Here is a 72,089-nt window from a genome sequence, read left to right as displayed (position 1 = left end):
TTACATACAGTATAGAACACCATATAGATGACATAGACATATCATTACATACAGTATAGAACACCATATAGAAGACATAGACATATCATTACATACAGTATAGAACACCATATAGAAGACATAGACATATCATTACATACAGTATAGAACACCATATAGAAGACATAGACATATCATTACATACAGTATAGAACACCATATAGAAGACATAGACATATCATTACGTACAGTATAGAACACCATATAGAAGACATAGACATATCATTACATACAGTATAGAACACCATATAGAAGACATAGACATATCATTACATACAGTATAGAACACCATATATAAGGCATAGACATATCATTACATACAGTATAGAACACCATCTAGAAGACATAGACATATCATTACATACAGTATAGAACACCATCTAGAAGACATAGACATATCATTACATACAGTATAGAAAACCATCTAGAAGACATAGACATATCATTACATACAGTATAGAACACTATCTAGAAGACATAGACATATCATTACATACAGTATAGAACACCATATAGAAGACATAGACATATCATTACATACAGTATAGAACACCATCTAGAAGACATATACATATCATTACATACAGTAAAGAATACCATATAGAAGACATATACATATCATTACATACAGTATAGAACACCATATAGAAGACATAGACATATCATTATATACAGTATAGAACACCATATAGAAGACATAGACATATCATTACATACAGTATAGAACACCATCTAGAAGACATAGACATATCATTACATACAGTATAGAACACCATATAGAAGACATAGACATATCATTACATACAGTATATAACACCATATAGAAGACATAGACATATCATTACATACAGTATAGAACACCATCTAGAAGACATAGACATATCATTACATACAGTATAGAACACTATCTAGAAGACATAGACATATCATTACATACAGTATAGAACACCATATAGAAGACATAGACATATCATTACATACAGTATAGAACACCATCTAGAAGACATATACATATCATTACATACAGTATAGAATACCATATAGAAGACATAGACATATCATTACATACAGTATAGAACACCATATAGAAGACATAGACATATCATTACATACAGTATAGAACACCATCTAGAAGACATAGACATATCATTACATACAGTATAGAACACCATATAGAAGACATAGACATATCATTACATACAGTATAGAACACCATCTAGAAGACATAGACATATCATTACATACAGTATAGAACACCATATAGAAGACATAGACATATCATTACATACAGTATAGAACACCATATAGAAGACATAGACATATCATTACATACAGTATAGAACACCATATAGAAGACATAGACATATCATTACATACAGTATAGAACACCATCTAGAAGACATAGACATATCATTACATACAGTATAGAACACCATATAGAAGACATAGCCATATCATTACATACAGTATAGAACACCATATAGAAGACATAGACATATCATTACATACAGTATAGAACACCATATAGAAGACATAGACATATCATTACATACAGTATAGAACACCATCTAGAAGACATAGACATATCATTACATACAGTATAGAACACCATATAGAAGACATAGACATATCATTACATACAGTATAGAACACCATATAGAAGACATAGACATATCATTACATACAGTATAGAACACCATATAGAAGACATAGACATATCATTACATACATTATAGAACACCATATAGAAGACATAGACATATCATTACATACAGTATAGAACACCATATAGAAGACATAGACATATCATTACGTACAGTATAGAACACCATATAGAAGACATAGACATATCATTACATACAGTATATAACACCATATAGAAGGCATAGACATATCATTACATACAGTATAGAACACCATATAGAAGGCATAGACATATCATTACATACAGTATAGAACACCATCTAGAAGACATAGACATATCATTACATACAGTATAGAACACCATCTAGAAGACATAGACATATCATTACATACAGTATAGAAAACCATCTAGAAGACATAGACATATCATTACATACAGTATAGAACACTATCTAGAAGACATAGACATATCATTACATACAGTATAGAACACCATATAGAAGACATAGACATATCATTACATACAGTATAGAACACCATCTAGAAGACATATACATATCATTACATACAGTATAGAATACCATATAGAAGACATAGACATATCATTACATACAGTATAGAACACCATATAGAAGACATAGACATATCATTATATACAGTATAGAACACCATATAGAAGACATAGACATATCATTACATACAGTATAGAACACCATCTAGAAGACATATACATATCATTACATACAGTATAGAACACCATATAGAAGACATAGACATATCATTACATACAGTATATAACACCATATAGAAGACATAGACATATCATTACATACAGTATAGAACACCATATAGAAGACATAGACATATCATTACATACAGTATTGAACACCATCTAGAAGACATAGACATATCATTACATACAGTATAGAACACCATATAGAAGACATAGACATATCATTACATACAGTATAGAACACCATATAGAAGACATAGACATATCATTACATACAGTATAGAACACCATATAGAAGACATAGACATATCATTACATACAGTATATAACACCATATAGAATACATATACATATCATTACATACAGTTTAGAACACCATATAGAAGACATATACATATCATTACATACAGTATAGAACACCATCTAGAAGACATAGACATATCATTACATGCAGTATAGAACACCATATAGAAGACATAGACATATCATTACATACAGTATAGAACACCATCTAGAAGACATATACATATCATTACATACAGTATAGAACACCATCTAGAAGACATAGACATATCATTACATACAGTATAGAACACCATCTAGAAGACATAGACATATCATTACATACAGTATAGAACACTATCTAGAAGACATAGACATATCATTACATACAGTATAGAACACCATATAGAAGACATAGACATATCATTACATACAGTATATAACACCATCTAGAAGACATATACATATCATTACATACAGTATAGAATACCATATAGAAGACATAGACATATCATTACATACAGTATAGAACACCATATAGAAGACATAGACATATCATTACATACAGTATAGAACACCATATAGAAGACATAGACATATCATTACATACAGTATAGAACACCATCTAGAAGACATAGACATATCATTACATACAGTATAGAACACCATATAGAAGACATAGACATATCATTACATACAGTATAGAACACCATATAGAAGACATAGACATATCATTACATACAGTATAGAACACCATCTAGAAGACATAGACATATCATTACATACAGTATAGAACACCATATAGAAGACATAGACATATCATTACATACAGTATAGAACACCATATAGAAGACATAGACATATCATTACATACATTATAGAACACCATCTAGAAGACATAGACATATCATTACATACAGTATAGAACACCATATAGAAGACATAGACATATCATTACATACAGTATAGAACACCATATAGAAGACATAGACATATCATTACATACAGTATAGAATACCATATATAAGACATAGACATATCATTACATACAGTATAGAACACCATATAGAAGACATAGACATATCATTACATACAGTATAGAACACCATCTAGAAGACATATACATATCATTACATACAGTATAGAACACCATATAGAAGACATATACATATCATTACATACAGTATAGAACACCATATAGAAGACATAGACATATCATTACATACAGTATATAACACCATATAGAAGACATAGACATATCATTACATACAGTATAGAACACCATATAGAAGACATAGACATATCATTACATACATTATAGAACACCATCTAGAAGACATAGACATATCATTACATACAGTATAGAACACCATATAGAAGACATAGACATATCATTAGATACAGTATAGAACACCATTTAGAAGACATAGACATATCATTACATACAGTATAGAACACCATATAGAAGACATAGACATATCATTACATACAGTATATAACACCATATAGAAGACATAGACATATCATTACATACAGTATAGAACACCATATAGAAGACATAGACATATCATTACGTACAGTATAGAACACCATATAGAAGACATAGACATATCATTACATACAGTATAGAACACCATATAGAAGACCTAGACATATCATTACATACAGTATAGAAAACCATATAGAAGGCATAGACATATCGTTACATACAGTATATAACACCATCTAGAAGACATAGACATATCATTACATACAGTATAGAACACCATCTAGAAGACATAAACATATCATTACATACAGTATAGAACACCATCTAGAAGACATAGACATATCATTACATACAGTAAAGAACACTATCTAGAAGACATAGACATATCATTACAAACAGTATAGAACACCATATAGAAGACATAGACATATCATTACATACAGTATAGAACACCATCTAGAAGACATATACATATCATTACATACAGTATAGAATACCATATAGAAGACATAGACATATCATTACATACAGTATAGAACACCATATAGAAGACATAGACATATCATTACATACAGTATAGAACACCATCTAGAAGACATAGACATATCATTACATACAGTATAGAACACCATATAGAAGACATAGACATATCATTACATACAGTATAGAACACCATCTAGAAGACATAGACATATCATTACATACAGTATAGAACACTATCTAGAAGACATAGACATATCATTACATACAGTATAGAACACCGTTAAGAAGACATAGACATATCATTACATACAGTATAGAACACCATCTAGAAGACATATACATATCATTACATACAGTATAGAATACCATATAGAAGACATAGACATATCATTACATACAGTAAAGAACACCATATAGAAGACATAGACATATCATTACATACAGTATAGAACACCATCTAGAAGACATAGACATATCATTACATACAGTATAGAACACCATATAGAAGACATAGACATATCATTACATACAGTATAGAACACCATATAGAAGACATAGACATATCATTACATACAGTATAGAACACCATATAGAAGACATAGACATATCATTACATACAGTATAGAACACTATCTAGAAGACATAGACATATCATTACATACAGTATAGAACACCGTTAAGAAGACATAGACATATCATTACATACAGTATAGAACACCATCTAGAAGACATATACATATCATTACATACAGTATAGAATACCATATAGAAGACATAGACATATCATTACATACAGTATAGAACACCATATAGAAGACATAGACATATCATTACATACAGTATAGAACACCATCTAGAAGACATAGACATATCATTACATACAGTATAGAACACCATATAGAAGACATAGACATATCATTACATACAGTATAGAACACCATATAGAAGACATAGACATATCATTACATACAGTATAGAACACCATATAGAAGACATAGACATATCATTACATACAGTATAGAACACCATCTAGAAGACATAGACATATCATTACATACAGTATAGAACACCATATAGAAGACATAGCCATATCATTACATACAGTATAGAACACCATATAGAAGACATAGACATATCATTACATACAGTATAGAACACCATATAGAAGACATAGACATATCATTACATACAGTATAGAACACCATCTAGAAGACATAGACATATCATTACATACAGTATAGAACACCATATAGAAGACATAGACATATCATTACATACAGTATAGAACACCATATAGAAGACATAGACATATCATTACATACAGTATAGAACACCATATAGAAGACATAGACATATCATTACATACAGTATAGAACACCATATAGAAGACATAGACATATCATTACATACAGTATAGAACACCATATAGAAGACATAGACATATCATTACTTACAGTATAGAACACCATATAGAAGACATAGACATATCATTACATACAGTATAGAACACCATATAGAAGACATAGACATATCATTACATACAGTATAGAACACAATATAGAAGGCATAGACATATCATTACATACAGTATAGAACACCATCTAGAAGACATAGACATATCATTACATACAGTATAGAACACCATCTAGAAGACATAGACATATCATTACATACAGTATAGAAAACCATCTAGAAGACATAGACATATCATTACATACAGTATAGAACACTATCTAGAAGACATAGACATATCATTACATACAGTATAGAACACCATCTAGAAGACATATACATATCATTACATACAGTATAGAATACCATATAGAAGACATAGACATATCATTACATACAGTATAGAATACCATATAGAAGACATAGACATATCATTATATACAGTATAGAACACCATATAGAAGACATAGACATATCATTACATACAGTATAGAACACCATCTAGAAGACATAGACATATCATTACATACAGTATAGAACACCATATAGAAGACATAGACATATCATTACATACAGTATATAACACCATATAGAAGACATAGACATATCATTACATACAGTATAGAACACCATATAGAAGACATAGACATAGCATTACATACAGTATTGAACACCATCTAGAAGACATAGACATATCATTACATACAGTATAGAACACCATCTAGAAGACATATACATATCATTACATACAGTATAGAACACCATATAGAAGACATAGACATATCATTACATACAGTATATAACACCATATAGAAGACATAGACATATCATTACATACAGTATAGAACACCATATAGAAGACATAGACATATCATTACATACAGTATTGAACACCATCTAGAAGACATAGACATATCATTACATACAGTATAGAACACCATATAGAAGACATAGACATATCATTACATACAGTATAGAACACCATATAGAAGACATAGACATATCATTACATACAGTATAGAACACCATATAGAAGACATAGACATATCATTACATACAGTATATAACACCATATAGAATACATATACATATCATTACATACAGTTTAGAACACCATATAGAAGACATATACATATCATTACATACAGTATAGAACACCATCTAGAAGACATAGACATATCATTACATGCAGTATAGAACACCATATAGAAGACATAGACATATCATTACATACAGTATAGAACACCATCTAGAAGACATATACATATCATTACATACAGTATAGAACACCATCTAGAAGACATAGACATATCATTACATACAGTATAGAACACCATCTAGAAGACATAGACATATCATTACATACAGTATAGAACACTATCTAGAAGACATAGACATATCATTACATACAGTATAGAACACCATATAGAAGACATAGACATATCATTACATACAGTATATAACACCATATAGAATACATATACATATCATTACATACAGTTTAGAACACCATATAGAAGACATATACATATCATTACATACAGTATAGAACACCATCTAGAAGACATAGACATATCATTACATGCAGTATAGAACACCATATAGAAGACATAGACATATCATTACATACAGTATAGAACACCATCTAGAAGACATATACATATCATTACATACAGTATAGAACACCATCTAGAAGACATAGACATATCATTACATACAGTATAGAACACCATCTAGAAGACATAGACATATCATTACATACAGTATAGAACACTATCTAGAAGACATAGACATATCATTACATACAGTATAGAACACCATATAGAAGACATAGACATATCATTACATACAGTATATAACACCATCTAGAAGACATATACATATCATTACATACAGTATAGAATACCATATAGAAGACATAGACATATCATTACATACAGTATTGAACACCATCTAGAAGACATAGACATATCATTACATACAGTATAGAACACCATATAGAAGACATAGACATATCATTACATACAGTATAGAACACCATATAGAAGACATAGACATATCATTACATACAGTATAGAACACCATATAGAAGACATAGACATATCATTACATACAGTATATAACACCATATAGAATACATATACATATCATTACATACAGTTTAGAACACCATATAGAAGACATATACATATCATTACATACAGTATAGAACACCATCTAGAAGACATAGACATATCATTACATGCAGTATAGAACACCATATAGAAGACATAGACATATCATTACATACAGTACAGAACACCATCTAGAAGACATATACATATCATTACATACAGTATAGAACACCATCTAGAAGACATAGACATATCATTACATACAGTATAGAACACCATCTAGAAGACATAGACATATCATTACATACAGTATAGAACACTATCTAGAAGACATAGACATATCATTACATACAGTATAGAACACCATATAGAAGACATAGACATATCATTACATACAGTATATAACACCATCTAGAAGACATATACATATCATTACATACAGTATAGAATACCATATAGAAGACATAGACATATCATTACATACAGTATAGAACACCATATAGAAGACATAGACATATCATTACATACAGTATAGAACACCATATAGAAGACATAGACATATCATTACATACAGTATAGAACACCATCTAGAAGACATAGACATATCATTACATACAGTATAGAACACCATATAGAAGACATAGACATATCATTACATACAGTATAGAACACCATATAGAAGACATAGACATATCATTACATACAGTATAGAACACCATCTAGAAGACATAGACATATCATTACATACAGTATAGAACACCATATAGAAGACATAGACATATCATTACATACAGTATAGAACACCATATAGAAGACATAGACATATCATTACATACATTATAGAACACCATCTAGAAGACATAGACATATCATTACATACAGTATAGAACACCATATAGAAGACATAGACATATCATTACATACAGTATAGAACACCATATAGAAGACATAGACATATCATTACATACAGTATAGAATACCATATATAAGACATAGACATATCATTACATACAGTATAGAACACCATATAGAAGACATAGACATATCATTACATACAGTATAGAACACCATCTAGAAGACATATACATATCATTACATACAGTATAGAACACCATATAGAAGACATATACATATCATTACATACAGTATAGAACACCATATAGAAGACATAGACATATCATTACATACAGTATATAACACCATATAGAAGACATAGACATATCATTACATACAGTATAGAACACCATATAGAAGACATAGACATATCATTACATACATTATAGAACACCATCTAGAAGACATAGACATATCATTACATACAGTATAGAACACCATATAGAAGACATAGACATATCATTAGATACAGTATAGAACACCATTTAGAAGACATAGACATATCATTACATACAGTATAGAACACCATATAGAAGACATAGACATATCATTACATACAGTATATAACACCATATAGAAGACATAGACATATCATTACATACAGTATAGAACACCATATAGAAGACATAGACATATCATTACGTACAGTATAGAACACCATATAGAAGACATAGACATATCATTACATACAGTATAGAACACCATATAGAAGACCTAGACATATCATTACATACAGTATAGAAAACCATATAGAAGGCATAGACATATCGTTACATACAGTATATAACACCATCTAGAAGACATAGACATATCATTACATACAGTATAGAACACCATCTAGAAGACATAAACATATCATTACATACAGTATAGAACACCATCTAGAAGACATAGACATATCATTACATACAGTAAAGAACACTATCTAGAAGACATAGACATATCATTACAAACAGTATAGAACACCATATAGAAGACATAGACATATCATTACATACAGTATAGAACACCATCTAGAAGACATATACATATCATTACATACAGTATAGAATACCATATAGAAGACATAGACATATCATTACATACAGTATAGAACACCATATAGAAGACATAGACATATCATTACATACAGTATAGAACACCATCTAGAAGACATAGACATATCATTACATACAGTATAGAACACCATATAGAAGACATAGACATATCATTACATACAGTATAGAACACCATCTAGAAGACATAGACATATCATTACATACAGTATAGAACACTATCTAGAAGACATAGACATATCATTACATACAGTATAGAACACCGTTAAGAAGACATAGACATATCATTACATACAGTATAGAACACCATCTAGAAGACATATACATATCATTACATACAGTATAGAATACCATATAGAAGACATAGACATATCATTACATACAGTATAGAACACCATATAGAAGACATAGACATATCTTTACATACAGTATAGAACACCATCTAGAAGACATAGACATATCATTACATACAGTATAGAACACCATATAGAAGACATAGACATATCATTACATACAGTATAGAACACCATATAGAAGACATAGACATATCATTACATACAGTATAGAACACCATATAGAAGACATAGACATATCATTACATACAGTATAGAACACTATCTAGAAGACATAGACATATCATTACATACAGTATAGAACACCGTTAAGAAGACATAGACATATCATTACATACAGTATAGAACACCATCTAGAAGACATATACATATCATTACATACAGTATAGAATACCATATAGAAGACATAGACATATCATTACATACAGTATAGAACACCATATAGAAGACATAGACATATCATTACATACAGTATAGAACACCATCTAGAAGACATAGACATATCATTACATACAGTATAGAACACCATATAGAAGACATAGACATATCATTACATACAGTATAGAACACCATATAGAAGACATAGACATATCATTACATACAGTATAGAACACCATATAGAAGACATAGACATATCATTACATACAGTATAGAACACCATCTAGAAGACATAGACATATCATTACATACAGTATAGAACACCATATAGAAGACATAGCCATATCATTACATACAGTATAGAACACCATATAGAAGACATAGACATATCATTACATACAGTATAGAACACCATATAGAAGACATAGACATATCATTACATACAGTATAGAACACCATCTAGAAGACATAGACATATCATTACATACAGTATAGAACACCATATAGAAGACATAGACATATCATTACATACAGTATAGAACACCATATAGAAGACATAGACATATCATTACATACAGTATAGAACACCATATAGAAGACATAGACATATCATTACATACAGTATAGAACACCATATAGAAGACATAGACATATCATTACATACAGTATAGAACACCATATAGAAGACATAGACATATCATTACTTACAGTATAGAACACCATATAGAAGACATAGACATATCATTACATACAGTATAGAACACCATATAGAAGACATAGACATATCATTACATACAGTATAGAACACAATATAGAAGGCATAGACATATCATTACATACAGTATAGAACACCATCTAGAAGACATAGACATATCATTACATACAGTATAGAACACCATCTAGAAGACATAGACATATCATTACATACAGTATAGAAAACCATCTAGAAGACATAGACATATCATTACATACAGTATAGAACACTATCTAGAAGACATAGACATATCATTACATACAGTATAGAACACCATCTAGAAGACATATACATATCATTACATACAGTATAGAATACCATATAGAAGACATAGACATATCATTACATACAGTATAGAATACCATATAGAAGACATAGACATATCATTATATACAGTATAGAACACCATATAGAAGACATAGACATATCATTACATACAGTATAGAACACCATCTAGAAGACATAGACATATCATTACATACAGTATAGAACACCATATAGAAGACATAGACATATCATTACATACAGTATATAACACCATATAGAAGACATAGACATATCATTACATACAGTATAGAACACCATATAGAAGACATAGACATAGCATTACATACAGTATTGAACACCATCTAGAAGACATAGACATATCATTACATACAGTATAGAACACCATATAGAAGACATAGACATATCATTACATACAGTATAGAACACCATATAGAAGACATAGACATATCATTACATACAGTATAGAACCCCATATAGAAGACATAGACATATCATTACATACAGTATAGAACACCATATAGAAGACATAGACATATCATTACATACAGTATAGAACACCATCTAGAAGACATATACATATCATTACATACAGTATAGAACACCATATAGAAGACATAGACATATCATTACATACAGTATAGAACACCATATAGAAGACATAGACATATCATTACATACAGTATAGAACACCATCTAGAAGACATAGACATATCATTACATACAGTATAGAACACCATATAGAAGACATAGCCATATCATTACATACAGTATAGAACACCATATAGAAGACATAGACATATCATTACATACAGTATAGAACACCATATAGAATACATAGACATATCATTACATACAGTATAGAACACCATCTAGAAGACATAGACATATCATTACATACAGTATTGAACACCATATAGAAGACATATACATATCATTACATACAGTATAGAACACCATCTAGAAGACATAGACATATCATTACATACAGTATAGAACACTATCTAGAAGACATAGACATATCATTACATACAGTATAGAACACCATATAGAAGACATAGACATATCATTACATACAGTATAGAACACCATCTAGAAGACATATACATATCATTACATACAGTATAGAATACCATATAGAAGACATAGACATATCATTACATACAGTATAGAACACCATATAGAAGACATAGACATATCATTACATACAGTATAGAACAAAATCTAGAAGACATAGACATATCATTACATACAGTATAGAACACCATATAGAAGACATAGACATATCATTACATACAGTATAGAACACCATATAGAAGACATAGACATATCATTACATACAGTATAGAACACCATCTAGAAGACATAGACATATCATTACATACAGTATAGAACACCATATAGAAGACATAGCCATATCATTACATACAGTATAGAACACCATATAGAAGACATAGACATATCATTACATACAGTATAGAACACCATATAGAAGACATAGACATATCATTACATACAGTATAGAACACCATCTAGAAGACATAGACATATCATTACATACAGTATAGAACACCATATAGAAGACATAGACATATCATTACATACAGTATAGAACACCATATAGAAGACATAGACATATCATTACATACAGTATAGAACCCCATATAGAAGACATAGACATATCATTACATACAGTATAGAACACCATATAGAAGACATAGACATATCATTACATACAGTATTGAACACCATCTAGAAGACATATACATATCATTACATACAGTATAGAACACCATATAGAAGACATAGACATATCATTACATACAGTATAGAACACCATATAGAAGACATAGATATATCATTACATACAGTATAGAACACCATCTAGAAGACATAGACATATCATTACATACAGTATAGAACACCATATAGAAGACATAGCCATATCATTACATACAGTATAGAACACCATATAGAAGACATAGACATATCATTACATACAGTATAGAACACCATATAGAATACATAGACATATCATTACATACAGTATAGAACACCATCTAGAAGACATAGACATATCATTACATACAGTATTGAACACCATATAGAAGACATAGACATATCATTACATACAGTATAGAACACCATCTAGAAGACATAGACATATAATTACATACAGTATAGAACACTATCTAGAAGACATAGACATATCATTACATACAGTATAGAACACCATATAGAAGACATAGACATATCATTACATACAGTATAGAACACCATCTAGAAGACATATACATATCATTACATACAGTATAGAATACCATATAGAAGACATAGACATATCATTACATACAGTATAGAACACCATATAGAAGACATAGACATATCATTACATACAGTATAGAACAAAATCTAGAAGACATAGACATATCATTACATACAGTATAGAACACCATATAGAAGACATAGACATATCATTACATACAGTATAGAACACCATATAGAAGACATAGACATATCATTACATACAGTATATAACACCATATAGAAGACATAGACATATCATTACATACAGTATAGAACACCATCTAGAAGACATAGACATATCATTACATACAGTATAGAACACCATATAGAAGACATAGCCATATCATTACATACAGTATAGAACACCATATAGAAGACATAGACATATCATTACATACAGTATAGAACACCATATAGAAGACATAGACATATCATTACATACAGTATAGAACACCATCTAGAAGACATAGACATATCATTACATACAGTATAGAACACCATATAGAAGACATAGACATATCATTACATACAGTATAGAACACCATATAGAAGACATAGACATATCATTACATACAGTATAGAACACCATATAGAAGACATAGACATATCATTACATACAGTATAGAACACCATATAGAAGACATAGACATATCATTACATACAGTATAGAACACCATATAGAAGACATAGACATATCATTACGTACAGTATAGAACACCATATAGAAGACATAGACATATCATTACATACAGTATAGAACACCATATAGAAGACATAGACATATCATTACATACAGTATAGAACACCATATAGAAGGCATAGACATATCATTACATACAGTAATGAACACCATCTAGAAGACATAGACATATCATTACATACAGTATAGAACACCATCTAGAAGACATAGACATATCATTACATACAGTATAGAAAACCATCTAGAAGACATAGACATATCATTACATACAGTATAGAACACTATCGAGAAGACATAGACATATCATTACATACAGTATAGAACACCATATAGAAGACATAGACATATCATTACATACAGTATAGAACACCATCTAGAAGACATATACATATCATTACATACAGTATAGAATACCATATAGAAGACATAGACATATCATTACATACAGTATAGAACACCATATAGAAGACATAGACATATCATTATATACAGTATAGAACACCATATAGAAGACATAGACATATCATTACATACAGTATAGAACACCATCTAGAAGACATAGACATATCATTACATACAGTATAGAACACCATATAGAAGACATAGACATATCATTACATACAGTATATAACACCATATAGAAGACATAGACATATCATTACATACAGTATAGAACACCATCTAGAAGACATAGACATATCATTACATACAGTATAGAACACTATCTAGAAGACATAGACATATCATTACATACAGTATAGAACACCATATAGAAGACATAGACATATCATTACATACAGTATAGAACACCATCTAGAAGCCATATACATATCATTACATACAGTATAGAATACCATATAGAAGACATAGACATATCATTACATACAGTATAGAACACCATATAGAAGACATAGACATATCATTACATACAGTATAGAACACCATCTAGAAGACATAGACATATCATTACATACAGTATAGAACACCATATAGAAGACATAGACATATCATCACATACAGTATAGAACACCATATAGAAGACATAGACATATCATTACATACAGTATAGAACACCATATAGAAGACATAGACATATCATTACATACAGTATAGAACACCATCTAGAAGACATAGACATATCATTACATACAGTATAGAACACCATATAGAAGACATAGCCATATCATTACATACAGTATAGAACACCATATAGAAGACATAGACATATCATTACATACAGTATAGAACACCATATAGAAGACATAGACATATCATTACATACAGTATAGAACACCATATAGAAGACATAGACATATCATTACATACAGTATAGAACACCATATAGAAGACATAGACATATCATTACATACAGTATAGAACACCATATAGAAGACATAGACATATCATTACATACAGTATAGAACACCATATAGAAGACATAGACATATCATTACATACAGTATAGAACACCATCTAGAAAACATAGACATATCATTACATACAGTATAGAACACTATCTAGAAGACATAGACATATCATTATATACAGTATATAACACCATATAGAAGACATAGACATATCATTACATACAGTATAGAACACCATCTAGAAGACATATACATATCATTACATACAGTATAGAATACCATATTGAAGACATAGACAAATCATTACATACAGTATAGAACACCATATAGAAGACATAGACATATCATTACATACAGTATAGAACACCATATAGAAGACATAGACATATCATTACATACAGTATAGAACACCATCTAGAAGACATAGACATATCATTACATACAGTATAGAACACCATATAGAAGACATAGACATATCATTACATACAGTATAGAACACCATATAGAAGACATAGACATATCATTACATACAGTATATAACACCATATAGAAGACATAGACATATCATTACATACAGTATAGAACACCATCTAGAAGACATAGACATATCATTACATACAGTATAGAACACCATATAGAAGACATAGCCATATCATTACATACAGTATAGAACACCATATAGAAGACATAGACATATCATTACATACAGTATAGAACACCATATAGATGACATAGACATATCATTACATACAGTATAGAACACCATATAGAAGACATAGACATATCATTACATACAGTATAGAACACCATATAGAAGACATAGACATATCATTACATACAGTATAGAACACCATATAGAAGACATAGACATATCATTACATACAGTATAGAACACCATATAGAAGACATAGACATATCATTACGTACAGTATAGAACACCATATAGAAGACATAGACATATCATTACATACAGTATAGAACACCATATAGAAGACATAGACATATCATTACATACAGTATAGAACACCATATATAAGGCATAGACATATCATTACATACAGTATAGAACACCATCTAGAAGACATAGACATATCATTACATACAGTATAGAACACCATCTAGAAGACATAGACATATCATTACATACAGTATAGAAAACCATCTAGAAGACATAGACATATCATTACATACAGTATAGAACACTATCTAGAAGACATAGACATATCATTACATACAGTATAGAACACCATATAGAAGACATAGACATATCATTACATACAGTATAGAACACCATCTAGAAGACATATACATATCATTACATACAGTAAAGAATACCATATAGAAGACATATACATATCATTACATACAGTATAGAACACCATATAGAAGACATAGACATATCATTATATACAGTATAGAACACCATATAGAAGACATAGACATATCATTACATACAGTATAGAACACCATCTAGAAGACATAGACATATCATTACATACAGTATAGAACACCATATAGAAGACATAGACATATCATTACATACAGTATATAACACCATATAGAAGACATAGACATATCATTACATACAGTATAGAACACCATCTAGAAGACATAGACATATCATTACATACAGTATAGAACACTATCTAGAAGACATAGACATATCATTACATACAGTATAGAACACCATATAGAAGACATAGACATATCATTACATACAGTATAGAACACCATCTAGAAGACATATACATATCATTACATACAGTATAGAATACCATATAGAAGACATAGACATATCATTACATACAGTATAGAACACCATATAGAAGACATAGACATATCATTACATACAGTATAGAACACCATCTAGAAGACATAGACATATCATTACATACAGTATAGAACACCATATAGAAGACATAGACATATCATTACATACAGTATAGAACACCATCTAGAAGACATAGACATATCATTACATACAGTATAGAACACCATATAGAAGACATAGACATATCATTACATACAGTATAGAACACCATATAGAAGACATAGACATATCATTACATACAGTATAGAACACCATATAGAAGACATAGACATATCATTACATACAGTATAGAACACCATCTAGAAGACATAGACATATCATTACATACAGTATAGAACACCATATAGAAGACATAGCCATATCATTACATACAGTATAGAACACCATATAGAAGACATAGACATATCATTACATACAGTATAGAACACCATATAGAAGACATAGACATATCATTACATACAGTATAGAACACCATCTAGAAGACATAGACATATCATTACATACAGTATAGAACACCATATAGAAGACATAGACATATCATTACATACAGTATAGAACACCATATAGAAGACATAGACATATCATTACATACAGTATAGAACACCATATAGAAGACATAGACATATCATTACATACATTATAGAACACCATATAGAAGACATAGACATATCATTACATACAGTATAGAACACCATATAGAAGACATAGACATATCATTACGTACAGTATAGAACACCATATAGAAGACATAGACATATCATTACATACAGTATATAACACCATATAGAAGGCATAGACATATCATTACATACAGTATAGAACACCATATAGAAGGCATAGACATATCATTACATACAGTATAGAACACCATCTAGAAGACATAGACATATCATTACATACAGTATAGAACACCATCTAGAAGACATAGACATATCATTACATACAGTATAGAAAACCATCTAGAAGACATAGACATATCATTACATACAGTATAGAACACTATCTAGAAGACATAGACATATCATTACATACAGTATAGAACACCATATAGAAGACATAGACATATCATTACATACAGTATAGAACACCATCTAGAAGACATATACATATCATTACATACAGTATAGAATACCATATAGAAGACATAGACATATCATTACATACAGTATAGAACACCATATAGAAGACATAGACATATCATTATATACAGTATAGAACACCATATAGAAGACATAGACATATCATTACATACAGTATAGAACACCATCTAGAAGACATATACATATCATTACATACAGTATAGAACACCATATAGAAGACATAGACATATCATTACATACAGTATATAACACCATATAGAAGACATAGACATATCATTACATACAGTATAGAACACCATATAGAAGACATAGACATATCATTACATACAGTATTGAACACCATCTAGAAGACATAGACATATCATTACATACAGTATAGAACACCATATAGAAGACATAGACATATCATTACATACAGTATAGAACACCATATAGAAGACATAGACATATCATTACATACAGTATAGAACACCATATAGAAGACATAGACATATCATTACATACAGTATATAACACCATATAGAATACATATACATATCATTACATACAGTTTAGAACACCATATAGAAGACATATACATATCATTACATACAGTATAGAACACCATCTAGAAGACATAGACATATCATTACATGCAGTATAGAACACCATATAGAAGACATAGACATATCATTACATACAGTATAGAACACCATCTAGAAGACATATACATATCATTACATACAGTATAGAACACCATCTAGAAGACATAGACATATCATTACATACAGTATAGAACACCATCTAGAAGACATAGACATATCATTACATACAGTATAGAACACTATCTAGAAGACATAGACATATCATTACATACAGTATAGAACACCATATAGAAGACATAGACATATCATTACATACAGTATATAACACCATCTAGAAGACATATACATATCATTACATACAGTATAGAATACCATATAGAAGACATAGACATATCATTACATACAGTATAGAACACCATATAGAAGACATAGACATATCATTACATACAGTATAGAACACCATATAGAAGACATAGACATATCATTACATACAGTATAGAACACCATCTAGAAGACATAGACATATCATTACATACAGTATAGAACACCATATAGAAGACATAGACATATCATTACATACAGTATAGAACACCATATAGAAGACATAGACATATCATTACATACAGTATAGAACACCATCTAGAAGACATAGACATATCATTACATACAGTATAGAACACCATATAGAAGACATAGACATATCATTACATACAGTATAGAACACCATATAGAAGACATAGACATATCATTACATACATTATAGAACACCATCTAGAAGACATAGACATATCATTACATACAGTATAGAACACCATATAGAAGACATAGACATATCATTACATACAGTATAGAACACCATATAGAAGACATAGACATATCATTACATACAGTATAGAATACCATATATAAGACATAGACATATCATTACATACAGTATAGAACACCATATAGAAGACATAGACATATCATTACATACAGTATAGAACACCATCTAGAAGACATATACATATCATTACATACAGTATAGAACACCATATAGAAGACATATACATATCATTACATACAGTATAGAACACCATATAGAAGACATAGACATATCATTACATACAGTATATAACACCATATAGAAGACATAGACATATCATTACATACAGTATAGAACACCATATAGAAGACATAGACATATCATTACATACATTATAGAACACCATCTAGAAGACATAGACATATCATTACATACAGTATAGAACACCATATAGAAGACATAGACATATCATTAGATACAGTATAGAACACCATTTAGAAGACATAGACATATCATTACATACAGTATAGAACACCATATAGAAGACATAGACATATCATTACATACAGTATATAACACCATATAGAAGACATAGACATATCATTACATACAGTATAGAACACCATATAGAAGACATAGACATATCATTACGTACAGTATAGAACACCATATAGAAGACATAGACATATCATTACATACAGTATAGAACACCATATAGAAGACCTAGACATATCATTACATACAGTATAGAAAACCATATAGAAGGCATAGACATATCGTTACATACAGTATATAACACCATCTAGAAGACATAGACATATCATTACATACAGTATAGAACACCATCTAGAAGACATAAACATATCATTACATACAGTATAGAACACCATCTAGAAGACATAGACATATCATTACATACAGTAAAGAACACTATCTAGAAGACATAGACATATCATTACAAACAGTATAGAACACCATATAGAAGACATAGACATATCATTACATACAGTATAGAACACCATCTAGAAGACATATACATATCATTACATACAGTATAGAATACCATATAGAAGACATAGACATATCATTACATACAGTATAGAACACCATATAGAAGACATAGACATATCATTACATACAGTATAGAACACCATATAGAAGACATAGACATATCATTACATACAGTATAGAACACCATCTAGAAGACATAGACATATCATTACATACAGTATAGAACACCATATAGAAGACATAGCCATATCATTACATACAGTATATAACACCAAATAAATAAATATGAAAATGAAAAAAAAGACGACTACCAGGTGAACGCATAACTTACCACGTGCACGTAGCCAAACACGTCTTTAAATGACCAGTGGGGTCGAATCCGGGTGGGGGGGTGTGATAACTGCCTGAATGGAGGTGAAGCTTCACTTAATCTACTTTGAAGCAGAGAAAAAAACGGAATGTTGGAGAAGCTGACTTAATCTACTTTGAAGCAGAAAAAAAAATATGAAAAATTATTTTTTCAAAAATATGAAAATGAAAAAAAAGAAGACATGGGGGCGTGCGGGACGCACTCGCTAAGCGGACCGGCACATTGAACGCGGGTCGGCGACTCCCCGCTTGCCAGGAGCCCTCCGATAACGTGGACGGATCCTGCCGAGTAAGAAGTGATACTCGGGAGGAGACAGAGAGAGGGAGAGGGGACTCTCTCCAATCCCACTGACCTCACTGTTGGGTACATGCTGTCTGGACATTAAAACAGACCCAGTTGCTAGGTCAACCAAGCATAGACAGATAAGATAGAGAGACAATTCATACCCAGGGGAGTTACTGACTCTGGCCCAAATGACACCCTGTTCCCTACGTAGTGCACTAGGCTACTTCAGATCAGATCTAAAGTAGTGCACTACATAGGGAATAGGGTGGAGATTTGCTCACTGTCATTAGAATGAAGATTTCCATACAGGAGTTACTGTCTCTATCCCAAATCTCTCCCTGTTCCCTACGTAGTGCACTAGGCTTCTTCTGACCAGATCTAAAGTAGTCTTCTAGATTTTACATGTTTTCTCCCTGTCGTTAGAAAATGACAATATGGTAATGACTTTAGTGGTTTCCTCCCCCTTTGTTTTTATTGGTTGTGTGTTATGTGTGTTGTTGTGTTAGGTTTTCCCCCTGTGTTCCTAATGGAAAATCCATTAACAATGAATCACAAACAAATTATATTCCAGTTGTGTTTAGACAACTTCATGGCTGACATCCCCCAGTTCGGTTAAGACCCATTGAACTGGGTCACATTCTAAATGGTCACTTGTATTGATAGTCCATACTGGGCCTAACTGGGGTTAACCATACTGGAGGGTTTCTTTCTGCACACATATTCCCTCATCTCCAGAACTTTACCTGATCTCCTCTCTCTCTCTCTCTCTGTCTCTGTCTCTGTCTCTGTCTCTGTCTCTGTCTCTGTCTCTGTCTCTGTCTCTGTCTCTGTCTCTGTCTCTGTCTCTGTCTCTGTCTCTGTCTCTGTCTCTGTCTCTGTCTCTGTCTCTGTCTCTGTCTCTGTCTCTGTCTCTGTCTCTGTCTCTGTCTCTGTCTCTGTCTCTGTCTCTGTCTCTCTCTCTCTCTCTCTCTCTCTCCCATCAAACCGTATAGAAAGCAGCCAACCTCAATATGGTTCCATTCCTGTAGTTATCAGGACACATGAGGTGTGGAACTATTATATCCTTTCTAAGTGTGAACTTGTCCACTTCCCTTCATGGATTTAAAAGGAAATGACTGGTATATGTAAACTCACTCTACCCCATGCCAACACCAATCCAATGCTGTACAATTAATTCCATAGCTTAACAACATACATCACTCACTCACACAGACACACCTATTCACTTGGGCCTTCTCCCTCATGCCCTGCTGACATCCATGCAGGCCCACATTGACCTTGTGACCTCTGGAGCTCCATGCATCTTGTTCTACACTCCCTGCCTAGTAAAACCCTTTCTCCCATGGGCCTGAGAGTACAGCTCATTTGAGACCATTTTGGAAAAGATTTTCTGTCATTTTTAAATGCCCATAAAAAAATTTCACATTATACTGCTGTTTTGAATGTATAGCAAAACCAGGTAGTTTTGAGGTTGAATAGCTACTTGAGTTGCTTGGTTCTACTGAAATTACCAACAGGCATTGGTCCAGGGTGATCAGGCCTATAATTTGAGACCATTTGGGTAAAGATTAGAGCTTTCTTTCCTTTTTAAATCACTCCAGGCAATATGTAATACAAATCTGATTTGGTTGCAATGCTGGGAAGAACTACACCACAGTAGATCCACGTTGCCTTTCAACTTTTTTCAAATAGGAAAACCAGGTTTTTATCCGTTTGTTTTTTTATAAAGATAGAAAAATATATATATAAAAAAAAATTAAAAATATGAAGAAAATATGCATCACTAACTGTAAGTCGCTCTGGATAAGAGTGTCTGCTAAATGACTACCAAAAAAATAAAAAATATATTTTTTCATAAATATGAAAATGAAAAAAAAGACGACTACCAGGTGAACGCATAACTTACCACGTGCCCGTAGCCAAACACGTCTTTAAATGACCAGTGGGGTCGAATCCGGGTGGGGGGGTGTGATAACTGCCTGAATGGAGGTGAAGCTTCACTTAATCTACTTTGAAGCAGAAAAAAAAATATGAAAAATTATTTTTTCAAAAATATGAAAATGAAAAAAAAGAAGACATGGGGGCGTGCGGGACGCACTCGCTAAGCGGACCGGCACATTGAACGCGGGTCGGCGACTCCCCGCTTGCCAGGAGCCCTCCGATAACGTGGACGGATCCTGCCGAGTAAGAAGTGATACTCGGGAGGAGACAGAGAGAGGGAGAGGGGACTCTCTCCAATCCCACTGACCTCACTGTTGGGTACATGCTGTCTGGACATTAAAACAGACCCAGTTGCTAGGTCAACCAAGCATAGACAGATAAGATAGAGAGACAATTCATACCCAGGGGAGTTACTGACTCTGGCCCAAATGACACCCTGTTCCCTACGTAGTGCACTAGGCTACTTCTGATCAGATCTAAAGTAGTGCACTACATAGGGAATAGGGTGGAGATTTGCTCACTGTCATTAGAATGAAGATTTCCATACAGGAGTTACTGTCTCTGTCCCAAATCTCTCCCTGTTCCCTACGTAGTGCACTAGGCTTCTTCTGACCAGATCTAAAGTAGTCTTCTAGATTTTACATGTTTTCTCCCTGTCGTTAGAAAATGACAATATGGTAATGACTTTAGTGGTTTCCTCCCCCTTTGTTTTTGTCTTTCTTTCTCTCTCTCTCTCTGTCTCTCTCTCTCTCTCTCTCTCTCTCTCTCTCTCTCTCTCTCTCTCTCTCTCTCTCTCTCTCTCTCTCTCTCTCTCTCTCTCTCTCTCTCTCTCTCTCTCTCTCTCTCTCTCTCTCTCTCTCTCTCTCTCTCTCTCTCTCTCTCTCTGTCTCTGTCTCTCTCTCTCTCTCTCTCCCATCAAACCGTATAGAAAGCAGCCAACCTCAATATGGTTCCATTTCTGTAGTTATCAGGACACATGAGGTGTGGAACTATTATCTCCTTTCTAAGTGTGAACTTGTCCACTTCCCTTCATGGATTTAAAAGGAAATGACTGGTATATGTAAACTCCCTCTACCCCATGCCAACACCAATCCAATGCTTTTACATTTGAGAGGAGTAGTGAAGGAATGATACACTTCAGGAGGAAGGAGAGATTATTGGGACACACCCATTGAGTGATTATAGAGGGATGTGAAAGAGGAGAGAGGTAATGGTTGGACTTGACTTATTTATTCTCTCATTAGACTTATTCTGTTTCAATAACATAATTGCATAACACAAAATAAGAACATTTAGGGAAGTATCCATGTATTATAGATTTTATAATCACTTTTGTACTATTTCAAAACTCAAAATAGGTTATCAAAAAGGCCGTTTTTTCAAATCTATAAGCACATGTTCAATTCACTAAGTACAACACACAAAGGAAGTATCCTTGTATTATATCTTAATATGTGAAATGCACACGTCCTCCCATAAGTCATTAGTAGTTGATGTAGGGTTTCATCTGTCAAAAGGTAAATCACACCTGGTGACTTATGAGTTATAAATGTTATTACTGTGGAGTCACCATGATCAGATTACTGTGGTGTGTGTGTGTGTGTGTTAGTCTTTGATTAGTTTAGTCACCAAGGCTGAGAGGATGTATCTATTTGAAAGGGTGTCCTGGTCTTTGATCAGACCAAATGGTTGTAAAGTCCTCAAGACAATAGAATGGTTGTCAGGCAGTGGAGTCTGGTGGGAGGAGCTATAGCAGGACAGGCTCATTGTGATGTCTGGAATGGAATAAATGGAACTCAGTCAAACATGTGGTTTCATGTGTTTTGTGTTTGATACGTTCCATTGATTCCATTCCAGCCATTACAATGAGCCCGTCCTCCTATAGCTCCTCCCACCAGCCTCCTCTGGTGTCAGACCTGCATGGTGCCTCAGGGTCTGTGTAGGAACTGTGAGGTGGGTGTGTTTGGGAACATTATTCCCGATTTTTCATAGTTCCACAATCTATTAATAGCCAGAGATGTGAATTAAACATTCTGCCAATCATGGTTATTTTATTTATAACCAGAGAATTGGGCTGATTCAAACAAGACCAAACATGCTTCTTTCTAAAGTAAGGACATGTCCAAGAAATGTTACTTGGAAAACTAAAATAACCAACACCCTTTCTTGTGATTGTAATATATAAAAATATAATAATATATTTCCATTCACATTGTGTGTGTGTGGTCCAATGTGTGAGGGGCTTGTTGTGATCCTGGGGGTAGTGCATTGGTCTGTACACTGACTGTATGCCTTCTTAATATTGAGTTGCATCGGGTGGGGGGCTGTTAAAACTGTTTTGAATGGGGTGTGTTTTGGGGTCTGGGGGTGAAATCAAACAGTGTATTCAAACTGGTTAGGGGTAGACTTAGACCCCCCAGAACATTCACACCTGGTCCTTTGTTGCAGGATTTGTTTTAGACATGTTTGTACATTAATTGCTTAAATTTTCATTCCAAGGTTGAATGTCAATAAGAAGTAATATAATTGTGTGTATGACTTTACAATGTCCAGCTACATTATACTCCACATAGCTTTATAGGAAGCAGTTCCTAATCTACTGAAACTTCTACATTATGGGAATAATTTTGACCCACCCTTGGTTTTTTTATTTATTAAACTTTGAATTTGGCTCTATACTCCAGCATTTTAGAATTGATATTAAATGTTTTATATGAGGCGACAGTACAGAATGTCACCTTTTATTTGAGGGTATTTTCATACCTATCTGTTTTACTGTTTAGAAATAAATATACTTTATTTACAGTTGAAGTCGGAAGTCGGAAGTTTACATACACTTAGGAGTCATTAAAACTTGTTTTTCAATCACTCCACAAATTTCTTGTTAACAAACTATAGTTTGGGCAAGTCGCTTAGGACATCTACTTTGTGCATGAGACAAGTAATTTTTCCTACAATTGTTTACAGACAGATTACTACATTTAATCACAATTCCAGTGGGTCAGAAGTTTACATACACTAAGTTGACTGTGCCTTTAAACAGCTTGGAAAATTCCAGAAAATGATGTCATGGCTTTAGAAGCTTCTGATAGGCTAATTGACATCATTTTAGTCAATTGGAGGTGTACCTGTGGATGTATTTCAAGGCCTACCTTCAAACTCAGTGCCTCTTTGCTTGACATCATGGGAAAATCAAAAGAAATCAGCCAAGACCTCAGAAAAACAATTGTAGACCTCCACAAGTCTGGTTCATCCTTGGGAGCAATTTCCAAACGCCTGAATGTACCACGTTCATCTGTACAAATAGTACGCAAGTATAAACACCATGGGACCACGCAGCCGTCATACCGCTCAGGAAGGAGATGAGAGAGAGAGAGAGATGAACGTACTTTGGTGCGAAAAGTGCAAATCAATCCCAGAACAACAGCAAAGGACCTTGTGAAGATGCTGGAGGAAACAGGTACAAAAGTATCTATATCCACAGTAAAATGAGTCCTATATCGACATAACCTGAAAGGCCGCTCAGCAAGGAAGAAGCCACTTCTCCAAAAAGAAAGACTACGGTTTGCAACTGCACATGGGGATAAAGATCATACATTTTGGAGAAATTTCCTCTGGTCTGATGAAACAAAAATATAACTGTTTGGCCATAATGACCATCGTTATGTTTGGAGGAAAAAGGGGGTCGCTTGCAAGCCGAAGAACACCATCCCAACCGTGAAGCACAGGGGCGGCAGCATTATGCTGTGGGGGTGCTTTGCTGCAGGAGGGACTCGTGCGCTTCACAAAATAATTGGCATCATGAGGAAGGAAAATTATGTGGATGTATTGAAGCAACATCTCAAGACATCAGTCAGGAAGTTAAAGCTTGGTCGCAATAGAATTGAATGGTAAATAATGTATGGTGTCATTTTGGAGTCACTTAAACAAATTATGTTCTTATTTACAATACAAGTGACTCCAAAATGACTCGATATGTAATTTACCATTCAATTCTATTGGGATTTTGTTTTTATGCAGATTTTTGAATATTCGCATTAAAATCTGTTTCCATTCGACTGGCGTCAGATTTTCATGTGAACATTGTAAAATCTTCATAAAAACATGGTCATTTTACCAGCAGAGATGTTTCCATCAAATTGACGTGTTGAAGATAAATGGCTGTGCGTGATGACGTAATGCACATACAAATATATATTTTAGAAAATACTAATATATTTTTGCAGTTAAATTCCCATGTACCGGTTTAAAACGTTCTGTTAAATGGGTTTCCATCACATTTTCAACTCTACCGATGGTTTTGTCAGATTTGGTTGTGCATTATATAGCGAACGTGCCCACTCTGGACAGGCTACCTACATGATGACATTATTATGGACAAAAAGACCCTTGATATTTATTGGAAAGGAGCATTAAGCTCATCACCGTGCACTTTCACCACCCTGTGAAGTTCAGCATAACTTATTTCATCTGTAGCTTAATGAACTGGTTTCCCGAGTCGTAGTGGGAGGACCACACCACATATCATCGTGTGACTCCAAGTTTACTTCAATATGATGGTTATTATATCAATATTTGTGCATAAAGCCGTTTCCACCGCCATTTCTCGCTTAATTAATTCTACAGAGGTATTTGCACCCCACTGCATCCACATGTTTCTTTACAATTTATGATCATTTTACATGACTGAAAATGAAAGATAACTTTTGATTTGACATATTCATCATTCACCACTGTGGCTTCTGAATAGGTCACTGTACATTTATGGAACCTTTAAAACGTTGTAATGTTTTACCACAACCTTATATTTGGTTACACGTCACTATGGCTTCCATCCCTATATACCTCAGTGCATCCATCCAGGACTAACGTCTCCAAACAGATCTAAAAGGCCTCCCCCACCACTCAGACTTTCAAAGAAATTAAAGTTATCTCTGATACTCTGCTGTGCAGTTTGTTGTATGGACATTGCAGAGGCCCTTTTAAAATATCCACTCTGCTGTCTGGATCTACCAAAGGATCCAGTTACTATTCCCTGTGGACACAGCTGTATGCAACGTCATCTTCTTAGCTTGACTTCCATCCCCCAAAAACCTGTAGATACAGAGTACACAGTCAAGAGGAAGCCACTCCCTGTCCTCTGGTGTAGAGTTCCATGAAACAGAAAGTCATTTTTGACACCCTGTTGCTCAACCTTCAGGTGAAAGCACTAAAATGGCTGACAATCTAGAACTGTTCTGTTGCTCCGTCTGTCTGGATCCACTGAAGGATCCGGTGACTACTGCCTGTGGACACAGCTACTGTATGGGCTGTATTAAAGAAAGCTGGGATCAGGATGATCTGAAAGGTGTCTACACCTGTCCCCACACTCTAAACAATACTGGGTTGTTTGGTTGACCCAAATGTTGGGTTGCAGGCGTTGGGTCACTTAGTTGGGTTGTTTTCTTTAAAAACTGCTGGGTGTTGGGTTATTGTTGCTTGGTTATTGAGATATGACCCATCAGGTCAGATCAGAAGACTGTAGGCATAGTTTAGTAGGGGTGTGGCTTTCAGATAGTTATTTTTAACCACCCATGAGAGTAAATATAATTCCTGTTCATCTGATCTGTTGCGTAGTTAGCACATGTTAAGGTTGAACATCGACATTTTTGTAGCTTCAATTATTGTCACGATCGTCTAAGGAAGCGGACCAAGGCGCAGCGTGTTGAGCGAACATGTTGACTTTATTAACTTAAAGCAACCACAAAACAACAAATCAAATGACGATAGTGAAGTCCACAGCGACAATGACTGAACACGGAACATGGAACAAAAACCCACAACCCTAAGGTGAACACTGACAGTTTAAATATGGCTCCCAATCAGAGATAACGAGCCGACAGCTGACACTCGTTACCTCCGATTGGGAGCCATATTTAATCTGTATGTTTTCCTGTGGGTGTTGTGGGTTTTTGTTCGTGTTGGTTTGTGTTTAAACCATAGACGTCACGTTTTCGTTTGTTGTTTGATCGTGTGATCATTAAAATAAATTAAATATGTTCACCTTCAACGCTGCGCATTGGTCCTCCTCCTCTATGTATGACGATCGTGACAGAAAAACCCACCAAGATGGGACCAAGCAGCGTGTCCAGGAGCCATCGCCAGGGAGATCACTCACAGATCTCCTTCGCCTCCTGGACTGGGTCAAGCCGAGGGAGGAAGACAAGGGCTTGAATTTATGGCAGAAGGGCGAGAAGCTGGCGAGGGACATGGAGACCTGGGCCACGGGTAGGAGAGACGCCCCGAAAATTTTTAGGGGGGGGCTCACGACGGCGGACCAGCAGGAGGCCGCGATAGAGCGGCCCAGTGGGTTGCCGGAGAAGGCCGCCGGGTTACGGGGGCCACTGGTCGAAGAGGGGATGGAAGAAGTAGAGGCACGGCGAGAGGTACTGGCGTGTGTTGCCAGTTCGGTCCGGCCCGTTCCAGATCCCGGTGTAGGGCCAGTGGTGTGTGTCCCCAGTACAGTCCGGCCCATCCAAGCTTCCCGCACCAAGCCAGTGGTGTGCGTCGTCAGTCCAGTCCGGCCCATTCCTGCTCCCCGCATCAAGTCTGTGGTACGTCTCGTCAGCCCGGCTCTGCCCGTTCCTGCTCTCCGCACCAGGTCTGTGGTGCGCGTCGCCAGCCCAGTCCGGCCCATTCCTGCTCCCCGCACCAAGTCAGGGGTGCGCTTCGACAGCCCGGCTCGGTCCGCTCCTGCTCCCCACACCAAGCCAGTGGGGTGCGGCGTCAGTCCGGCACGGCCCGTGCCTGTTCTCCGCACCAAGTCTGTGGTGCGTTTTGTCAGCCCTGTCCGGCCCGTTCCTGCTCTCCGCACCAAGTCTGTGGTGCGCGTCGCCAGCCCAGTTCGGCCCATCCAAGCTCCCCGCACCAGGTCAGTGGTGTGCGTCGTCAGCCCGGTCCGGCCCGTTCCTCCTCCACGCATCAGGCCAGGGGCGCGTGTCGTCAGTCCGGCTCCGGCCAACGGGGCTAGACAGGACCAGGGGTACTTTGGGGGGTTGGAGAGGAGGTGGGGATCAAGGACGGAGCCAGAGCCACCGCCGAGGAGGTATGCCCACCCAGCCCTCCCTTGTTTAGCCCGTATTGAGGCGCGGTCGCAGTCCGCGCCTTTAGGGGGGGGTACTGTCACGCTCTGGCTCCGGGACTCTGTATATTGAGCCAGGGTGTGTTCATGATTTGGGTGTATTTCTATGTTTGTATTTCTGTTGGGTTCATTTCTATGTTTGGTCAATGACTCCCAATCGGAGGTAACGAGTGTCAGCTGTCGGCTCGTTATCTCTGATTGGGAGCCATATTTAATCTGTATGTTTTCCTGTGGGTGTTGTGGGTTTTTGTTCGTGTTGGTTTGTGTTTAAACCATAGACGTCACGTTTTCGTTTGTTGTTTGATCGTGTGATCATTAAAATAAATTAAATATGTTCACCTTCAACGCTGCGCATTGGTCCTCCTCCTCTATGTATGACGATCGTGACAATTATGCTTATAGCGTTTCCTAAAAGTCCACGTATGTCTCATTGTTGGGCTATGATACAGTGGTATACCTTATTATAATATGTAATAAATACTCTACATATTATAGAAGAATTTAATAAGGAAAAATTTAGTTTACAGTATGTAAACGCCTTAAAATAACCTACAGTAAGGATGACATTAAAACAGACCCAGTTGCTAAGGCAACCAAGCATGACATTAAAACAGACCCAGTTGCTAGGTCAACCAAGCATGACATTAAAACAGACCCAGTTGCTAGGTCAACCAAGCATGACATTAAAACAGACCCAGTTGCTAGGTCAACCAAGCATGACATTAAAACAGACCCAGTTGCTAGGTCAACCAAGCATGACATTAAAACAGACCCAGTTGCTAGGTCAACCAAGCATGACATTAAAACAGACCCAGTTGCTAGGTAAACCAAGCATGACATTAAAACAGACCCAGTTGCTATGTCAACCAAGCATGACATTAAAACAGACCCAGTTGCTAGGTCAACCAAGCATGACATTAAAACAGACCCAGTTGCTAGGTCAACCAAGCACGACATTAAAACAGACCCAGTTACTAGGTCAACCAAGCATGACATTAAAACAGACCCAGTTGCTAGGTCAACCAAGCATGACTTTAAAACAGACCCAGTTGCTAGGTCAACCAAGCATGACATTAAAACAGACCCAGTTGCTAGGTCAACCAAGCATGACATTAAAACAGACCCAGTTGCTAGGTCAACCAAGCATGACATTAAAACAGACCCAGTTGCTAGGTCAACCAAGCATGACATTAAAACAGACCCAGTTGCTAGGTCAACCAAGCATGACATTAAAACAGACCCAGTTGCTAGGTCAACCAAGCATGACATTAAAACAGACCCAGTTGCTAGGTCAACCAAGCATGACATTAAAACAGACCCAGTTGCTAGGTCAACCAAGCATGACATTAAAACAGACCCAGTTGCTAGGTCAACCAAGCATGACATTAAAACAGACCCAGTTGCTAGGTCAACCAAGCATGAGAGTAAAAAATACCCAACTGATGGTTAAATTAACCCGTGTTCTGTTAATACTAACAACCCAACATATTGGGTTATTCACGCAACCAAACTGTCTGGGTCAAAATAACCCAACATGTTCTTTCCACTACTTAACCTGCGCTGGGGTACTAAATAAACCAGATTGAGTGCAGTGCAGACATACCTTCACCCCAAGACCTATTCTGAACAGGAGTGCTGTGCTCGCCTAAGTGGTGGAGAAACTGAAGAAGACAGGACTCCAGGCTGCTCCTCCTGCTCACTGTCATGCTGGACCTTTAGATGTGGGGTGTGACATCCTCAGTGCAGACAGACCTTCACTCCAAGGCCTACTCTGAGGATAAATAACATGTTGGCTGAAGTGGTGGAGAAACTGAAGAAGACAGGACTCCAGGCTGCTCCCCCTCCTGCTCTGTGCTATCCTGGACCTGGAGATGTGGCGTGTGATGTCTGCACTGGGACCAGAAAGCAGAAAGCCCTCATGTCCTGTCTGGTGTGTCTGGCCTCTTACTGTGAGACTCACCTCCAATCTCACTATGAATCTCCTGCTTTGAAGAAGCACCAGCTGGTCAAAGCCACCGTACAGCTATAGGACCAGCTTTAACATTGCAGATATATTGGGGCTTCTATCTGTGGAATTGTCTGCATCATTTCCAATCCCCCATATATATGTTTTGTAAATATTATTTTAAATAAATTTTCCTTCTTTATTATTTTCCCCTAACCCTACCACCCCTCCTAAACTAATGGACAAACAATACTTAGGCTTCCACTTCCAGCTTATAAATGTACATACTACATACATTTCACAGACACTACATTTTACATTAGTTATCTTTTGTTTGTTTTTAGTCCCCGCCTTCAGCTACCCGAAGCCCCTCCCATCTATCTCTGAAGACCATCCAGTTTTGATTTCTAGCTGCCATACAGTGCATTCGGAAAGTATTCAGACCCTTTGACTTTTTCAACATTTTATTACATTACAGCCTTATTCTAAAATTGATTAAATAAAACATTTTCCTCATCACTCTACCCACAATACCACATAATGACAAAGCGAAAACAGGTTTTTATTTTTACACACATTGAAAATACAAGACAGAAATACCTTATTTACATAATTATTCAGACCCTTTGCTATGAGACTCAGAATTGAGCTCAGGTGCATCCTGTTTCCATTGATCATCCTTGAGATGTTTCTACAACTTGATTGGAGTCCACCTGTGGTAAATTCAATTGATTGGACATGATTTGTAAAGGTACACAGCTGTCTATATAAGGTCCCACAGTTGACAGTGCATGTCAGAGCAAAAACCAAGCCATGAGGGTGAAGGAATTGTCCGTAGAGCTCTGAGACAGGATTGTGTTGAGGCAGAGATCTGGGGAAGGGTCCCAAAACATTTCTGCAACATTGAAGGTCCCCAAGATCACAATGGCCTCCATCATTCTTAAATGGAAGAAGTTTGTAACCACCAAGACTCTTCCTAGAGCTGGCCACCTGGCCAAACTGAGCATCGGTGGAGAAGGGCCTTGGTCAGGGAAGTGACCAAGAACCCGATGGTAACTCTGACAGAGCTCCAGAGTTCCTCTGTGGAGATGGGAGAAACTTCCATAAGGACAACCACCTCTGCAGCACTCCACCAATTAGGCCTTTATGGTAGAGTGGCCAGACGGAAGCCACTCCTCAGTAAAAGACACATGACAGCCCGCTTGGAGTTTGCCAAAAGGATCCTAAAGTACTCTCAGACCATGAGAAAGAAGATTCTCTGGTCTGATGAAACCAAGATTGAACTCTTTGGCCTGAATGCCAAGCGTCACGTCTGTAGAAAACATGGCACCATCCCTATGGTGAAGCATGGTGGTGGCAGCATCAGGCTTTGGGGATGTTTTTCAGAGGCACGGACTGGGAGAATAGCCAGGATCGAGGGAAAAATGAACAGAGAAAAGTACAGAGAGATCCTTGATGAAAACCTGCTTCAGAGCGCTCAGGATCTCAGACTGGGGCGAAGGTTCAACTTCCAACAAGACAACAACCCTAAGCACACAGCCAAGACGCAGGAGTGGCTTCGGGACAAGTCTCTGAATGTCCTTGAGTGGTCCAGCCAGATCCTGGAGTTGAACCCGATCGACCATCTCTGGAGAGACCTGAAAATAGCTGTGCAGCACTGATAGCAACAACAACCACCGCAGAAAAGTTGGCTGTGTTTACAGACAGACAGACGTACAGACAGACAGACAGAGGTTGTTTACTATGACTGGATGAAGGGATACAGTGTTGAAGGCTTCCTTTAGGTCTCCTGGTCTCTTGGGATTTAAACAGTGAATACAGTGAGATAGTCCTAACCATTCAATCAATGTACAGAACAAACAGTCATCATTAACACTATACAGAGTGGAGCCTATGGATATAATATATTATCAAAGAATATAATACAATATAATTTTATGAATAGAAAATAATAAATGTTTTGACATGAAAGCACAGCCAGATGTTTTGAATTGACAGTGTGTCTCTATACCTCAGTCTCTGAAGACACCCAGCAATGGTTAGGATTATTAGAGAAGCTTTTCCTGCTGAAAGGCAGTTTCATTTCATCTGGTTGCAGAAAACAATTCATTGGATATGTTCATAACCCCGTCCACCTATAAGATGTGGGGGGTTTCTGTCTGACTAAGAAGAGATACAAAGAACTCTGATTATAAAACGTCTTCTCTTTTTAGTCCTAGATATGGCTAGGGTTAGGGTTACTGCTGAATGTAGTAACTCTAACCCTGACCCTAGACCTAACAGTAATACCCACACTGTAATGTAAAGTATTACCTCATTCTCAATGATCAGTCAATACATACAGTATTCATTTAAACTACAGTATATTGTATCAATATCAAACCCCCCCATTACAACCACTTATGAATTATTATATACACTTATAATCAGTGTTATAACACATAAGTGTATTATAAGGCATTATGAAGCTTATTATAATAATTATAATATGTACTTCATAGGAACTGTTACCCTTTATATATTCTAACAACTCATATTTGTTAGATTTATTCCAAATGAAGGGCCCTAACCTAGAAACTAAAATATTTGTCTCCCTCTCCATGTTAAACGCAGTTCTCTCTCTATCCCTCCCTCCCTCCCTCCCTCCCTCCCTCCCTCCCTCCCTCCCTCCCTCCCTCCCTCTAACCCCTCCCCCCCCTCCCTCTAACCCCACCCCTCTGGCAGAACCAGGAAGTCCCTCCCCTCCACAAACTCTCTTCTGTGGAAACGAAACTTATCTGATTCTCTGTGTCGTCTGTCTGTGTGAGAGTGAACAACCGTCCAAATGGCTCAGCAGGGAGTTTTGCTGGACCAGGACCAGTTCTGTTGTTCTGTCTGTCTGGATCTACTGAAGGAGCCAGTGGCTATTCCCTGTGGACACAGTTACTGTAGAAGCTGTATTGAGGGCTGCTGGGATCAGGATGTTCTGAAAGGGGTCTATAGCTGTCCTCAGTGCAGAGAGACTTTTACCCCAAGGCCTGTTCTGAAGAGAAACATCGTGCTGGCTGAAGTGGTGGAGAAACTGAAGAAGACAGGACTCCAGGCTGCTCCCCCTCCTGCTCTGTGCTATGCTGGACCTGGAGATGTGGCGTGTGATTTCTGCACTGGGACCAGAAAGCAGAAAGCCCTCATGTCCTGTCTGGCGTGTCTGGCCTCTTACTGTGAGACTCACCTCCAATCTCACTATGAATTTCCTGCTTTCAAGAAGCACAAGCTGGTCAAAGCCACCGCACAACTACAGGAGAAGATCTGCTCTGATCATGACAAACTGCTGGAGGTTTTCTGTCGTACCGATCAGCAGTGTATCTGTTATCAGTGTGTGATGGATGAACATAAAGGCCATGATACAGTGTCAGCTGCAGCAGAGAGGACTGAGAAACAGGTAAGACCAGAACTACTTGTTGGTGACTGTCTGATAAACAAAGAATTAAAGATACAGTAGGAACTAAGGCTGTTTGAATATGAGATCATTCAAGTGATATCGATCCACGGCAGAACAAATATGAACACAAACCTTGATTATATAGATATGCTAACCCAGATTCTCCAAATGTATCACCATTTTCTAAAGTCAAACACCATTATCATTCGTTATCAAACACCCAATCAGCTCCCCTGTTTTGTGCACTGTTAAAACTATAATCATTCACATAACAACATAATAATATAATTTCACACAGACACTTCCTCAACATATTAATCCCTATCTTCTATGGGCCCTATGTCCCATTACTATACTATTGATCTACTGGACAAATAAAGCTTGATAGGTCATTGAAGAGTGATTCTCCACAGAGGCAGCTGGGGATGAGTCAGCAGAAAGTCCAGCAGAGATTCCAGGAGAGAGAGAAGGAGCTGAAGGAGCTCCAACAGGCTGTGAAGTCTCTCAAGGTGAGTATTGTTGACCAGAGGAGACACACAATTTCACTTCTCTCTTCCAGTCAGAGAGAGAGAGAGAGATGCCCCTATCCAATCCCACTGGCTCCACTGTTGGGAACAGGCTGTCTGGACCCCTTTCAGAGAATAGACTGCTTAATGTAACCGGCGGGATATGAACCCGGGTCTACTGAGGGAGAAAACAACATCTTGACCGTTTCACCAAGAGGACATTCCCTATTGGGCTGAGGGCCGACACTGATTTTGAAGTCGAAGGCGGGGCCACCTCATCACATAACCATGAGTAACCATGACTGACTCATGTCCCCTATACATTAACATGGAGCTCTCTCTCTCTCTCTCAATTCAATTGAATTCAAAGGGCTTTATTGGCATGGGAAACATATGTTTACATTGCCACAGCAAGTGAAATAAATAATAAACAAAAGTGAAATAAACAACCTGTGACACTCTGGCTCCATGGACTTTATTATTGAGCCAGGGTTGTTCATTTTCCTTGGTTGGGTGTATTTCTATGTTGGGTATTCTGGTTGTTTCATTTCTATGTGTGGTGATTGTTCGTGTTTATTCAGGTGACTCCCAATCGGAGGTAACGAGTGACAGCTGTCGGCTCGTTATCTCTGATTGGGAGCCATATATATTCTGTGTGTTTTCTCCTTTGTTTTGTGGGTTATTGTTCCAGTGTTCTATGTTCTGTCGGTGTCACAGAGGACTTCACGTATCGTCATTTGTTGTTTTCTTCGTGGTTGCTTTAATTAAATAAAGTCATCATGTTCACTCCACGCGCTGCGTATTGGTCCGCTCCTTTAGACGATCGTGACAGAATAACCCACCACAAAAGGACCAAGCAGCGCGTCCAGGAGCAAAGGGTCTGGACATGGGAGGAGGCGCCGGGTCAGGAGAGAACGTTGGTGGATGTCCTCCTCGGCTGGGGACATATTACCCAGGAGGAGGCCGTCCGGTACCGGATTGCGATGAAGGGGGAGAACCTGGCAGGAGAGGAGCAACGGCATCGGCAGGTGTTTCGTCGGAAGGACGAGAGGCAACCCCAAGAAATTTTTTGGGGGGGGGCACATGGCTTGGGCAGCTGAGCAGCAGGAGGCTGTCACAAGGCAGATTCAGAAGGCTACCAGGTTAAGGGGGCTGACGGAGGCAGAGAAGGGAAGGATTCAGGAGGCTACCAGGTTAAGGGGGTCACTGGCCAGAGTAGGGAAAGGAGATGTAGAGGCACGGCGTGAGAGACTGAGGTGTGTATCCAGTCCGGTCCGGCCCGTTCCAGTCCCCGGGGTAGAGCCAGTGGTGTGTGCCTCCAGTACGGTCCGGCCTGTTCCGACCCCTCGCACCAAGGATATGGTGCGCTTCGCCAGCCCGGCCCGGCCTGTTCCGGCCACTCGCACCAGGGAAACGGTGCGCGTCGCCAGCCCAGCCCGGCCTGTTCCTACTCCACGCACCAGGGATACGGTGCGCTTCGCCAGCCCGGCCCGGCCGGTTCCGGCCACTCGCACCAGGGATACGGTGCGCGTCGCCAGCCCAGCCCGGCCTGTTCCTACTCCACGCACCAGGGATACGGTGCGCTTCGCCAGCCCGGCCCGGCCGGTTCCGGCCACTCGCACCAGGGATACGGTGCGCGTCGCCAGCCCAGCCCGGCCTGTTCCTACTCCACGCACCAGGGATACGGTGCGCTTCGCCAGCCCGGCCCGGCCTGTTCCGGCCACTCGCACCAGGGATACGGTGCGCGTCGCCAGCCCAGCCCGGCCTGTTCCTGCTCTCCGCACTAGGCGTGAGGTGAGTCCCCAGGGTCCAGCATGCCCTGTTCCGGCTCCCCGCACTAGGCGTTATGGGAGTCCCCAGGGTCCAGCATGCCCTGTTCCGACTCCCCGCACTAGCCCTGAGATGCGTGTCCTCAGCCCGGTACCTCCAGTTCCGGCACCACGCATCAGGCCTACGGTGCGTCCCCAGGGCCAAGCATGCCCTGTTGCTGCTTCCCGCACTAGCCCTGAGATGCGTGTCCTCAGCCCGGTACCTCCAGTTCCGGCACCACGCATCAGGCCTACGGTGCGTCCCCAGGGTCCAGCATGCCCTGTTGCTTCTCCCCGCACTAGCCCTGAGATGCGTGTCCTCAGCCCGGTACCTCCTGTTCCGGCACCACGCACCAGGCCTACGATGCGCCTCAGACGGCCAGAGTCTGCCGTCTGCCCAACGGGGCCTGAACTGCCCGTCTGCCCAAAGCCTGCTAAGCCGCCCGTCTGCCATGAGCCATCAGAGCCGTCCGCCAGACCGGAGCCGCTAGAGCCTTCCGCCAGACAGGATCAGCCAGAGCCTTCCGCCAGACAGGATCAGCCAGAGCCTTCTGCCAGACAGGATCAGCCAGAGCCTTCTGCCAGACAGGATCAGCCAGAGCCTTCTGCCAGACAGGATCAGCCAGAGCCTTCCGCCAGACAGGATCAGCCAGATCCATCAGTCGGCCATGAGCAGCCAGATCCGTCAGCCAGCCATGAGCAGCCAGATCCGTCAGCCAGCCATGAGCAGCCAGATCCGTCAGCCAGCCATGAGCAGCCAGATCCGTCAGCCAGCCATGAGCAGCCAGATCCGTCAGCCAGCCATGACCAGCCAGATCCGTCAGCCAGCCATGAGCAGCCAGATCCGTCAGCCAGCCATGAGCAGCCAGATCCGTCAGCCAGCCATGAGCAGCCAGATCCGTCAGCCAGCCATGAGCCGTCCAGCCAGGATCCGCCAGAGCCGTCCAGCCGGGATCCGCCAGAGCCGTCCAGCCGGGATCCGCCAGAGCCGTCCAGCCGGGATCCGCCAGAGCCGTCCAGCCGGGATCCGCCAGAGCCGTCCAGCCAGGATCCGCCAGCCAGCCAGGATCCGCCAGAGCCAGCCAGCCAGGATCCGCCATTTAGTCAGGTGCTGCCCCTTAGCTCGGTGTTGCTCCTTATCCTGGTGCTGTCCCTTATCCTGGTGCTGTCCCTTAGCCTGGTACTGCCCCTTAGTCCGGTACTGCCCCTTAGTCCGGTACTGCCCCGTAGTCCGGTGCTGCCCCTTAGCCCGGTGCTGCCCCTTAGCCCGGTGCTGCCCCTTGTCCCGGTGCTGCCCCTTATCCCGGTGCTGCCCCTTATCCCGGTGCTGCCCCTTAGGCCGATGCTGCCCCTTAGTCCGGTGTTACCCCTTAGTCCAGGTGGGGTTAGTTGGAGGGTGGTCATTGGGAGGAGGATACGGAAGCGGATAGTGACTAAGGTGGGGTGGGGACCACGACCTGGACCAGAACCGCCACCATGGACAGACGCCCACCCAGACCCTCCCCTAGACTGTATGCTGGTGCGCCCGGAGTGCGCACCTTTAGGGGGGGGTACTGTGACACTCTGGCTCCATGGACTTTATTATTGAGCCAGGGTTGTTCATTTTCCTTGGTTGGGTGTATTTCTATGTTGGGTATTCTGGTTGTTTCATTTCTATGTGTGGTGATTGTTCGTGTTTATTCAGGTGACTCCCAATCGGAGGTAACGAGTGACAGCTGTCGGCTCGTTATCTCTGATTGGGAGCCATATATATTCTGTGTGTTTTCTCCTTTGTTTTGTGGGTTATTGTTCCAGTGTTCTATGTTCTGTCGGTGTCACAGAGGACTTCACGTATCGTCATTTGTTGTTTTCTTCGTGGTTGCTTTAATTAAATAAAGTCATCATGTTCACTCCACGCGCTGCGTATTGGTCCGCTCCTTTAGACGATCGTGACACAACCAGAAATTAACAGTAAACATTACACTCACAAAAGTTTCAAAGGAATAAAGACATTTCAAATGTTATAACTCAAGTGAAAACCGAGTGAGCTTTGCGCCAGACCGAGTTCTGGAGGTGAAATGGAAATGAATGAGGGAGAGTTAAGTGAGGTAGAAGGTGTGGTGATGAGCTCAGAACCAGAGCCTGGCATCAATGTACATGATAAAGAAGAATCTGGTGCAGTAGGAGATACATTGTTGGACAAAGTGGATCCATACCTTTTGGCAGATCCATTTGTAGTTTCAGGGTGGGTGGGAAAGGAGTTGGGTGCAGTTGAATCAGTGAAGGTAACCTGTAGTGATATTTGTTTGTGTTTCGTTTGGTGCAACACAGACCCGGTGGTGAGCGTGGTGAAACAGAGGAGTCACTGTCAGTCCTTTTGAGTTTTGAGTCTTTACCCAACAAAGTCATGTTAGGATATATCAGTTATCCTGTTAGAACATTTGTGGCGAATCCACTGCACTGATTCAGGTGCAACGTTTATGGTCATTTCGCAGCAGTTTGTGGGAGGGAAATTCCAATATGTTTTATGTGTGCGGAAGAGAATGGGATAAAGGATTGTTCTGGTGAATAAAGTGTTTGTCAACTGTTGGGATGCCCATGTTGCTGGGGATCGGAAGTGTCCGGTGCGAGAGAGGCAGGTTGAGGTGGCTAGAGTCAGAGTAGTGCAGAAGGTGTCGTATGCTGAGGCAGTGAAGGAAGTAGAGGAGGATGGGTCAAGAGTGAGAGATCCTGAGAGGATCCCTGTGAGTAGTAGATCTGTTCCAGCACAGAGGGATAGGCCAACGAGTGATATATGCTTCAGTAAAGTTAGCTTCTTAGAGTTCATAGCAATGGTTATCAACTGTACCGCAGAAATGGAACGTAAATCCCAGAAAATAGATGTTGTGGTGGCAGCTGCAGAGAAGTATTTGGGCGTACAAGATTTGACTTCAGAAGAGTTACAGGGTGTGTTGAGTGGTGGTGTCCCGTCCTCCCAGGCCGTTGGCTTGGTGCAGGAGCAGATAGGGTCAAAGTAGTGGAATGGGGTAGTGGGTATTTAATGAGTGTAGGGTTAGTTGGAAGGGTGTTTTTCTGTATCATTATAATTTCCCCTTTTCCCATTTTGTATCACAAAGTATAATGGATTTATATTGTAGTCCAGTTGGGGGCGGTAATGCAACATATTGGATGCCAACCGCCGTTAAACTCCAAAGAAGAAGAACCGTTACATTATGTCTATGTACATTATTGTTAACGATGTTCATGTCTCTCTCATTCATTAACTTTCACGGTAGTTGGTTGTGTGGGTCTCTGGTTATGAATAGGGTGCTGACAGACAATTGTTGATGGATATTTATAGAGCTCTGATCAGGACGACAATTGATTAGTGGTGTACAGTTTATGGAACAGAGGTAAAGACTTGGCTTCAGAAGCTGGACAGAATCCAGTATATAGCTTTAAGGATATGTATTGGTGCATTTAAATCAACATCTGTATGTGCCTTACTGGTGGAGGCAGGAGAGATGCCTTTGGATATACAGCGTAGAAAATGGTCATTATCTTATTGGGTTGAAAGGCTGTGAGGTTGAGCATCCCACTGCTACTGTTCTAGATGACTGTTGGGAATATACTAGTAGACAAGGCAGTGGTTTTGGTTGGACAGTTGGAAAGCTTGCTGATGAGAGTGGTTTGAGGGAGTTGGAGGTTGGCCCTTCTGTGGTGATAGGGGATGTTCCTCCATGGTTACTCCCAGACCCTGTTGTTGATCTAACCTTGGTAGAGAAAAGGAAAGATTGGTTTGAAGTCAGTGATATAGTGAAACTGGTTGACAATTACATTGGTAAAAGTTTTTATGCTTTTTTAATGCTTTTCACAGACTGATCCAAGGACCCAGATAGTAGGCGCACAGGAGCAGGCGTTTACGTTCCTGAATTTGATGTGCAGATATGTAAAAGACTAACAGATGAACTGTCAGTATACTCAGTTGAACTGTTGGTGATAATAGTTGCCCTCCAGTGGGTGGAGTACGTACAACTTATTAGAATTATAGTATGGTCAGATTCCCTGTCTGTATTGAATAGTTTATCATCTGGTAAATCTAATAGGAGTGACCTGCTATTGGAGGTATTGATGTTATGATGGAGAATTGAGAGAATGGGTTTAGTAGTGAGATTCTGCTGGGTCCCAGCACATTCTGGTGTGGAAGGGAATGAAATTGTAGACCAGTTAGCTAAAAGAGCTTTGAAACGAGATATAATTGATATTAATGTTCCACTGGGTAGAGGTGAGGCCAAATGTAAGATCAGAGCCATTTTGATAGATGTGTGGCAGAAGAGATGGTACTCTGAGCACAAGGTTTTACAGAAAGGTCGATGGACCAAGATTCAAAAGTCAGATTAGGAAGGAAGAGGTGGTGTTTACTAGATTGCGCTTAGGGCATTGTACATTGAACTCGTCATTACATCTGGTTGGCAAGCATGGGAATGGTTTGTGTCTGGAAGGTATGGTCGATGAAACGGTGGAGCATGTGTTGTTATATTGTTGTAAGTATGTTGAAGAGAGGGAAAGATGTGTAGGGTCATTGAGGTTGGACGGGGTTGGGGGGGGGGGTTGGAAGGGATTTTGCGGATGGGGGAGGGTCTATTAGAAGTTAGTAGGGCTCTTCTTTATTTTCTCAGAAGTACTGAGTTAGGTAGGAGGATTTAGAAATGTTGGAAACCGTGATTGACCACACACTCCAGCACAGTAGGTGGCGGCATGCACCTTTAACGTTGGTTTGTGGACCGCCATTATATCATAGAAGAAGAAGTTGGTAGTGTGAGAGATTTTGTGGTTCGTGAGGAGGGCTACTATTCGTTTTTCTTTTGGTTCTTGCGTATTTTCTGAATTTATTTTCTGATGGTGGAGGGTTTGTTTATTGGTTTCCACTGTTTATCGTTTAGAGTTGAGGGGGGAGTAGGGGTAGTTTGTTAGGGCGGCGTGATGGCCTCAACCGAGTGGAGAAGAAACGCTGTCGCTTCGGGTGTGTTCCGGAGAAAGGTGTGGAGGAAGTTTTGCTCATGGTCGGCGAACAGGTTGGAGCGGAACATCTGCACTCTGCATCCAGAATGAACAAGGCGGTGGTTGTGTTAATGACAAAGGTTTGTCTTGTTGCGAGTGGGATTTTTGTGTTCAGGCGTATTGATAATCATTATAGTAATGAAGTATAATTTCAAAACATGACCATAAAAACAGGTAATAATAAACATGAATCATCATTATATTACTTCACAGTAATGTGTTTTCTGTCCTCTTGCGTTAGCAGTGTGGAAAGGGACAGTAAAAAGCTCAGGCAGGAGTTTTCCTGTGAGGGGGAGTGGTGGTGTATCCAGGGAGAGAACTAAACTAATCTTCTGAAATGTAATTCATGGTCTTATGCTGCCATCTATTGGAATTATTAAGCAACTGCAGTAGTACTGAATAAAGTGTTTTTCCTTTCCGGAACTTTTGTGGCGAATCCACTGCACTGATTCAGGTGCAACGTTTATGGTCATTTCGCAGCAGTTTGTGGGAGGGAAATTCCAATATGTTTTATGTGTGCGGAAGAGAATGGGATAAAGGATTGTTCTGGTGAATAAAGTGTTTGTCAACTGTTGGGATGCCCATGTTGCTGGGGATCTGAAGTGTCCGGTGCGAGAGAGGCAGGTTGAGGTGGCTAGAGTCAGAGTAGTGCAGAAGGTGTCGTATGCTGAGACAGTGAACAGACCGCAAGTAGTTGGTTAGTTTTGGTAAATTTGCAAGTGGTTTTCGTGTGCTCTCGGCTGGGTGCCAAGCGGAATCCGTTAAACATGTCTCTTTTCGTAGACAAGTGTTTGTTTCTTAACAAACTTCAAGGTTACACAGGGAAGGGGTGGAACACAGGGTTTGCTAGCACAGATAGTTTTCGGTGTTTCTAGTGTGGGGATCATCAGTTATAGGCTACAAGCAGCAATATGATTGATAGGTAGGACAGGTATTGAACCCAAATAATCCCTACTCAGATGCGCTAACCTCAACCCTAGTAAACATGCATTATAAAAACCTTCTATATAAAATTATCTCATATTGGGAGTAAATAGCCTCTGAATAGAAAAGAAAAAACACTGCATCTTCCAGCCCACCAATAAATTACATAATGCAACCGTCGCGGTTAGCATATTTACCTCAACATGCCCCTCGCTTGCGTGAGAAGGCAGAGTGCTCGAGGCTGGTTGATGAATTTTACAATTAAATGTACTAGGAAAATACGTTTTTGTCGACCAGAGGTGACTGAATTAATGTTTAGGCTTATTGATAATCATTATAGTAATGAAGTATAATTTCAAAACATGACCATAAAAACAGGTAATAATAAACATGAATCATCATTATATTACTTCACAGTAATGTGTTTAATGCTTTTTCAGTCCTTCCTCTTGCGTTAGCAGTGTGGAAAGGGACAGTAAAAAGCTCAGGCAGGAGTTTTCCTGTGAAACGAACCCACAACCCTGGCGTTGCAAGCGCCATGCTCTACCAACTGAGCTACACGGTAGTAGTGCATGGCCAAGTGGTGGTGCGCAAGGCCGTGGATAAAGCGGTGGTGGGGAGGGTTGCAGCTGGGCTACATGAGCTGAGGCAGGTTTCTGTAGTAACAGAGACTCCGGTGGGCGAAGGCTTGGTGGGCTCATCCCAGGAAATATTGCCTGTCATTGGGGAAGAGGCTCTGATCAGGGGGGGAGTGCAGGGGGGCAGAGACTGGGGAGGAGGAGGACGGTACCGTGCCAATGGAGGAGGAGGAAGAGGAAGAGGGGGGAGGTGAGTCTGCGGGAGCGGAGGACAAGGCGTCTCGTTTTCAGACGGCTCATTGGATCCAGAGCTGACAGACAGTCAGGCTGAGGGCCCAGTATATACAGTGAGAGAACTTTCTAGGTTCCTGATGGAGACTAAAGGGGAAAAAGAAGGTTCTGCTGGAGTCTTATTTGATTGATCCTGGAAGGTTTGTAAGGTCAGTACAACACGTGATGAAGAATGAGGGGTTTAGTGTCCTCTCACCCAGGAAGCGGTATAGGCTGAGAAAATGGGTCATGGGTTCTTAAGGGCATGTCTTCAGAATCTGCTTAAATGGATGGTTTTTTCTGGCATGGCGGCTTTATGGGCTTCTCTACTGGTTTCTGATTGTGGTGATTTCCCTCCCACCTCTTATGGAGATTTCACGGTTAGACTTCCTTAACATGAACGGCAGCAGAGACTGGGGGAATATGTCAAACAAAAACATTTAAACGTGATTTTTTAGCAAGAGACACACAGTGATGTGATTAATGAAGTGTATTGGGGGTCTGGTGGAAGGGGGCGCAGGTGCTGAGCCATGGCACAAATCTTAGTGCAGGGGTAGCAAAAGAGGTGTGTAAGGGTAGGTTGTTAGTGGTTAGAGCCAAAATCAATTTCCTTGTCTTTGCTTTCCAAAATGTGTCTGCACCTAGTACAGTTCTCTGTTTCACCAGGGCCCAGGCAGGTGTCCTATTGGAAATTCCATGTAAAGCTCTTCCAAGATGTCACTTTTTGCTCAAACTTCCAAGGCTTTTGGGAGAGGTGGGGACAGCAGAAGGGGGAGTAACTTCTGTTGTGGGGGAGAGGAGGGAGCCTGATGTGTGGGTAACTTCTGTTGTGGGGGAGAGGAGGGAGCCTGATGGGTGGGTAACTTCTGTTGTGGGGAGATGAGGGAGCCTGATGGGTGGGTATCTTCTGTTGTGGGGAGATGAGGGAGCCTGATGGGTGGGTAACTTCTGTTGTGGGGAGATGAGGGAGCCTGATGGGTGGGTAACTTCTGTTGTGGGGAGATGAGGGAGCCTGATGGGTGGGTAACTTCTGTTGTGGGGAGATGAGGGAGCCTGATGGGTGGGTAACTTCTGTTGTGGGGGAGATGAGGCTGCGGCTGTGGAGTTGTACTCTGATTTATAGAGGGCAGAACTCTGTGATCCTGGGTGTTCTCAGGTTCTGCTCACAGACCTTTCCAAACTCTGTCTGTCACAGAGAAATCAAATTGACATTTCCCTGGCCTTTCACAAACTCTCAGCTGCCGTCTCTCAGACGGTCTGCCTTTGATTTTTCTTTAAAAGGTCTGGGAAATTATTGGACAGGACGTGTGTTGCTACTGTACCCTACGGAGGTGGGCTGGTGGGAACCAGCATGTGCTCTGTTGAGGAGGGCTGGTGGTTTGGGTCTGGATCAGCAGCTCTTCATGAACACTTAACATTTAAGTCATTTAGCAGACGCTCTTATCCAGAGCGACTTACAAATTGGTGCATTCAACTTAGGATAGCCAGTGGGACAACTACATCTCGATCACAATAAGTACATTTCTTTAAACAAGTCAGTGCTAGCAGGTGAAATAAGTCAGGTGTTAGTTTAGACAAAAGACAGTGGTAGTAAAGGGGGGGTAGAAGGATAACTATTATACTATTGCAGGTATTCCTTAAAGAGGTGGGGTTTCAAGTGTCTCCGCAAGGTGGTCAGTGACTCCGCTGTCCTGGCGTCGTGGGGGAGCTTGTTCCACCATTGGGGTGCCAGAGCAGCGAATAGCTTTGACTGGGCTGAGCGGGAACTGTGCTTCCGTAGAGGTAGGGGGGCTAGCAGGCCAGAGGTGGATGAACGTAGTGCCCTCGTTTGGGTGTAGGGTCTGATCAGAGCCTGAAGGTAAGGAGGTGCCGTTCCCCTCACAGCTCCGTAGGCAAGCACCATGGTCTTGTAGTAGATGCGAGCTTCAACTGGAAGCCAGTGGAGTGTGCGGAGGAGCGGGGTGACATGAGATAACTTGGGAAGGTTGAACACCAGACGGGCTGCAGCGTTCTGGATGAGTGGTAGGGGTTTAATGGCACAGGCAGGGAGCCCAGCCAACAGCGAGTTGCAGTAATCCAGACGGGAGATGACAAGTGCCTGGATTAGGACCTGTGCCGCTTTCTGTGTAAGGTAGGGTCGTACTCTGCGAATGTTGTAAAGCATGAACCTGCAGGATCGGGTCACCGCTTTGATGTTAGCAGAGAATGACAGGGTGTTGTCCAGGGTCACGTCAAGGTTCTTTGCACTCTGGGAGGAGGACACAATGGAGTTGTCAACCGTGATGGTGAGATCATGGAGCGGGCAGTCCTTCCCCGGGAGGAAGAGCAGCTCCGTCTTGCCGAGGTTCAGCTTGAGGTGGGGATCCGACATCCACACTGATATGTCTGGCAGACATGCAGAGATGCGATTCGCCACCTGGTTATCAGAAGTGGGAAAAGGAGAAAAATAATTATGTGTCGTCTGCGTAGCAATGATAGGAGAGACCATGCGGCCGGAGAGACTCAATACAGCAGGGGTCTCTGATTTCTATGCTGCAGTACTGAGGGCTGGAGCAGCCTGAGGAGGGGCCACCACCGTTTCCACCACTGCAAGTGACAGCAGAGACTGGGGACTGGCAGGAGAGTCTGGAGGACTTACTGACTTTTAACACTCTGAGCTTAGTGGGAGTGAAGGGGCATCAGTGGCAGGGGGTTGTGGGGGCTGAGAGCATGGCAGGGTATAGGTGGAGGGGCTCTATAAGCTCCCAGTGCTGGAAAGGTCAGGGGTCCTCCAGTGGAGGGTATTACATGGAGCCCTGGACACCAATAGCTGGTTGGCTCGGGTTGACCTGGGAGTTGGGGAGGGGTGTCCGTTTTCTGCAATGGCAGACTGTTCATCATGTTTTTTCTGTGTTGCCAGGGTAATGCCATTACTGTTGACGCCTTAGGGTTGAGTTTGAGTTGTACAAAATGATCAACAGTGTGGAGATGTTTCAGGAGGTATGGGGGCTCAGGAGGGCTGTCTGTATGGCTGGAGAGGAGGGGTTGGATGGACGGTTGGAATGTGGTGCTGGATGGTGTATTGTACTGTGGTGTTGGGTACTGGATAATGTGATTGTGTGGAGGTTGTGGTGGCACGCAATGTGCTTTTAGGAGGGGGGGTGTTAGTGTAATGAGGATGGCTCATTAAAGTAAGACAAGTCTCTCTCTCTCTCTCTCTCTCTTAACAGCGCTCTGCACAGGCAGCAGTGGAGGACAGTGATAAGATCTTTACTGAGCTGATCCGCTCCATTGAGAGAAGGCGCTCTGAGGTGAAGGAGCTGATCAGAGCCCAAGAGAAGGCTCAAGTGAGTCAAGCTGAAGGACTCCTGGAGCAACTGGAGCAGGAGATAGCTGAGCTGAGGAAGAGAAGCACTGAGCTGGAGCAGCTCTCACACACAGAGGATCACATCCATTTCCTCCAGGTAACTCAACTGCCTTGATACATGTGATATGAAATTAAAACTCTCAATCATTTGGTTCTGCTCCCTCTTACTCTCTCTCTCTCTCTCTCTCTCTCCCTCTCTCTCTCTCTCTCCCCCTCTCTCTCTCTCTCCCCCTCTCTCTCTCTCTCTCTCTCTCTCTCTCTCCCTCTCCCTCTCCCTCTCTCTCTCTCTCTCTCTCTCTCCAGAGTTATCAGTCTCTCTCCGGTACCAGTGTATCTTCAGACTTACCCAGCATCGTTGTCCGTCCTCTTCAGTACTTTGGAGATGTGAGTAAGACTGTGTCTGAACTGAGAGAGAAACTAGAAGACGTCCTTAAAGGAGAATGGACCAAGATCTCCACTACAGGTGTGTTGAAAATAATAAGAACATCAACTTTAGACCATTGAAAGTTCCCTACTAGTCATATACATGTGGAATATGGTATGATGATAACATTCCCTCTCTCTGTGAATGTGTTTGTGTGTCTGTAGTGAATATAGTGGATGTTGTACTGCCTCCAGAGCCCAAGACCAGAGAACAGTTCTTACAATGTGAGTCTCTTTATTCTGAAGTAACTAACAGTCTCTTTTTACTGACACTCCTAACAATCCCTCTAGAAATATATATAGCAATAGTAGATCTAATCAAAGACTGGGTATCTATCTGACTCCTCATATTTCTCTGATTTGATCTCTGCTGTGCTCTAATCAAAGACAGGGTAGATACAGTATCTGACTTCACTTATTGTTCTAACTCCCCTCATTGGTCTCTGCTCTGCTCTTCTCCCAGATTCCTGTCAGCTCACACTGGACCCAAACACAGCACACAAACGCCTCTCTCTGTCTGAAGGGAACAGAAAGGTGACCAATACAGTCAAAAAACAACCATATCCTGTTCATCCAGACAGATTCACAAACCACTACCAGGTTCTGTGTAGAGAGGGTCTGTCTGGACGCTGTTACTGGGAGGTGGAGTGGAGTGGGGAGTGTGTTTATACAGCAGTCTCATATAAAGACATCAGCAGAACAGGGACAGATGGTGCATTTGGAGAGAATGACAAGTCCTGGAGTTTAGAGTACTATACAGGTGATTATTTGTTCAGACACAATAATGTTGAGACTAAAGTATCAGGCCCTCAGCCCTCCAGAGTAGGAGTGTACCTGGATCACAAGGCAGGTACTCTGTCCTTCTACAGTGTCTCTGACACAATGACCCTCCTCCACAGAGTCCAGACCACATTCACTCAGCCCCTCTATCCTGGGTTTTTGCTCTATAAAAGTACTACTAAGCTGGTTAAACTGTAGTAGGTTCCACATAGATACTAGTCATGCTGGTGTAGTCTATAGCTGAGCTGGTTAAACTGTAGTAGGGTCCACATAGATACTAGTCATGCCGGTGTAGTCTATAGCTGAGCTGGTTAAACTGTAGTAGGGTCCACATAGATACTAGTCATGCTGGTGTAGTCTATAGCTGAGCTGGTTAAACTGTAGTAGGGTCCACATAGATACTAGTCATGCCGGTGTAGTCTATAGCTGAGCTGGTTAAACTGTAGTAGGGTCCACATAGATACTAGTCATGCTGGTGGTGATGGTCCCCAGATATAATACTCTGTTTTTCTGTACAATAATTTTTGTCTGACTGATTCAATCTTCAGAGTTTAATTAAAATGTAATGTATTTTTATCAAATGCAATGTTTTAATTGGCTACATTTACATGAATCATGATGTTTGCTGTGAATGTATGTTGGTTGTCATTCAGAACCATTGAAATGTTTTCTCAATTGGTTCTCTGTCTCAATGTCATTTTACTCAGTATCATGGAACAGGTAGTGTTACTTACTTGCTAATTGAACTATATGGGCCGGTTTCCCGGACACAGATTAAGCCTAGTCCTTGACTAAAAAGCATGTTCAATGGAGATGTCCGGGAAACCGGCCCTAAGTTTTGCATCTTTTATTCTCCCATACTGCTCAGTCAAGCAACATTAAACCTGTCCAGCAGGTGGTGATATTAACCAAACAATAAAAACCCAGCACATATCTTGACTTGCCACTCAGTATATCAGTAATGTTCAGAATTGTACTTTAATATCATTGGAGATTGATGGTCTTTTTAATCCACTACCCAGAGTCAGGAACAGATGAAGTTAGGTCTGCTACTGTTCAGTTATTAAATATGATTCATGGTGATGGGAAATAAAAAATCCATCTAGTAGTAGTTTTCCTTTGCTATTTATTCCAAGGTGTGTCTTTAACTTGTAAATGGATTGTGTTGAAGCTGGCATGTGGTGTGGATGATAGAATAGAGTGAATAGAGGAGAGAAGAGAGGAGGAGAGGAGAACATCATATAGAAGACAGATATGATAGAGAGACAATTCATACTCAGGGGAGTTACTGGCTGTGGCCCAAATGACACCCTGTTCCCTACGTAGTGCACTAGGCTACTTCTGACCAGATCTAAAGTAGTGCACTACATAGGGAATAGGGTGGAGATTTGCTCACTGTCATTAGAATGAAGATTTCCATACAGGAGTTACTGTCTCTGTCCCAAATCTCTCCCTGTTCCTTACGTAGTGCACTAGGCTTCTTCTGACCAGATCTAAAGTAGTCTTCTAGATTTTACATGTTTTCTCCCTGTCGTTAGAAAATGACAATATGGTAATGACTTTAGTGGTTTCCTCCCCCTTTGTGTTTTTATTGGTTGTGTGTTATGTGTGTTGTTGTGTTAGGTTTTCCCCCTGTGTTCCTAATGGAAAATCCATTAACAATGAATCACAAACAAATTATATTCCAGTTGTGTTTAGACAACTTCATGGCTGACATCCCCCAGTTCTGTTAAGACCCATTGAACTGGGTCACATTCTAAATGGTCACTTGTATTGATAGTCCATACTGGGCCTAACTGGGGTTAACCATACTGGAGGGTTTCTTTCTGCACACATATGCCCTCATTTCCAGAACTTTACCTGATGTCCCGTCTCTCTCTCTCTCTCTCTCTCTCTCTCTCTCTCTCTCTCTCTCTCTCTCTCTCTCTCTCTCTCTCTCTCTCTCTCTCTCTCTCTCTCTCTCTCTCTCTCTGTCTCTGTCTCTGTCTCTGTCTCTGTCTCTGTCTCTGTCTCTGTCTCTGTCTCAAGCTCTCTGTCTCTCTCTCTCTCTCTCTCTCTCTCTCTTCTCTCTCTCTCTCTCTCTCTCTCTCTCTCTCTCTCTCTCTGTCTCTGTCTCTGTCTCTGTCTCTGTCTCTGTCTCTGTCTCTGTCTCTGTCTCTGTCTCTGTCTCTGTCTCTCTCTCTCTCTCTCTCTCTCTCTCTCTCTCTCTCTCTCTCTCTCTCTCTCTCTCTCTCTCTCTCTCTCTCTCTCTCTCTCTCTCTCTCTCTCTCTCTCTCTCTCTCTCTCTCTCTCTCTCTGTCTCTGTCTCTGTCTCTGTCTCTGTCTCTGTCTCTGTCTCTCTCTCTCTCCCCTCAAACCGTATAGAAAGCAGACAACCTCAATATGGTTCCATTCCTGTAGTTATCAGGACACATGAGGTGTGGAACTATTATCTCCTTTCTAAGTGTGAACTTGTCCACTTCCCTTCATGGATTTAAAAGGAAATGACTGGTATATGTAAACTCCCTCTACCCCATGCCAACACCAATCCAATGCTTTTACATTTGAGAGGAGTAGTGAAGGAATGATACACTTCAGGAGGAAGGAGAGATTATTGGGACACACCCATGGAGTGATGATAGAGGGATGTGAAAGAGGAGAGAGGTAATGGTTGGACTGGACTTATTTATTCTCTCATTATACTTATTCTCTTTCAATAACATAATTGCACAACACAAAATAAGTACATTTAAGGAAGTATCCATGTATTATTGATTTTATAATCACTTTTGTACTATTTTCACAAGTATGTGGTAAAATTTCACAACTCTTAATACAAAACTCAAAACAGATCATCAAAAAGGCTGTTTTTTCAAAACTTTAAGCACATTTTCAATTGACTAAGTACAACACACAAAGGAAGTATCCTTGTATTATATCTTAATATGTGAAATGCTCACTTCCTCCCATAAGTCATTGGTAGTTGATGTAGGGTTTCATCTGTCAAAAGGTAAATCACACCTGGTGACTTATGAGTTATAAATGTTATTACTGTGGAGTCACCATGATCTGATTACTGTGGTGTGTGTGTGTGTGTGTGTGTGTTAGTCTTTGATTAGTTTAGTCATCAAGGCTGAGAGGATGTATCTATTTGAAAGGGTGTCCTGGTCTTTGATCAGACCAAATGGTTGTAAAGTCCTCAAGACAATGGAATGGTTGTCAGGCAGTGGAGTCTGGTGGGAGGAGCTATAGCAGGACAGGCTCATTGTGATGTCTGGAATGGAATAAATGGAACTCAGTCAAACATGTGGTTTCATGTGTTTGTGTTTGATACGTTCCATTGATTCCATTCCAGCCATTACAATGAGCCCGTCCTCCTATAGCTCCTCCCACCAGCCTCCTCTGGTGTCAGACCTGCATGGTGCCTCAGGGTCTGTGTAGGAACTGTGAGGTGGGTGTGTTGGGAATATTATTCCCTATTTTTCATAGTTCCACAATCTATTAATAGCCAGAGATGTGAATTAAACATTCTGCCAATCATGGTTATTTTATTTATAACCAGAGAATTGGGCTGATTCAAACAAGACCAAACATGCTTATTTTTAAAGTAAGGACATGTCCAAGAAATGTTACTTGGAAAACTAAAATAAACAACACCCTTTCTTGTGATGGATTGTAATATATAAAAATATAATAATATATTTCAATTCACATTGTGTGTGTGTGGTCCAATGTGTGAGGGGCTTGTTGTGATCCTGGGGGTAGTGCTAGTGCATTGGTCTGTACACTGACTGTATGCCTTCTTAATATTGAGTTGCATCGGGTGGGGGGCTGTTAAAACTGTTATGAATGGGGTGTGTTTTGGGGTCTGGGGGTGAAATCAAACAGTGTATTCAAACTGGTTAGGGGTAGACTTAGACCCCCCAGAACATTCACACCTGGTCCTTTGTTGCAGGATTTGTTTTAGACATGTTTGTACATTAATTGCTTAAATTTTCATTCCCAGGTTGAATGTCAATAAGAAGTAATATAATTGTGTGTATGACTTTACAATGTCCAGCTACATTATACTCCACATAGCTTTATAGGAAGCAGACTTTACAATGTCCAGCTACATTATACTCCACATAGCTTTATAGGAAGCAGACTTTACAATGTCCAGCTACATTATACTCCACATAGCTTTATAGGAAGCAGACTTTACAATGTCCAGCTACATTATACACCACATAGCTTTATAGGAAGCAGACTTTACAATGTCCAGCTACATTATACTCCACATAGCTTCATAGGAAGCAGACTTTACAATGTCCAGCTACATTATACTCCACATAACTTTATAGAAAGCAGACTTTACAATGTCCAGCTACATTATACTCCACATAGCTTTATAGGAAGCAGATTTTACAATGTCCAGCTACATTATACTCCACATAACTTTATAGGAAGCAGATTTTACAATGTCCAGCTACATTATACTCCACATAACTTTATAGGAAGCAGACTTTACAATGTCCAGCTACATTATACTCCACATAACTTTATAGGAAGCAGACTTTACAATGTCCAGCTACATTATACTCCACATAGCTTTATAGGAAGCAGACTTTACAATGTCCAGCTACATTATACACCACATAGCTTTATAGGAAGCAGACTTGACAATGTCCAGCTACATTATACTCCACATAGCTTTATAGGAAGCAGACTTTACAATGTCCAGCTACATTATACTCCACATAGCTTTTATAGGAAGCAGTTCCTAATCTACTGAAACTTCTTCATGGCCAAATTTGTTTTATTGAATAATTTTGACCCACCCTTGGTTTTTGAATTTATTCAACTATGAATTCGGCTCTATACTCCAGCATTTTAGATGTGATATTAAATGTTTTATATGAGGCGACAGTACAGAATGTCACCTTTTATTTGAGGGTATTTTCATTAATGTCTGTTTTACTGTTTAGAAATAAATATACTGTATTTATCTAGGCCCTCCATATGTAGGTGTCATAAGTATTTTGACAAATTCACTTATAGTGTATTACACTTTGTCAAAAGTTTAGTATTTGGTCCCATATTCCTAGCAGGCTATGACTACATCAAGCTTGGGACTCTTGTTGGATGCATTTGCAGTGTGTTTCGGTTGTGTTTCAGATGATGTTGTGCCCAATAGAATTGAATGGTAAATAATGTATTGTGTCATTTTGGAGCCACTTAAACATATTATGTTCTTATTTACAATACAAGTGACTCCAAAATGATTCAATACGTAATTTACCATTCAATTCTATTGGGATATTGTTTATAGATGAGGATATTGTTTTTATGCAGATTTTTGAATATTCGCATGAAAATCTGTTTCCATTCGACTGGCGTCAGATTTTCATGTGAACATTGTAAAATCTTCATAAAAACATGGTCATTTTACCAGCAGAGATGTTTCCATCAAATTGACGTGTTGAAGATAAATGGCTGTGCGTGATGACGTAATGCACATACAAATATATATTTTTGAAAATACTAATATATTTTTGCAGTTAAATTCCCATGTACCGGTGTAAAAAGTTATGTTAAATGGGTTTCCATCACATTTTCAACTCTACTGATGGTTTTGTCAGATTTGGTTGTGCATTATATAGTGAACGTGCCCACTTTGGACAGGCTACCTACATGATGACATTATTATGGACAAAAAGACCCTCCATATTTATTGGAAAGGAGCATCAAGCTCATCACCGTGCACTTTCACCACCCTGTGAAGTTCAGCATAACTTATTTCATCTGTAGCTTAATAAACTGCATGGTTTCCCGAGTCGTAGTGGGAGGACCACGCCACATATCATCGTGTGACTCCAAGTTTACTTCAATATGATGGTTATTATATCAATATTTGTGCATAAAGCCGTTTCCACCGCCATTTCTCGCTTAATTAATTCTACAGAGGTATTTGCACCCCACTGCATCCACATGTTTCTTTACAATTTATGATCATTTTACATGACTGAAAATGAAAGAAAACTTTTGATTTGACATATTCATCATTCACCACTGTGGCTTCTGAATAGGTCACTGTACATTTATGGAACCTTTAAAACGTTGTAATGTTTTACCACAACCTTATATTTGGTTACACGTCACTATGGCTTCCATCCCTATATACCTCAGTGCATCCATCCAGGACTAACGTCTCCAAACAGATCTAAAAAGCCTCCCCCACCACTCAGACTTTCAAAGAAATTAAAGTTATCTCTGATACTCTGCTGTGCAGTTTGTTGTATGGACATTGCAGAGGCCCTTTTAAAATATCCACTCTGCTGTCTGGATCTACCAAAGGATCCAGTTACTATTCCCTGTGGACACAGCTGTATGCAACGTCATCTTCTTAGCTTGACTTCCATCCCCCAAAAACCTGTAGATACAGAGTACACAGTCAAGAGGAAGCCACTCCCTGTCCTCTGGTGTAGCTTTCAATGAAACAGAAAGTAATCTTTGACACTGCCATTGCTTAACCTACGGGAGAGAGCACTAAAATGGCTGACAATCTAGAACTGTTCTGTTGCTCCGTCTGTCTGGATCCACTGAAGGATCCGGTGACTACTGCCTGTGGACACAGCTACTGTATGGGCTGTATTAAAGAAAGCTGGGATCAGGATGATCTGAAAGGTGTCCCCACCTGTCCCCACACTCTAAACAATACTGGGTTGTTTGGTTGACCCAAATGTTGGGTTGCAGGCGTTGGGTCACTTAGTTGGGTTGTTTTCTTTAAAGACTGCTGGGTTATGGATGCTGGGTGTTGGGTTATTGTTGCTTGGTTATTGAGATATGACCCAGCAGGTCAGATCAGAAGACTGTAGGCATAGTTTAGTAGGGGTGTGGCTTTCAGATAGTTATTTTTAGCCACCCATGAGAGTAAATGTAATTCCTGTTCATCTGGTCTGTTGCGTAGTTAGCACATGTTAAGGTTGAACATTTACATTTTTGTAGCTTCAATGATGCTTATAGAGTTTCCTAAAAGTCCACGTATGTCTCATTGTTGGGCTATGATACAGTGGTATACCTTATTATAATATGTAATAAATACTCTACATATTATAGAATAATTTAATAAGGAAACATTGAGTTTACAGTATGTAAACGCCTTAAAATAACCTACAGTAAGGATGACATTAAAACAGACCCAGTTGCTAGGTCAACCAAGCATGACATTAAAACAGACCCAGTTGCTAGGTCAACCAAGCATGACATTAAAACAGACCCAGTTGCTAGGTCAACCAAGCATGACATTAAAACAGACCCAGTTGCTAGGTCAACCAAGCATGACATTAAAACAGACCCAGTTGCTAGGTCAACCAAGCATGACATTAAAACAGACCCAGTTGCTAGGTCAACCAAGCATGACATTAAAACAGACCCAGTTGCTAGGGCAACCAAGCATGACATTAAAACAGACCCAGTTGCTAGGTCAACCAAGCATGACATTAGAACAGACCCAGTTACTAGGTCAACCAAGCATGACATTAAAACAGACCCAGTTGCTAGGGCAACCAAGCATGACATTAAAACAGACCCAGTTGCTAGGTCAACCAAGCATGACATTAAAACAGACCCAGTTGCTAGGTCAACCAAGCATGACATTAAAACAGACCCAGTTACTAGGTCAACCAAGCATGAGAGTAAAAAATACCCAACTGATGGTTAAATTAACCCGTGTTCTGTTAATACTAACAACCCAACATATTGGGTTATTCACGCAACCAAACTGTCTGGGTCAAAATAACCCAACATGTTCTTTCCACTACTTAACCTGCGCTGGGGTACTAAATAAACCAGATTGAGTGCAGTGCAGACATACCTTCACCCCAAGACCTATTCTGAACAGGAGTGCTGTGCTCGCCTAAGTGGTGGAGAAACTGAAGAAGACAGGACTCCAAGCTGCTCCCCCTCCTGCTCTGTGCTATGCTGGACCTGGAGATGTGGCGTGTGATGTCTGCACTGGGACCAGAAAGCAGAAAGCCCTCATGTCCTGTCTGGTGTGTCTGGCCTCTTACTGTGAGACTCACCTCCAACCTCACTATGAATCTCCTGCTTTCAAGAAGCACAAGCTGGTCAAAGCCACCGCACAACTACAGGAGAAGATCTGCTCTCATCATGACAAACTGCTGGAGGTTTACTGTCGTACCGATCAGCAGTGTATCTGTTATCTGTGTTCAATGGATGAACATAAAGGCCATGATACAGTGTCAGCCCAGTGGTCTCCCGAGGCCTGCACCGCTCCAACCCAGTGGTCTCCCGAGGCCTGCACCGCTCCAACCCAGTGGTCTCCCGAGGCCTGCACCGCTCCAACCCAGTGGTCTCCCGAGGCCTGCACCGCTCCAACCCAGTGGTCTCCCGAGGCCTGCACCGCTCCAACCCAGTGGTCTCCCGAGGCCTGCACCGCTCCAACCCAGTGGTCTCCCGAGGCCTGCACCGCTCCAACCCAGTGGTCTCCCGAGGACCTGTTAACACCCTAGGGACTGGGACAGGACAGCCGGTGTGAAGTGTGTGTGGGGGTTTGTGTGAAAGAGAGATGGGGCTGGTGTGTGTTTGTAAGCGAGAGCAATGGGGGCTGGTGTGTGTGAGGCGAGGGTGTGTGTGAGAGACAGAGAAATACAGTGCTGTGAAAAAGTATTTTCCCCCTTTCTAATTTTCTCTACTTTTGCATGTTTTTGATACTGAATGTTTTCAGATCTTTAACCAAAACCTAATATTAGATAAAGGGAACCTGAGTGAACAAATAACACAACAATTACATACTTGTTTCATTTATTTTATAAACAAAGTTATGCAACACACAATTCCCCTGTGTGAAAAAGTAATTGCCCCCCTTACACTCAATAACAGGTTGTGCCACCTTTAGCTGCAATGACTCCAACCAAATGCTTCCTGTAGTTGTTGATCAGTCTCTCACGTCACTGTGGAGGAATTTTGGCCCACTCTTCCATGCAGAACTGCTTTAACTCAGTGGCGTGTGGGTTTTCAAGCATGAACTGCTCGTTTCAAGTCCTGCCACAACATCTCAAATGGGATTAGGTCTGGACTTTGACTAGGCCATTCAAAAACTTGAAATGTGTTGCTTTTTAGCCATTTTCATGTAGATTGGATTGTGTGTTTTGGATCATTGTCTTGCTGCATGACCCAGCTGCGCTTCAGCTTCAGCTCACAGACGGATGGTCTGACATTCTCCAGTAGAATTCTCTGATACAGAGCAGAATTCATGCTTCCTTCTATTAAGGCAAGTCGTCCAGGTCCTGAGGCAGCAAAGCATCCCCAAACCATCACACCACCACCACCATGTTTGACCGTTGGTATGATGTTCTTACTGTGGAATGGAGTGTTTGGTTTTCACCAGGCACAATGGGACCCATCTCGTCCAAAACGTTACACTTTTGACTCATCTGTCCATAGAACATTATTGATGATCATCCAGGTGCTTCCAGGTGGTTTTTGGCAAACTTGAGTCAACTTTTTGGACGAGATGGGTCCCATTGTGCCTGGCGAAAACCAGACACTGAATTCCACAGTAAGAACATCATACCAACTGTCAAGCATGGTGGTGGTGTGATGGTTTGGGGATGCTTTGCTGCCTCAGGACCTAGTGGAAACTGAGCTGCACTTCCTAACCTCCTGCCAAATGTATGACCATATTAGAGACACATATTTCCCTCAGATTACACAGACCCACAAAGAATTAGAAAACAAACCCAATTTTGATAAACTCCAATATCTATTGGATGAAATACCACAGTGTGCCATCACAACAGCAATATTTGTGACCTGTTGCCACAAGAAAAGGGCAACCAGTGAAGAACAAACACCATTGTAAATACAACCCATATTTATGTTTATTTATTTTCCCTTTTGTACTTTAATTATTTGCACATTGTTACAACACTGTATATATATACATAATATGACATTTGAAATGTCTTTATTATTTTTACTGTTAATTTCTGATTGTTTATTTCACTTTTGTTTATTATCTATTTCACTTGCTTTGGCAATGTTAACACACGTTTCCCATGCCAATAAAGCCCTTAAATTAGAGAGAGAGAGAGAGAGAGAGAGAGAGAGAGAGAGAGAGAGAGAGAGAGAGAGAGAGAGAGAGAGAGAGAGAGAGAGAGAGAGAGAGAGAGAGAGAGAGAGAGAGAGAGAGAGAGAGAGAGAGAGAGAGAGAGAGATATTGGGGAGCTGAGGTATAATGTGTAAGTCCATCTGCCCTGAGCAGAGAGAGACAAGAGGGAAAGCAGCACTGAGCAGAGAGAGACAAGAGAGAAAGCAGCACTGAGCAGAGAGAGAGAGAGAGACAAGAAGGAAGCAGTACTGAGCAGAGAGAGAGACAAGAGGGAAAGCAGCACTGAGCAGAGAGAGAGACAAGAGGGAAGCAGCACTGAGCAGAGAGAGAGAGACAGACAAGAAGGAAGCAGTACTGAGCAGAGAGAGAGAGACAGACAAGAAGGAAGCAGCACTGAGCAGAGAGAGAGACAAGAGGGAAAGCAGCACTGAGCAGAGAGAGAGACAAGAGGGAAGCAGCACTGAGCAGAGAGAGAGAGACAGACAAGAGGGAAAGCAGTACTGAGCAGAGAGAGAGACAAGAGGGAAAGCAGCACTGAGCAGAGAGAGAGAGAGACAAGAGGGAAAGCAGCACTGAGCAGAGAGAGAGACAAGAGGGAAAGCAGCACTGAGCAGAGAGAGAGACAAGAGGGAAGCAGCACTGAGCAGAGAGAGAGACAAGAGGGAAGCAGCACTGAGCAGAGAGAGAGAGACAGACAAGAGGGAAAGCAGTACTGAGCAGAGAGAGAGACAAGAGGGAAAGCAGCACTGAGCAGAGAGAGAGAGAGACAAGAGGGAAAGCAGCACTGAGCAGAGAGAGAGACAAGAGGGAAAGCAGCACTGAGCAGAGAGAGAGACAAGAGGGAAAGCAGCACTGAGCAGAGAGAGAGACAAGAGGGAAAGCAGCACTGAGCAGAGAGAGAGACAAGAGGGAAAGCAGCACTGAGCAGAGAGAGAGACAAGAGAGAAAGCAGCACTGAGCAGAGAGAGAGACAAGAGGGAAAGCAGCACTGAGCAGAGAGAGAGAGAGAGAGACAAGAGGGAAAGCAGCACTGAGCAGAGAGAGAGAGAGAGAGACAAGAGGGAAAGCAGCACTGAGCAGAGAGAGAGACAAGAGGGAAAGCAGCACTGAGCAGAGAGAGAGACAAGAGGGAAAGCAGCACTGAGCAGAGAGAGAGACAAGAGGGAAAGCAGCACTGAGCAGAGAGAGAGACAAGAGGGAAAGCAGCACTGAGCAGAGAGAGAGACAAGAGGGAAAGCAGCACTGAGCAGAGAGAGAGACAAGAGGGAAAGCAGCACTGAGCAGAGAGAGAGAGAGAGAGACAAGAGGGAAAGCAGCACTGAGCAGAGAGAGAGACAAGAGGGAAAGCAGCACTGAGCAGAGAGAGAGAGACAAGAGGGAAAGCAGCACTGAGCAGAGAGAGAGACAAAAGGGAAAGCAGCACTGAGCAGAGAGAGAGAGACAGACAAGAAGGAAGCAGTACTGAGCAGAGAGAGAGAGACAGACAAGAAGGAAGCAGTACTGAGCAGAGAGAGAGAGACAGACAAGAAGGAAGCAGTACTGAGCAGAGAGAGAGAGACAGACAAGAAGGAAGCAGTACTGAGCAGAGAGAGAGAGACAGACAAGAAGGAAGCAGTACTGAGCAGAGAGAGAGACAAGAGGGAAAGCAGCACTGAGCAGAGAGAGAGACAAGAGGGAAAGCAGCACTGAGCAGAGAGAGAGAGAGAGACAAGAGAGAAAGCAGCACTGAGCAGAGAGAGAGACAAGAGGGAAAGCAGCACTGAGCAGAGAGAGAGAGAGAGACAAGAGGGAAAGCAGCACTGAGCAGAGAGAGAGACAAGAGGGAAAGCAGCACTGAGCAGAGAGAGAGAGAGAGAGAGACAAGAGGGAAAGCAGCACTGAGCAGAGAGAGAGAGAGAGACAAGAGAGAAAGCAGCACTGAGCAGAGAGAGAGAGAGAGAGAAGAGGGAAAGCAGCACTGAGCAGAGAGAGAGAGAGAGACAAGAGGGAAAGCAGCACTGAGCAGAGAGAGAGACAAGAGGGAAAGCAGCACTGAGCAGAGAGAGAGAGAGACAAGAGGGAAATCAGCACTGAGCAGAGAGAGAGACAAGAGAGAAAGCAGCACTGAGCAGAGAGAGAGAGAAGAGGGAAAGCAGCACTGAACAGAGAGAGAGTCAAGAGGGAAAGCAGCACTGAGCAGAGAGAGAGAGAGAGACAAGAGGGAAAGCAGCACTGAGCAGAGAGCGAGACAAAAGGGAAAGCAGCACTGAGCAGAGAGAGAGACAAGAGGGAAAGCAGCACTGAGCAGAGAGAGAGACAAGAGAGAAAGCAGCACTGAGCAGAGAGAGAGACAAGAGGGAAAGCAGCACTGAGCAGAGAGAGAGACGAGGGAAAGCAGCACTGAGCAGAGAGAGAGACAAGAGAGAAAGCAACACTGAGCAGAGAGAGAGACAAGAGGGAAAGCAGCACTGAGCAGAGAGAGAGAGAGAGACAAGAGGGAAAGCAGCACTGAGCAGAGAGAGAGAGAGAGACAAGAGGGAAAGCAGCACTGAGCAGAGAGAGAGACAAGAGGGAAAGCAGCACTGAGCAGAGAGAGAGAGAGAGACAAGAGAGAAAGCAGCACTGAGCAGAGAGAGAGAGAGAGACAAGAGGGAAAGCAGCACTGAGCAGAGAGAGAGAGAGAGACAAGAGAGAAAGCAGCACTGAGCAGAGAGAGAGAGAGAGACAAGAGGGAAAGCAGCACTGAGCAGAGAGAGAGAGAGAGACAAGAGGGAAAGCAGCACTGAGCAGAGAGAGAGACAAGAGAGAAAGCAGCACTGAGCAGAGAGAGAGAGAAGAGGGAAAGCAGCACTGAACAGAGAGAGAGTCAAGAGGGAAAGCAGCACTGAGCAGAGAGAGAGACAAGAGAGAAAGCAGCACTGAGCAGAGAGAGAGACAAGAGGGAAAGCAGCACTGAGCAGAGAGAGAGACGAGGGAAAGCAGCACTGAGCAGAGAGAGAGACAAGAGAGAAAGCAGCACTGAGCAGAGAGAGAGACAAGAGGGAAAGCAGCACTGAGCAGAGAGAGAGACAAGAGGGAAAGCAGCACTGAGCAGAGAGAGAGACAAGAGGGAAAGCAGCACTGAGCAGAGAGAGAGACAAGAGGGAAAGCAGCACTGAGCAGAGAGAGAGACAAGAGAGAAAGCAGCACTGAACAGAGAGAGAGAGAGACAAGAGGGAAAGCAGCACTGAACAGAGAGAGAGAGAGAGACAAGAGGGAAAGCAGCACTGAGCAGAGAGAGAGACAAGAGGGAAAGCAGTACTGAGCAGAGAGAGAGAGAGAGACAAGAGGGAAAGCAGCACTGAGCAGAGAGAGAGACAAGAGGGAAAGCAGTACTGAGCAGAGAGAGAGAGAGAGACAAGAGGGAAAGCAGCACTGAGCAGAGAGAGAGAGAAGAGGGAAAGCAGCACTGAGCAGAGAGAGAGACAAGAGGGAAAGCAGTACTGAGCAGTAGAGGCCGTGTCTCAGGGCCAGAGTGCATGGGGAAGAATGGATTGGACAAAAGGCACACTAGCTGGCTGAATAGGTACTGACTGCAGACGATCCGATGGATAACAATAGTATTGTGGGTGAGGGTTGGACCCCTCACCAGGGACATGGGAAGCAAGCTGGATGGAGGGAGGAGGAGGGGAGAGACTTAGCAATCAGCTGGACTGCTGTCCTAACAGGGTTGGACCCCTCACCAGGGACATGGGAAGCAAGCTGGATGGAGGGAGGAGGAGGGGAGAGACTTAGCAATCAGCTGGACTGCTGTCCTAACAATGGGTAGACAGGGAGGGGGGAGACTTAGCAATCAGCTGGACTGCTGTCCTAACAGGGTTGGACCCCTCACCGGGGACATGGGAAGCAAGCTGGATGGAGGGAGGAGGAGGGGAGAGACTTAGCAATCAGCTGGACTGCTGTCCTAACAATGGGTAGACAGGGAGGGGGGAGGAGGAGGGGAGAGACTTAGCAATCAGCTGGACTGCTGTCCTAACAGGGTTGGACCCCTCACCGGGGACATGGGAAGCAAGCTGGATGGAGGGAGGAGGAGGGGAGAGACTTAGCAATCAGCTGGACTGCTGTCCTAACAATGGGTAGACAGGGAGGGGGGAGGGGGAGGGGAGAGACTTAGCAATCAGCTGGACTGCTGTCCTAACAGGGTTGGACCCCTCACCGGGGACATGGGAAGCAAGCTGGATGGAGGGAGGAGGAGGGGAGAGACTTAGCAATCAGCTGGACTGCTGTCCTAACAATGGGTAGACAGGGAGGGGGGAGGAGGAGGGGAGAGACTTAGCAATCAGCTGGACTGCTGTCCTAACAGGGTTGGACCCCTCACCGGGGACATGGGAAGCAAGCTGGATGGAGGGAGGAGGAGGGGAGAGACTTAGCAATCAGCTGGACTGCTGTCCTAACAATGGGTAGACGGGGAGGGGGGAGGGGAGCTGTTGATTCTAGTAAACGTGGTCTTTGTGTGATCATATTGTAACTCTGGGATATCAGGGAGGGATCCTAAAGTGTGAGATATGAGAGGAGAAGTCAGATGTTTATTATGGTGAGACAAAGGAATGGTCTTTCATGTTCTATACAAACTCTGAAGTTATATCCAGTTCCGGTTTTTATATTTACATTTTTGTCAGTTAGTGAGTGCATACATTTTTTTATTTTTGTAAATACATTTTATTTTATTTATATTTTTTTCATACTGGCCCCCCGTGGGAATCGAACCAACAACCCTGGCGTTGTAAACGCCATGCTCTACCAACTGAGCTACATCCCTGCCGGCCATTCCCTCCCCTACCCTGGACCAATTGTGCGCCGCCCCATGGTTCTCCCGGTCACGGCAGGGTACGACAGAGCCTGGATTCGAACCAGGATCTCTAGTGGCACAGCTAGCACTGCGATGCAGTGCCTTAGACCACTGCGCCACTCGGGAGATTGGCGCAGGTATTACACTGGAACAGGAATGAGGGTCAGAAAGTTGCAAACTGAAATGATAACTTGCATGGAGGTTTTTTGCTTCCGCTAAAGTTCTTCACAGAACTTATGACCAGCTCACATCTCCTTTATGACAATAATTTGTTGCGGCAAACTTCCACGCAAACTAAATAGTGTGCCACAAAATGTTGCCAGAAGTTTGCAAATGTTTGCCACTAGTGGTAAATTTGCGGTAAACCTTTTGGCAACAATTATATTTATTGCCACTAGTGGCAAACAGTTCCACCAGAGGTTTTTTTCAGGCAAACAATTCTCTCAAGATTCTATTTGAATCTGTGGCAAACCTGTGGCAACAATGTTTTACCAGAAGCCGTTTCTGGTGAACATGATCAGTAACCGTTCCAAGACCAGTAACCATTGATGACAACCAGTCAGGGTGAGAAGAAAAATAAGTTTGGGGATGGTTCCAGGAGGAGTATATGGGCTGCCTTCCAGACCCTGGGGCTGGTACCAGGAGGAGTATATGGGCCTCCTTCCAGACCCTGGGGGTGGTTCCAGGAGGAGTATATGGGCCTCCTTTCAGTACCTGGGGATGGTTCCAGGAGGAGTATATCAGAAATAATGGTAAAGATACGTGTTAAAGATTCTGCAACCAGAGAACAAAAAAAGAAAGAAAAAGCTGCAGCAAGAAAGGATCAAATCAGCCCCAACATCTAGCACAACATCTGGCACATCATCTAGCACAACATCTGGCACATCATCTAGCACAACATCTGGCACATCATCTAGCACAACATCTGGCACATCATCTAGCACAACATCTGGCACATCATCTAGCACAACATCTGGCACAACATCCAGCACAACATCTAGCACATCATCTAGCACATCATCTAGCACAACATCTGGCACATCATCTAGCACAACATCTAGCACATCATCTAGCACAACATCTGGCACATCATCTAGCACAACATCTGGCACGTCATCTAGCACAACATCTGGCACATCATCTAGCACAACATCTGGCACATCATCTAGCACAACATCTCCTGTCCCTCCTGTCCCTCCTGTCCCTGTCTGTCCCTGTCTGTCCCTCCTGTCCCTCCTGTCCCTGTCGGTCCCTCCTGTCCCTCCTGTCCCTCCTGTCCCTCCTGTTCCTGTCTGTCCCTCCTGTCCCTGTCTGTCCCTGTCTGTCCCTCCTGTCCCTCCTGTCCCTCCTGTCCCTGTCTGTCCCTGTCTGTCCCTCCTGTCCCTGTCTGTTCCTGTCTGTCCCTCCTGTCCCTCCTGTCCCTCCTGTCCCTCCTGTCCCTGTCTGTCCCTGTCTGTCCCTCCTGTCCCTCCTGTCCCTCCTGTCCCTGTCTGTCCCTGTCTGTCCCTCCTGTCCCTCCTGTCCCTCCTGTTTCTCCTGTCCCTCCTGTCCCTCCTGTCCCTGTCTGTCCCTCCTGTCCCTGTCTGTCCCTCCTGTCCCTCATGTCCCTCCTGTCCCCCCTGTCCCTGTCTGTCCCTCCTGTCCCTCCTGTCCCTCCTGTCCCTCCTGTCCCTGTCTGTCCCTCCTGTCCCTCCTGTCCCTCCTGTCCCTGTCTGTCCCTCCTGTCCCTGTCTATCCCTCCTGTCCCTCCTGTCCCTCCTGTTCCTGTCTGTCCCTCCTGTCCCTCCTGTCCCTGTCTGTCCCCCCTGTCCCTGTCTGTCCCTCCTGTCCCTCCTGTCCCTCCTGTCCCTCCTTTCCCTGTCTGTCCCTCCTGTCCCTCCTGTCCCTCCTGTCCCCCCTGTCCCTCCTGTTCCTGTCTGTCCCTGTCTGTCCCTCCTGTCCCTCCTGTCCCTCCTGTCCCTGTCTGTCCCTCCTGTCCCTCCTGTCCCTCCTGTTCCTGTCTGTCCCTGTCGGTCCCTCCTGTCCCTCCTGTCCCTGTCTGTCCCTGTCTGTCCCTGTCTGTCCCTGTCTGTCCCTCCTGTCCCTCCTGTTCCTGTCTGTCCCTCCTGTCCCTCTTGTCCCTCCTGTCCCTGTCTGTCCCTCCTGTCCCTCATGTCCCTCCTGTCCCTGTCTGTCCCTCCTGTCCCTGTCTGTTCCTGTCTGTCCCTGTCTGTCCCTGTCTGTCCCTCCTGTCCCTGTCTGTCCCTCCTGTCCCTCCTGTCCCTCCTGTCCCTCCTGTCCCTGTCTGTCCCTCCTGTCCCTCCTGTTCCTGTCTGTCCCTGTCTGTCCCTCCTGTCCCTGTCTGTCCCTGTCTGTCCCTCCTGTCCCTCCTGTCCCTCCTGTCCCTCCTGTCCCTGTCTGTCCCTCCTGTCCCTGTCTGTCCCTCCTGTCCCTCCTGTCCCTGTCTGTCCCTCCTGTCCCTGTCTGTCCCTCCTGTCCCTCCTGTCCCTGTCTGTCCCTCCTGTCCCCCCTGTCCCTCCTGTTCCTGTCTGTCCCTCCTGTTCCTCCTGTCCCTGTCTGTCCCTCCTGTCCCTCCTGTCCCTGTCTGTCCCTCCTGTCCCTGTCTGTCCCTCCTGTCCCTCCTGTCCCTGTCTGTCCCTCCTGTCCCTCCTGTTCCTGTCTGTCCCTCCTGTCCCTGTCTGTCCCTCCTGTCCCTCCTGTCCCTCCTGTCCCTGTCTGTCCCTCCTGTCCCTCCTGTCCCTCCTGTCCCTCCTGTTCCTGTCTGTCCCTCCTGTCCCTATCTGTCCCTCCTGTCCCTCCTGTCCCTCCTGTCCCTGTCTGTCCCTCCTGTCCCTGTCTGTCCCTCCTGTCCCTCCTGTCCCTCCTGTCCCTCCTGTTCCTGTCCGTCTCCTTCCTATTATACATCAAAGGCTGTTGAAGAACGGTGCTCAAGTCATTCAGTACAAACCGTAGCGAACGTTGACTCAAACTCAACGCACCCTGGTCTCAGCTGTCAGGACAGTATACAGGAGTGGCAACATTTTCTGTTGAGTTACATTTAGAGGGTTTTTTGTGTTTGTTGTTGTGAGTCTTTATTTGTGAGATGCAGTCCACACCCCTGTAGTTTCCATCATTTCCACACCTCGCTTGATTTAGAAATCGTTGAGTATAATATCATCACAGTTGAAAGCCTGTGACACAGCTGGACAGATATTTATAAAGGTTGTGTATGGCCACCTAGTGGTTATCGTGTATTACTACAACCTCTTAAATGGGATGGAGACGGGGTCAATTCATAAATTACATGACTAAGGACCACTGCTAAGAACTGCTGCATCCATATGCATGATATTACTGGAATTTTAATTCATAGTATTAATTTGTCCCAAATGGCACCCTATTCCCTATACACTGCACTACTTTTAACCAGGGCCCATAGGGTATAGGGTGCCATTTGGGACACACTTGATCAAGTGTGGACAAAGCAGTGGATCATTCTAATTCTGACTGCGTTCAGACAGTAATGTTGTTTCTATTCATTTGGGGATCATTTCCCTCTCTCCATTGTGACGTCAGAGCCCTTCAGCTGTAGGTGTGTAAATGTCCATGTCATTGTCTGGATAATAGAGCATTGGTCATGAACATCACTGCTACCTCTACCAGGGGTGTAGCTCAGTTACATTTTTTACATTTTACATTTTAGTCATTTAGCAGACGCTCTTATCCAGAGCGACTTACAGGAGCAATTAGGGTTAAGTGCCTTGCTTAAGGGCACATCGACAGATTTTTCACCTAGTCGGCTCGGGGATTAGAACCAGCGACCTTTCGGTTACTGGCACAACGCTCTTACCCACTAAGCTACCTGCCACCCCAGTTGGTAGAGCATGGCGTTTGCAACGCCAGGGTAATGGGTTCGATTCCCACGGGGGGGGGGGCAGTATGAAAAGAAATGTAGGCACTCAATAACTGTAAGTCGCTCTGGATAAGAGCGTCTGCTAAATGACAAAATTTTTTAATGTAAAATGTACTACTTCTACTACTAATAATGACAACTTTATTTGTATAGCGCTTTTCAGCACAAGTAACAAAGTGCTTCACATCATAAAATAATCAAATCAAAGTGCTAACACAAAAAGAAGAGGAAGTAGGCTAGCTGGTGTTTTAGCGGTGTTGAAGGTGGTGTTTTGGCGGTGTTGAAGGTGGTGTTTTGGCGGTGTTGAAGGTAGTGTTTTGGCGGTGTTGAAGGTGGCGTTTTGGCGGTGTTGAAGGGTGTGTTTTAGCGGTGTTGAAGGTGGTGTTTTAGCGGTGTTGAAGGTGGTGTTTTGGCGGTGTTGAAGTTGGTGTTTTAGCGGTGTTGAAGGTGGTGTTTTACCGGTGTTGAAGTTGGTGTTTTGGCGGTGTTGAAGCTGGTGTTTTACCGGTGTTGAAGTTGGTGTTTTGGCGGTGTTGAGGGTGGTGTTTTAGCGGTGTTGAGGGTGGTGTTTTAGCGGTGTTGAAGGTGGTGTTTTAGCGGTGTTGAAGGTGGTGTTTTAGCGGTGTTGAAGGTGGTGTTTTAGCGGTGTTGAAGGTAGTGTTTTGGCGGTGTTGATTGTGGTGTTTTGGCGGTGTTGAAGGTGAAGTTTTGGCGGTGTTGAAGGTGGTGTTTTAGCGGTGTTGAAGATGGTGTTTTGGAGGGTGTTGAAGTTGTTGTTTTAGCAGTGTTGAAGGTGGTGTTTTAGCGGTGTTGAAAGTGGTGTTTTAGCAGTGTTCAAGATGGTGTTTTAGCGGTGTTGAAGGTGGTGTTTTAGCAGTGTTGAAGGTGGTTTTTTACCGGTGTTGAAGTTGGTGTTTTGGCGGTGTTGAGGGTGGTGTTTTGGCGGTGTTGAAGATGGTGTTTTAGCGGTGTTGAAAGTGGTGTTTTGGTGGTATTGAAGGTGGTGTTTTGGCAGTGTTGAAGGTGGTGTTTTAGCGGTGTTGAAGGTAATGTTTTAGCGGTGTTGATGGTGGTGTTTAAGCGGTGTTGAAAGTGGTGTTTTAGCGGTGTTGAAGGTGGTGTTTTGGCAGTGTTGAAGATGGTGTTTTAGCAGTGTTGAAAGTGGTGTTTTGGCGGTGTTGAAGGAAGATGTTTTGGCAGTGTTGAAGGTAGTGTTTTGGCAGTGTTGAAGGTGGTGTTTTGGTGGTGTAGAAGGTGGTGTTTTGGCGGTGTTGAAACAGGTGTTTTGGCAATGTTAAAGATGTTTTTTTTAGCAGTGTTGAAGGTGGTGTTTTGGCGGTGTTGAAGGTGGTGTTTTGGCGGTGTTGAAGGTGGTGTTTTGGCGGTGTTGAAGGTGGTGTTTTAGCGGTGTTGAAGGTAATGTTTTAGCGGTGTTGAAGTGGGAACTGCGTTAGAACTGTCAAACCGGTGAGCAGCTGCTCTTGTGGACATTGTCACGAAGCCACACACATCCCACCCTCAACGAGAAAGTGTAGGTTATATAGAAAAGTTGACACTCAAATTTAATCAGCCTAATTGAGGTGAAGAATATATCTCACATTCCAGTGTTATAACGTGTAAACTAGGCTGCTTGAGATTTATTTTAATGCGACTCCGTGCAGCCAATGGCAATGTCCGCTTTAGGTTTAATGCTGGGAGCTCATGGATTTGACAGCTCTAACCCAGATCTACCTCAGACACTGTCAAAACAACCGCTATGCGGGTTGTCAGCTAGCACAGAACTGATAGAATCTAGGCCTAAAACTTGGTTATTTTGGAGAGAGCGCTGCAGGCTGATGGGGGTGTAGCGGACTATACTCAACTCCACAATTTACGATGGAGTTGAGCGGCGCCAATAAAGTTTAGATCACATTTACACATTACATTGTCCTGTGTAAATGCGGGCTATTCTTTGGGTGCTGAAATATTGACAACAAAAACACATTTGCACAATGAGCACTTGTTGTCTCTCAAATACATTGTTACAGTTGTTGGTTAGCTAGCCTGCTAGCAAATTGTTTGCCATATTAGCATAGACACCTCAAAACAAGACATGGTAAAAAGAACAAGACCAAACAAGCTGAAACGAGTCACTTACAATTCTCCACATGGCAGCTTCCTGTCATTGTTGCTAGCGATCTGGTCATCCAGAATCACAACAACACACAGACCTCTGCCCTATCGAAGCGTGCACATTGTTTTCGTGACGTTGTCAGCTGACTTAGTCCACTCTGTTTGTAACAGATTCTAGATTTTGGAACAGAAAACTGCGGCAGGTAGCTTAGTGGTTAAGAGCGTTGTGCCAGTAACCGAAAGGTCGCTGGTTCTAATCCCCGAGCCGACTAGGTGAAAAATCTGTCGATGTGCCCTTGAGCAAGGCACTTAACCCTAATTGCTCCTGTAAGTCGCTCTGGATAAGAGCGTCTGCTAAATGTAAAAAAACAAACAAAAAACAAAACAAAAACAAAAAACTTTATTGAGATCAAATGTTTTATGGATGAGAGAATGTCGTCCAGAATCCATCTCGCTCCATCTTCTCCCACTGCCGGTCACCGGGCTTCCTCTCAACACCACGTTTGTCAGTGAGTGGAAACGCTTCAGATTTATACATCCGGTGAAACATCTGTCTCATTGTTCCATCTGTGGTGGGTCTGTCTCATTAAGAAGGAACATTGCTGTGAACCTGGAATCCTTGGGAGTCTTTCTGACCACAGTTGCTGAGTATGCAGAGCTCCACATAGCGATACACACTGCTAGGGCTCTGAGAGAGAGAAGTCCAGCGTTATTATAATTTTGAAGACTAGTAAGTATTATTTCATCCTGCCTGTTGCGTAAACAATAATCCCCAAAAATTTGTCTTAA

General features: G+C 41.2%; 1 protein-coding gene across 1 annotated transcript; it reads left to right on the top strand.

Moving 5' to 3' along the window:
• The first annotated feature begins 36,081 nt into the window (after nucleotides 1-36,081).
• Nucleotides 36,082-51,502, top strand: LOC311119319 (tripartite motif-containing protein 16-like). Its single transcript, XM_084194039.1, has 6 exons — nucleotides 36,082-36,742; nucleotides 37,156-37,251; nucleotides 49,057-49,290; nucleotides 49,497-49,656; nucleotides 49,782-49,841; nucleotides 50,080-51,502. Exons 1-6 carry the CDS (start codon nucleotides 36,146-36,148, stop codon nucleotides 50,592-50,594), a joined length of 1,662 nt encoding a protein of 553 aa, XP_084050165.1. The 5' UTR covers nucleotides 36,082-36,145; the 3' UTR covers nucleotides 50,595-51,502.
• Nucleotides 51,503-72,089: the final 20,587 nt, after the last annotated feature.

The sequence above is a fragment of the Coregonus lavaretus genome (genome assembly GCF_964263955.1).
Source record: "Coregonus lavaretus genome assembly, contig: HAP1_SCAFFOLD_860, whole genome shotgun sequence".
Lineage (NCBI taxonomy): Eukaryota > Metazoa > Chordata > Actinopteri > Salmoniformes > Salmonidae > Coregonus > Coregonus lavaretus.
The sequence above is the reverse complement of the archived record's forward strand: the minus strand, read 5'-3'. Positions and strand labels throughout refer to the sequence as shown.

Coding starts and splice junctions, on each gene's coding strand:
- LOC311119319 (XM_084194039.1), top strand. CDS start 36,146: ATGGCTCAGCAGGGAGTTTTGCTGGACCAGGACCAGTTCTGTTGTTCT. Junction 49,291..49,496: donor ATCACATCCATTTCCTCCAG/GTAACTCAACTG, acceptor CTCTCTCTCCAG/AGTTATCAGTCTCTCTCCGG. Junction 49,842..50,079: donor CAGAGAACAGTTCTTACAAT/GTGAGTCTCTTT, acceptor CTCTTCTCCCAG/ATTCCTGTCAGCTCACACTG.